The sequence below is a fragment of the Saccoglossus kowalevskii genome, chromosome 1 (assembly GCF_978046115.1).
Source record: "Saccoglossus kowalevskii chromosome 1, keSacKowa6.1, whole genome shotgun sequence".
Taxonomy (NCBI): domain Eukaryota; kingdom Metazoa; phylum Hemichordata; class Enteropneusta; family Harrimaniidae; genus Saccoglossus; species Saccoglossus kowalevskii.
Genome location: NC_140641.1, coordinates 20118817 through 20179764, shown reverse-complemented (window position 1 = coordinate 20179764; position 60948 = coordinate 20118817). Strand labels below are relative to the sequence as shown.

The following is a 60948-nucleotide window of genomic DNA, read 5'->3' as shown; positions in this document are numbered from 1 at the left end:
CTATTTGAAACAAAGACTCATGGAATCACAAAGGAAACTGTTAAGTACGTATTTCACACCTTTTCTACGACCCCTAATTATAAGCAGTCTGCGGCTCTCCCCGGTGTACTGCGTAGAGCCGCGGTGAACCTCCAGTTTGATTTCCTACTCTCCCCTTATATTTAATGTGTCTCCAATACTCTCAGCACATGGAAGTTCTTTCTAAGCTTTCTTTGATTTTTCTTATATTTTTCAACATTTCTAGTAATGAATCCTCATTTTGAGCCAACAGACAAAATTGAGTAAATTTTCAGTTTTTACTGAAAAATTGGCTATTTTGGCAATCTTCTGAAGAAAAGTGCAGACTATAAATGAGACTATTATGTGAATTTGCGATGAAAAGGGGGAACTGGTGGTGAAAAGGTTAATTGGCATAACAAGTATTTTATGTTTTTGAATACGGTGATAACCTAGCTTATTTCTTATTTTACACAATCAAACAATTTCAAGTGTCTACTGTGGTCTATGACGCTTTCATTAATACGTTTGATCAAGGAGAGACTTTCATCACATATATCACCATACTTAGATATTTATGTTGTAGATTTTACAACTTGGGGATGGATCCTCAATCATTGGAATGACATCAATTGTTTCTTTGTATTCTCAGGTACAGTGCATTCAACATTACCAATAAAGGATCAAGAAAATACAAGAAAACAGATGGCAGTCCCAGTGCAAAAAGAGATCCAGACTTTAAACTAAATGAATATCACAGAAAAAAGTTAGACAGTGTGAGATCCCTAAGGCCTAGACCACCACGTTCCAGTACTCCCAAAATCAACCTGGCTGATATTGATTGTGAAGAAATTGATCTAGAAAGCTCTCCACGGTGAGAATTTGTTAATGAAATTATCAGTACAGATTGAATACATTGTTAGTCTCTGTTCGGACGAAGTTCAAAAATGAGAACTCATGTTTTGACAAGTGTGCATGCATTCATGTGTCCCCAACCAATCTCAGACATGCTTACGTCGATCATGTTCAAACACACACAGTTTTATGATCTGATTCAAGTTAGTTGATCTTTTTTGTGCTAAAAATTCATCAAAATCAATCATTTCTGACATTCTGGAACTGGATCTCAGTCCTGTATGGAAGGATTTTGTTCAGTTCCTATTCCTATTCAGACGAAGTCCAAAAATTGACTTATGGATTGACCTCAATCATATACATTCATCCGTCTGTATTCAGCAATATCAAATACATGCTTGGGCTAACCAAAATTTAAGGCCAAAAATGTTTCAAAATCACACTTTGGTCACCATCAAATCCAAAATGGCTGACTGACGATCATCTTGTTTAAACAGATGCAGTTCCATTTATACATATTTGTATTGACCCTCAACCTTCATTCAAATTCATATGTAATTGGCTCAGGTGCTCAACATTGTCTACATCCATCCATACTACACTACACACACATATGCATATAAATATGCATATGCATGTAAAAGTGTCTTCAACTGCCAACTTATTTAAATTAATATTTTAGCTGATTTGATGACTTACTCATAAATATTAAACTCATAATATCACAACACCATTGCTAGATTGGTCCAACAGCCATTTTGAATTTATAAATTCTTATTATTGACATGTTTTTAGCATCCACAGGTTTCTGCTGTACACTGTACATAACCATATAATTACAAAATTTTACAAAGTAGTCACAGTTTTTGAATGTCAGAAAATTTAGTCAAGCAAATTTGTAAGCCAAAGGTTAACTTTCGTTTGTTTCTTCTTTTTTTCAGATCAGGAAACAGTGATTGGGATTTCAGGCGTCAACAAAATAAGCAAAGGGTCTCATCCAAAAAGAAATATATTGATGAATTCGAAATAAATGGGTAATGCATCATACCATATATTTCAATAAAGTGATTTTTTTTTTAAGAGCAGGCCATACCACTCCTTGATTTTAAAAATCTTAAGCACGAAAATAGCTGCCATTTGACCAAACAAATGCATGTGCTGATGTATGATATGATGTGTGTGTAATTTGAATGTAATCAGCTCAGGTATGTCCGAGTTACATGTCAGACGCACAGAGGTGAAAGTATAAATCCTCGTTTTTCGGATTACTCCAAACTGGGACTAAAAATAACAACAGTAATTAAAGGGAAATGGGTAATAAATTCTAGCAACTACCTACTACTTGTGTCCTATAGATAAAAGTTTGAGCAAAGTAGTTAAAGTTGCTTCATTCTCATTACTGCAGGTATTTGTTGTTTTGTAACCAAGTCCAGAAGCAGTTAGAAAAGATTCTTCCTGACAGCAATCTAGACGAAGAGCCCTTTCCTTCGACAATATCCAAAATGTGGAATGATTTGACACCAGACCAGCAACATCATCTCATCGTTACAGCTAGAACCCTCCAACTCGTTGGTAGAAATTTTGATGACAGTCTACCAACAGTTATTCAGTCCCAAGAAAGTGAACAAGCTTCATTCATTGAAAGTAAGTTTGAAGATTACCACGCTTTGTCATCAGCGAGTTTTGAGGATGGCTTTGAGGAGGCCTTTAGCTCATTGTCAGATGACACATCTAAAGTTGAAAGTGATGTACTGTGGTCAACAACATCTCTATCTGTGCTTCCAAGCCTGCCAGTTACTGAGATGAAGGTTCCTCAAGAATTGGAAGAATTACATCACTACATAACAAGCTATGATGAAGACACCACAGATGATAGTCTGGGAGATATTCAGTTACCAACACTGATGACAGAATCAGACCCTGACTTGCTATGTACGGAAACACCAGTCTCTGCACTAAATGATGAAGAAGAAGTTACTGTGGCACTAGGACAGAAAATCAAAACAGAGAAAATTGACAAGAAAAGCATTGCTGGTCAAAATGGTACTGATGCCGCTGATGACATAAAACTACTTATGGGTAACAGTATAATCTCCAGAAGTCCAGAACAAGAACTAAGCTGCCACGAAGAACTAGACTGGATTGATCAAACAGAAAGAGATGCTTGTAATTTTGTTGATCTACCAATCAGCACAAGCCAGAAACCGAAAGGAAAACCCGAAAGCAGAAAGCTGGAAGATCTTCTCATGAATTACGTTGATGATGCTATTGTTGATATGGTGTTGCAGGCTGAACAAGAAAGTAACAAGCAAGATAGATCTTCTGTTGTAAGTTTATTATAATAAAAAAATCGGCAAAAACTGCATAAATAAATATTGTATATATTGATTTGAGTTACATACCTCGGTTATATACACTTCTACAATTGTTATAATTATTTTCTTTCCACAGATGTCTTCTTCATCTGATTCCTCCAAGAACATTGTTCCACGAGGTGACTTCGGAGGTTCGCTAGACAGCTCATGGGACGACCTGCAAGTAGTACCTGAATGGGCATCAGATGAGGATATTGTCTTCCATAATATAGATATGGGAGGGAGGTGCACAGATGGCAAAAAATCCCCTGTGGAGGATATGCTATAGAATTATAAAGTGAGTAACAAAAAACAAAATTTATGTTGCTTATAACTCAAAGTTCAGTTAACTGTTATTTAAAGCTTGAGTTACAATTTAGCGTGGTTTTGCAAAAATGGGCATGGTTTCTGGGTATAGTCATGTTGGTAACTCAATTCGACATCTCATTTTCAATCATTTCTAGATTTCAGGATGTTTCATAGCAATTGAATGAATGTCCCTTCTTTGCCCCTAGTAGTTTGGATATAACAATTGTTAGCTCTAAAATGAAAATGTCTGCCATTAGGCGACGGTGTTAACAGTGTGTAGCCAAGACTTCCTATAAAACATCAAAAACTTAATAGTTCTGAGGGCCCAGAAACCTGAGTATACACATCATTTCATTCCTTAGATCAATAATCCATATATGCGTTTTGTCTGTTTCAACAGATTTCATTGCGGTTAAGGACAGAGTTGCGTGGACAGCGGGACAAGCTCATTCATGTTAACATTAATATCATGTTACTTCAGTTTGTGTGTACAAGATTTAGCTGATATAGTCCTGCAAGCAAATATCAAATATCGCATGTGCATGGAATGTAAAACAACTACTTGTGAGATGTTTCTCTGATCATGATACAGAATTCTTTCACTTCTGGTTTTAGCCGTGGGCGTGGGTGACTCACATTGCAAGTCTCAGATTTTTTAACTTTTATATCCAAACACTTTTAAACATAACATAATATATGACTTGTATAAAAGTTTATCATTTGATACTACGTTAACATTAATATTTATTGCTGCATATTATATCGTCTTTACTTATAGCTATCAACATTTTTCCAGACACTGTCCTCTTCACGCTTTCAAACACTATTAGTCATAGTTTGATTTAGACTAGTATTACAGCTGAATTTTACATCGGCTGTCAATCTTTGTAAATATACAAGCATGATTTCAGTTGAACGTGCCACAAATGTTTCCTCCTCAAGTTCATGTGAAGTTCTGCATGATTCATGATTGGCAGTAACAAGTACTACATGTATTTGTCATGGTCAGATTTATACTACTGTTTACAGCTGAGCTTTTTGTCAGCTGTCAATATACATGCATTTTTGTAAATATACAAACATGCTTTTGGTTTACAGCGAAAATCGGTGCAGTTCGATAATAGTGACAAATTAGTCATAGTTTGATTTAGACTAGTGTTACAGCTGAACTTTGTATCAGCTGTCAATCTTTTGTAAATATACAAGCATGATTTGGTTTACAGCGAAAATTGGTGCAGTTCGATAATAGTGACACAATTTGTATTTTTGAAAAAATGAGCCAAAATAGTGTCTAGACATAACACACTGACTCAAAGTCAGAGACAGTGTAGCCACAATTATTAAACAATAGGCCTGGTGTTGATAAACAAATGGCACCTGTTTGACAATAGATCTCTGTTGTAAATTATACTGACTGTACCTTTGATAACCTGCCAGTTACTGTTTCAGTAAATCACACTGCTCATGTTGAAACTGCTGAGCTGAATCAATTTCCGCTGTAAAGTGCCACAAACAACTTGAATTCATCCTGAAGTTTGTGTGAAGTTCTTTGTGACTTATGTATAACAAGTTTTTCAATAGCCATGTTATCCTTTTCAATGTGGATTATATGTGTAATCCTCACCGAAAATCTATGTCACTCCACTGAATTGAGTAGGCATGTAGTGAGTGGAATATCACAGATGCTTATGACATTCCTAGTGGGTGTTGTGCTTGCATAAATCAGAATGGGCAATGAGATATTAATGCTATTGTACCCAGGCATATATCTGGTAATGGGCTGGTGAGTGGAATGCTACATAGATCCCTACATCTAGTCTAATGCTACATAGATGACATTCCATAATGGGTGTTGTGCTTGCATAAATCAGAATAAGCAATGAGATATTAATGCTATTGTACCCAGGCATATATCTGGTAATGGGCTGGTGAGTGGAATGCTACATAGATCCCTACATCTAGTCTAATGCTACATAGATGACATTCCATAGTAGCTGTTGTGTTTGCATAAATCAGAATGGGCAATGTGATATTACTGCCATTGTACCTCGGCATATACCTGTTTAATGAGATAGTGAGTGGAATGCTACATAGATAACATTCCATAGCATGCATGATATTTGCATAAATCTTAATAGGTAATGTGATATTACTAGCATCATTCCTAGGCATATAGTTCGTGGCGTTGCATGAGGGACTCTGGGTTAGTGGAAAAGATTATTAAACTTTACTTCATAGTTAATAGGAAAAAAAAATTGTGATAATGTTAAATGTTAAATTTGTTTTTAAGTAGCTTTTTCAGACCAAGATGTGAAGAAAGGCACAAACAACATGCCTTGTTGAATACTCCAATTGTAGAGTATTCGGTTTCAAAATGCAAGTTATTCTGAAATTAATGTTCCGATTTTCATTTAAAAGTGAGAATGAGTTTACCTGTTATCGTTCTTAAATTTTGTAAAAACTTGTTTTTATCATGTGTATCTTTTTATTAAATAAATGCTAGTTTGTAACTGCACTGACATTTGGGTTATTGATGACAAAATACGTACAAAGCTAACATTAACAATGCAAAGACCCAGTGTTGTTATTACTGCCAGTAGATACATGTATATGCATCATCTGTATGTCAATTTTAATGCAGTATGAAGTACATAGGCGAGAAAACTTTCATGGGTACCATAAAAAACTTGAAGAATTGTGAACTAATTTGTGTGTGTGTATGATCCTGTTTAATCCCTGTTCATCTGCAAGAAAAGATTCCGGACACATTTACTGACTGTGATTTTAAGATTTTAGACAAAATCAGTTGTCAGTCTTACAAATTTGATGAAATTACAAAATAGCGCAACTTACAGTTTAACCTGCCAGTACAGTACGTGAATGCAAACTTTCAACTGAATCTAGCAATACATTAGTGATAAATCGGCATTACAAAACACAGTCCAAGACAGGGACTCGTGGATGTGGTTCTGTTCATTTCACATAACTCCAGAACGCATGATCAGATTTGTACACAAGTTGTGCAGCAGTTTAAATAATCATGTTTCTTTATGATTCATGCACATTTAGGAGTAAACAAGCCATGCATGGCACAGTCCCCGTTAGTTATCAAATTTAAGATATATAGTTTTGTTTATAGTAATATAGCTGGAATATAACCATGTCAGGAATATGATTTTCTAACATTAAAATGATTGACATTTGTATCTGATCGTCAAACAAGTACTTGTCCATATTGAGAGATATTGCTCTGGAACAGCATTCAAAATCAGCCATTTTGAATACATGTATATATATAACATGATGTATAACGAATATATAAAATTTGAATATAATCAGTCAGCATTTAAGAGATATGGCTCTAGAAGCCCAATCATTAAAACAAAATGGCAGCCAGTCAGCCATTTTGAATCCAATCTGAAAAATAAAATGACGTGCATCAGGAACCCGTAATGTCTAATGTATGTACCAAGTTTGAACGAAATCCATCCCGAAATGCTTGATATTTGATGATTTTTTAGCACAAAAATGACCACCATTCGGCCATTTTCAATAGGATTGTCAAACCAATATATCTGTTTATCTATGACACGATGTATAATGAATATTTAAAATTTGAATATAATCAGTCAAAACAAGTCGGAGATATGGGTCTAGAAGCCCATTCATCAAAACAAAATGGCCGCCAGACAGCCATTTTGAATCCGATCTGAAAAATATATGATGTGCATCAGGACCCTGTAATGTCTAATATATGTACCAAGTTTGAACAAAATCCATCCAGAAATGTTTGATATTTGATGATTTTTTAGCACAAAAATGGCCACCATTTGTCCATTTTGAATAGGATCGTCAAACCATTATATCTGTCTATCTATGACACAATGTATAATAAATATTTAAAATTTGAATATAATCAGTCAAAACAGGTCAGAGATATGGCACGAGAACCACATTCATTAATACAAAATGGCCGCCAGTAGGCCATTTTGAATCTTATCTGAAAAACAAAATTATTTGCATCAAGGTCCCATAATGTCAAATGTTTGAACAAAATCCATCTGTAAACAGCCGAAAAATGCTTGATTTGTAGGATTTTTTAGCACAAAAATGGCCGCCATTCAGCCATCTTGAATCAGATCGTGAAACAAAATGATGTGCATCAAGGTCCTATAATGTCTAATGTATATACCAAGTTTAAACAGCCGAGAAATGCTTGATTTTGATGATTTTTAGCACAAAAATGGCCGCCATTTGGCCATCTTGAATCAGATCGTGAAACAAATTGACGTGCATATATATAATATCATGTATGATGTATGTGTGAAGTTTGATTGTGATTGGTCCAGACATTTCTAAGATACAGGTCCAGACGCACGCACGAACACACGGAGGTCAAAACACAAGTCCCCGTTTTCGGACTGCGTTCGAACGGGACTAAAAAAGGTCACTTCCCAATCAAAGTCTACAAAAGGGGTCTTATTGGGTGAAAAATTTCATGTTTGGCCAAAAAATAGGGGGAAAATGATGTTTTTTCATCAAACTCAGAATATATTTAATTCAAACACATTTCAGGCCCGGATTTCAGGGGTGTTGCTTAAGCTAAATTGGAAACTGACACGTTCCAATTGATTCACACCCTACTAGTTTCAGACAAACCTCCCCAAAAATTGTCTAATGTAATCAAATTAAGTTAAAATATCGAGAGTATTTCACAATCAGAACTTTATTCTATTTTCGCTAGTATTGTATTGAGCTTGCTGTTGGTCTGTTCTAAATGCATACACACTTCAAAAAATATCTCCTTATCGAGGTAATTCCACCAGAAGTCTCCCAATCTGGTGAATTCTAACACCAATATATCTACATGCTGCAAAAAATGTCTATGTATAGGAACAGAATCTCTTATGGCTTTAATCCTGTTGGACCAGTAATTACAGGGTCATAACCTATTGGGCGTACTTTTCATGAACAAGAACTACCGACACTTCTACCAGCAGAGGAAGTGAATGACAATGTACAGGGGTAATATTAGAACTCATCGTGTAGTACACATCAATGGAATGTTCTGATATATTGTAAAGCATGCATGCTAAATGCATTAAACATACAATGGGTGTATTATATGTGTGTTTGTATTGTTGACACCTGAAAAAATAGTCTGTTCAATGTACTAGCGATAGCGTCTCCAATTTCAACAGTCAAAATTAAGTTTCTTTTGTCCTTGTTAGTCCCCGTTCGAACGCAGTCCGAAAATGGGGACTTATGTTTTGACCTCCGTGTGTTCGTGCGTGCGTCCGGGCCTGTATCTTAGAAATGCCTGGACCAATCACAATCAAACTTCACACATACATCATACATGATATCATACATATGCACGTCAATTTGTTTCACGATCTGATTCAAGATGGCTGAATGGCGGCCATTTTTGTGCTAAAAATCATCAAAATCAAGCATTTCCCGGCCGTTTACAGATGGATTTTGTTCAAACCTTCTATATACGTTGGACATTATAGGACCTTGATGAACATCATTTTGTTTTACCATCTGATTCAAGATGGCCGAATGGCGGCCATTTTTGTGCTAAAAAATCATAAAAATCAAGCATTTCTCGGCTGTTTACAGATGGATTTTGTTCAAACTTGATATATAGACATTAAGGGACCTCGAGGCAAATAATTTTGTTTTTCAGATAACATTCAAAATGGCCTACTGGCGGCCATTTTGTTTTAATGAATGGGCTTCTAGACCCATATTTCCAACTTGTTTTGACTGATTATGTTCAAATTTTAAATATTCATTATACATCATGTCATAGATAGACAGATATATTGGTTTGACGATCCTATTCAAAATGGTCGATTGGTTGTCATTTTTGTGCGAAAAAATCATCAAATATCAAGCATTTCTGGCATTTATGGATGGATTTCGTTCAAACTTGGTACATACATTAGACATTACGGGTTCCTGATGCACGTCATTTTATTTTTCAGATCAGACTCAAAATGGCTGTCCGGTGGCCATTTTGTTTTAATGAATGGGTTTCCAGACCCATATGTCTGACTTGTTTTGACTGATTATGTTCAAATTTTTAATATTCATTATACATCATGTCACAGTTATACGGATACATTGGTTTGACGATCCTTTTCAAAGTGGCCTAATGGTCGCTATTTTTGTGCTAAAAAACTTGTTTTATTTTTTTTGATCGGATTCTGAATGACTGACTAGTGGTCATTTTGTTTTAATGAATGGGCTTCTAGAGCCATATCTCTGACATGCTTTGACCGACTATGTTCAAATTTTATATATTCATTATACATATATTCATAATGGCTGATTTTGTTTTAATTAATGCTGTTCCAGAGCAATATCTCTCAATACTCGTTTGATGATCAGATACAAATGTCAATCATTTAAATGTTAAACAATCATCATAATCATATTCCTGACATGTTTATATTCCAGCTATATTACTATAAACAAAACTTTATATCTTAAATTTGATAAATAACGATTTTAAAATAAATATTGAACAATTTATACAGGATCTTTTTGTGAAAGAGGACAAAAGTTATAATTGGTGTTCAAAGGATTGGGCAAATTTTCACACATACAATGTACTGTTAAGTTAACACACTCCTATATGTTACAAGGAATACTGAAGATATACGGTATCGCATGAACTTGTCTCTAGAGGGCCAAGAAACTAACACATTCAACACTTTGTTTACTGTCTAGATTCATTGATTTTTAATAATCTTGTCATATCAAGTACAGTTACAGATGAATATTATATACATGACAAATTTTATATCCAAGAGATCACCCCACATTGAACCCTTTCATAGCCACAACAGTCCCTGCACAGGTGGAAAGGAACAGAACAGACCTTAGGAAAAAATGGCCGCCAAAATCACGTTGAGAGCAAGAGACTTGCTCTTGCTGGTTAGGTAGTGTTCCTTTCTGCATTGCTCTAGCATCTGCTGCTCTATACAAAACCACTGTATTTGGACAGTTGATGGGACAAGAATGGAATACTATTTGCTGGACATAAGTCGTGTGGCTCTCATGATTTTGGCGGCCATTTTTTATTAAAGTCTATTGAGGTACATTTGTTGTTAATTACTACAATTTTCAAGCATCAAAATGAAGTAGGCATTGCCATCAACAGAATTTTAAGTATTCTCTTGATTTTAAAATTATTGGCATTTACAGAGTAACATTAAAACCCAGCTATCATTTAAAGTACTTTGTAGCAAAACTTGACCATGGCAGTGAAAAGGGACAAACATAGATAATGATCATAGTTAGTGTTGACATTCCTCTTCTAGAATAACTTTCTTTTCAAGGGCAGACTGACATCTATTTCATTGTTAGTGCGATGATGACTTAAGGGGTTGGAGTGATAGAATCAAGACTTTCTCTGACTTGACATAAGTTAAACCTCCATGCCTCCAGACGATCTCTCAACTGTTGCCATTGTGCTCGACCAAATGTCCGATGTGTTGCAGAACTGCAATTAAACAAGGATATACATTTAACAGCTCTAATAACAGTCACCTTTTCTAACAGAAATGCAATTGAATTTACTGAATACTGGATCATTAAAATACGACTTAGTTTGACCTTATACATGCCTGTCATTTATGTAAAACATAGATAAAATTTGTCATCTGTAAGTTGTTGAAAGCCCTTGACATAAAGCAGGGTCCATAGCGTTGGGAAAATCCATTGAAAGTCTTTGGATTTTTTGAGGTTTGGAAAGTCTCTGAGTTGTCTTTAAATTACAGGAAAAATCTTTGAAAAATCTTAAAATTTCTTCATAGTTATTAATTCATTTTAGAAAGGTCCATTTTCTGCAGGGAACTACCATATCCTCAGAACTTTGATGATGATGTTGGCCTCAATTAAGGATCAAAATGTCTTGGGAAATATGCAAAAAAGTTTGGGAAAAGTCTTAGAAATCATTTGGCTTTTGGTGCTATGGACCCTGCAAAGTACATTCGTGACAAAACAAATTTTCGTGAGTCAGTAAAAATCATAAAACTTTGTAGTAGCAAAATGTCCTATGACATGTTGATGACTTTCATGAAATTTTATTTTCAGAAACGCCATAAAATCCTAAAAGTGTGAAAATTTATAGCAACGATTTACAGCACCAACAAACATATTAAATTTCCAGATTGTGTGATGGAATTGTAAAGTTAAACGGGCTTATGAATGTAGCACCAAACATTTCTACTAAAGGTAAAAATATATGGAGAACACATCCTCCCTTCAGACTGACCATCAGGTTGTAGAGTAACTACAATGTCGTCAGGGAAACAACTACAAAGTTACTTACCGTATTACAACTTTTTTCTGCATCTGGTCAATTTTGGTTTGTATCATTTTAGTTCTTACAGCTAAAATCACAAACAAAGAGAAATCCAATAAAAAAACTAGTACTGTAATGCATTATACACTGAAAGTCATTGAAAATAACAGCCCCTTTTGTTGATTTTTTTTCAGAGTGATCTTTTATGAGCTAAACACCAAACACACTAAAGAAGAGGGTTGATAATGAATAAAAACAATTTCATTGCAAAAAAATACAATGACTTAATGAAATAGTTAAAACAATTGAAATTGGTGTGTGGTTAGTATATTACATCAGTAGTAATAGTATATTACATCAGTAGAGTGGTGTTACAGTTCTTGTTGGTTTTTACACATATTATATTTTGCTGTGTGAACATTTCGCAGCATGTTTTCAAAATCACTATATCAATGTACGATTTTCTGTAGCATCAATGACGTGACAGTGAATTAGCCCAAGTAGCCCAAATCTTTGTGCATCCGTGGCACATCATATCGACTGAGAGGGCACACTGACACTGATGTCAGCTCAAAATACTAGACTTTTAATAAACTAGACTATGTTTCATCAACCTTTTCACCACAGAATACCGCTTTCCATCACAAATTCACAAAATACCGTATTTGTCTTCAATTAGGCGCCACTTTGTTACACTTTCATGTCATGATGGCGCTTATTTGTGGTTAAATTTGAGCAACTTTGTTTCAAATGGCGCTTATTTCAAGCACTTCAAGTTCTAGTACCGGTAACTGTGTTACAAGCCATTGTTTTTGCTCCATTCTGGTGATAGATTATTGACAATATTTTACATTACAGTCTGACGCTTAGTCACTGTAGCCTTTATTTTAAATACTGAGTAAATGACCCATTTTCAGACAGTTTAGAAAGTTATACAAAAATTATCATTCTTTAGAAAACATTCACAGTTTGCCGTACAATCAACAGAAAAATAAAACAAACACAAATTCAATGCTTAGTAGTCAATGATCACGGTAGCAAAATCCGGTCATGCTGCATTCCACGGTTACGATTATTACTAAGTAGTAGTTATAATAACGTACAAAAAATAAAATGCAAGTAAAATTCAACTTAATTTCATCGTAAGCGAATGATTCTGGTCGCATGTAAACGCTCGACGCGATTCGATGTCTGCCATGCTTCCTTGACCTGGAACGCGTTTTTTGACCTGATAGGTCAAGTCGTTAATTAACCAATCAAAATGCTGGATGATGCCAACGTGATCAAATTACCATAGCTCATTTAAATAATGTATGAACGCAATGCGGAAGTGATTTGCCGATGTTTGCGATATTTTGGCTTTGATTTTGGTGGGGAAAACGGCATGATTTTTTTTTCAAATCAAGAAATTAGTTATTTTTGGAAAGTAAACTGAGCATTTAAAGAATAATTTAACACTGTTTACTGTGACAACAGCGTATTTGAAACAGAACATTTTCGCATTGTTTTAATTTCGTTTTTATGGACTTACTGCGAAATTAAAAACCACGCTGATATTTTCTACAGTAGACTAAAAAGACATGTTTCAAGAGATTATAGACCGATTTCTTAAAAATTGTTAGAAGCAAAACCAATTTTTTTTTACATAAAAGCCATTCATACAGTAACAGCGAGGGACTTCCGCGATCGCGTCCATCGCTACGAACCGGTAACCGGTAGTCGATCCGCCGGCGCCCAATTCACGATCATTACGTGCCAAAATTTCAACTTTGTCTGGCGCTTAATTGAGGTGTAAAATACAAAGTTTTTGTGGCACTGGCACCTAATTGAAGGTGGCGCTTAACTGAAAACAAATACGGTAGTCCCATTTATAGTCTGGACTTTCCTTCAGAAGATTGAGACAAGAGTAGCCAAATTTTTAAAGTAAAAACTGAAAATTGACTAAAATTTTGTCTGTTGGCTACAAAATTTGTGTTTAGTTACAGGAAAATTGAAGAATATAAAGGAAAAGTGCAGAAAAATTTGGGTGAAAAAGTCTGGCGATGAAAAGCAAGAGAACTGAATAGAACTAAAAAGATTACCGTTAAAATCCTATTATAAACCGCATACCTAATAGTAACCGCACCCCCGATTTCGGCTTCAATGTTGAAGAGTTCTCAACAAAAATTGAAAACATGAAAAGTACCTATTACTAACCGCACCCCCAATTCAACAAGACCGTGACCGACTTTGTTTCAACCAGCTGGTACATTGTTCTTAATCCTATTAATTTGTTTCGACAACGTGCCTAAAAATATTCACACCTCCTTATTGTTCAGTACTGTTAGGATGTCAAACACACAGTCTTGTGACAACTTTTGTCAATACTCCTTATGAATACATCCGTGTGTAGCAAGTTTTCGACAATGAGCTGTTCTCTCCGAAAAACTGTTAAATTCTTTTTCAATGCTCAGTTTATCGTTCGAAAACAACTAATTTCTTGATTTAAAAAAAAAGTCATGTCGTTTTCCCAAGGAAAATCAAAGCCAAAAGATCGCACTACATTATCGGCAAATCGCTTCCAGGTTTCTTTCACCATGAAGTCGGTGACCTGTCATTAACATATTTAAATGATCTAAGGTAATTTGAACACGTGGGCACCATCCAGCATTTTGATTGGTTAATTAGCGACTTGACCTACCCAGTCAAGTAATGTCTCGTGTGCATTCAAACTACATAGCGGAAGTCATATCGCTTCGATCGTTTACATGTGACCAAAATAATTCGCTCACGGTGAAACTAAGTTGAATTTTACTTGCATTTGATAACAATTCAATGAATTTATTTTTCGTGCGTTGTTATAATCACTACGGAGTAATAATCAACAATTTCAACAGTTCGAAAACAATTAAGTGATTCACTTGTGAGCCGAAGCATGGCCGGATTACGTTACCGTACCCACGGTACCGTACTTTTTTAGTGCCGTACCATGATCATTTTCTACTAAGCAATGCATTAATGTTTGTTTTTATTTGAAATTCCTCAGAATATACTTTCCATTATGAAGAAAAAAAATGCATATTACCGTAAAAACCCTCAAATAAGAGCCACTTTGTAACACTTTCATTTCTGGGTGGTGCTTATTTGAGGTAACATGTTGACAACTTTGTAGCCAGTGGCTCTTAAACCAGGGTCATCAAACTTGTTCATTGTGAAATAGGGAAGGGGATAGGCAAACACACACACAACCAAAATAGACAAGTAATTATTAATGATGTATCATTGCAATTAATTTATTCTGTAAAAATACTGTTATGGGAATAACAAATGTCAAATAAATACGACGATTCGACGTTTCATCGATAATGTGTAGCAATGCCTGAAGTCGGATTTGGTAGCACTTTCAGTGTCTGACCCTACACTCGAATCACTTGTACCTCCGTTGTACAATTGTTTACCAAGTTTGGTACGGCAAACTTTTTTCTTGAAAACTGGGAATAACTTGGGTGGCTGTGGCTGGCGTTGTGGTTGATTTGGTGACGATATAAAATAGTTTCGGATAGAATTGATCTGACCAGCAGCGACAGGAGAAGACATACTTGCAAAGCAAGCATGGAACGAATGAAGAAAATGATGCCCAATCACTTGTATTTATGGCAAAAACAATAAATAAAAACAAGTTTTTCTATAGATTTTTACAGCTTGGGTACTTGGGCATTGTTTTAATTGCGCTAGACGTCTGACAGTACAGCTTTGGTTTATATTTCCTGTTTCATAATCAAGCCAGCTTATAATGATATGTTAATGATATTCACGTACTTCACAGTCCACGCAAACGGGGTCAAACTATAGCCCCACCCCTATATAACCAAATACGAAACGATACCGAGAAAGTAACAATTACATGTATTAAAAATAATTTCCTGTGACCAATCGGAGAGACGAAATCATTCACGAAAGCCCAGGCCTGTTAAAAGGCATTTTCTGATTGGTACAAGTTCAGATTATTTTCAATTCTCACAAATAGCTAATTTAAATATTTGGGTCAGCGGGTCACGTAGACTTCACTTTGCTGTAAGACAAGTTGATCGCGCAAGTTTGTGGAACTAATCCATTCGACTTCAATTTTGATTATTTTCGGCAAGAGAGTCCTCTCCAAACTAATGCCAGTTATTTTGTTACTTCCCTGAAGATTTTGTCTCGAATCACCCCAAAACGAACGTCTCAAATGAAAGGCAAAAAATAACCCAAAATCACGATCAGCGAGAGTGGGCTGCGTAATCATTACATTCTCACAGTCGGAGCATTACAGCTCCCTGGTCGGAGCTACGTCACGATCCCTCAAACGTTGCCAGGACCGGATTAACACCTCTGTTTTCCCCCACGCTAAGGAAAAAATCTTTTGTTTTCTGCTGACTTCCTGTTCCGGTCCGTCTGTGAGAATGTATTTTCGATACCTCCGATTTTCCGATAAAGGCGTTCTAAAATCGTGACGTTCTTTACTTGGTTATAAAGACAACATTGACAATGAATATCCATGGAGCTAGCTCCATGGAATATCTCAACGTGATCCTTCGGTGTTTCGGCAAAAAACATACTAGTAGTTACTATGAATAGTTTGTGAATTGGTCGATTGTGTGTCAGAAATATAAAATGGACAAGTTGACAGTCACATTCACGCTCTCAGTTCATTTCTTTCGTCTATCATTCTTCCGTTCTCAATTACACAGGACATCAGGCAAGTTATGGGGATACCGGGTAATCTTTATTTGTCTCACACCTTCTATGGGGCAATAAACAATGCAGGGTGGAAGTGAGGCACGACAAGCTCGGTGTCTGCCTGATTGTAAACAACCTGCCGGCTGGCGCTTATTTCAGGGTTCTTATTGACAAAACCACTCAACTCTTGGTGGCTCTTAATGGAGGGTCAAATGTAACAAATTTTCACTGAGTGGCTCTTAATTGAGGGTGGCGCTTATTTGCGGGTTTTTACGGTACATTAAATATACCGAGTATTTTTTTTCATGTGACGTGACGCTTATCACTCTTCCCTGACATCTAAATTGGAGTTAGCTTATATTCAAAAGATTGTACGGTGTATTGTTTGTTTTGTGCAAGTGATGTGGGGAAAAAATTACCACGCCCATTTAGTGATTGCAATATGTACCTAAAATAAACCGCACCCCGAACTTGAGCTGTTGATCCCAATTTTTTATTTGATACATTGTATTATAAACCGCGGTTTATAATAGGATTTTAACGGTATCAAAAACTCACCATCTATCACAAACCCTTCCACTTCCTCTGCTGGTAGACGCAGTTCTTGTTCAATTGTGTCAAACGTGACTTCTTTCTTTTCAGTCGCCATACCCATAAATGTTAAAATCCTCATTTTGTGCAGATTTGCTTCATGCGAAAGACCTGCGGATAGAAAAAAAGCGTTTTGACAATTAAGCTTGTACACTGAAATACACGTTATCATGACCTATTAGTATTGCAAATGTGTTTGTTTCTCAACATAGTTATGGTGAAATATGACATAAACCAGCATAGAGTAATTCAACACTAGCATTTGGTAATATATATGGCACATTAAGGTTTTCACCACCAGCGCCCTCTTTTCACCAGAAATTAGTCCTGTTTATAGTCTGCACTTTCCTTCAGAAGATTGGGACAAAAATAGGCAAATTTTTTGAGTCAAAACTGACTCAAATTTTGTCTATTGGCTCCAAATATTGAAGAATATATGGGAAAAAATGCACAACAATTTGGGCTGTCTGGTAATAGAGGAACAGCACACATGTTGGTTAGATTGGTTTGAGTTGAGCTCAAAGTAACAGACCAGTAATTAAAACAACTTACCCATGGATTCAATAAAATCTGTATTGTTGTCATAAAAATTAATATAAGTTGACAGTTTTCCAGATACAAATATAGACAGGAGCTGAAAAGATTCAAAATAAATCAGTAAGTTAGTGTGTGCAGGATTTGTGTTTTCATTTATCGTAAAATTGACAGCTACGTAAATCAACCGTAGTTTGTATTGTAACATACATTTACCCTTATCTGTTCAAGTCAATGTTAAAAGTACATCGGCTGGCAGGATAAGAGTTAATAAAACAAACGAGTACTAGAATCGTCAAACAAACAATGTCTGATCAGTTGTCATCTATAATCTCAAAAATAAGTTTAACAGATACTTTTAAATGCCCCAATTTAATTACAGGATTCTGGCGTAAATTCGCCCATCCAAAAAATCGTCATGGGCGATTTCACGGCTGGTGGGCTTATTTGGGGTTCAAAATTTCAAAAAAAGATCATCAAATATTTTCTGGGGAATCTATTTTTATTGAAAAATTCCTCTACGCCTTAAACAGCCTAGGGAGAATTAACGACAGAATCCGGTATTAGTCATGACGATTTGCTTACCTCGTGTATAAGTTCACCTTCAAGGAATTTAACAGGTTTCAGCATGAGTAAATTGTCCATTAGATAGCATTTAGGATCCCGTAAAGACGTAACAATGCATTTATGTGCATCAGCTTTGGCCTGTGATGCGTTATCCTCTGTATATGTACTGAGTAATTCTACCATTACTTTGGTGGCATCTTCACTGAAAAATACAAAATCATAAACATGGATTAATTTAAGAAATCATTCAGCTAACTAGCCGCAGCATTTAACCCTGGTTTGTCAAGAGAACACCACAGCACAGTAAAACAACAAACCAACGGTGTGTATTCACATTCTCTGTACAATCATCAGGTGGTGCTACGTCACAAGACGTGCACCACTGTACCACATATTTCTAACGGCCCTGTGCGTGCTGTGGAACGCCGAGCGAAGAGCCAGTGATACCGTAATAGCTAAATTTGAGAAAACAACATAAACTCAACCTTGAAGTAATCTTGAACATCCAAATATATACAAGTTACACATACAGGTGTAATCTTGTTACACTGTTCAGGGGAGTCTCAAAAACCCATCCTGTTTTCTGAGAGTTTTCGGCCTTTGTTTTCATCGTGATGGTTCTCATACGGTGAAAATGCCTGGATGTCCGCCCCCGAGAATAGAAGAGTTTCAAGTTACAGTGCCATCAGTCATATTCCGTGACAGATTAGGGGGTTAATTGCTAGCTGACACAATTTGTTCAGTTTTTTTCTGGTTCCCGGCATTCTGATGAACTACTGAACATTTACGCAGTAAAAACAAACAACCCTACGCAGACAAAATTAGAATGTTTTCACACCACAAACAGACAAGTTTCTAAAGTAACGACGGAACTTGAAACAACCCACACTTTTACATCGTACCTCTGAATATAATGCTTCAATTCAACCAGGACAAAATCACAAGTGTCAAAACCAGAATAATGTTTATGACAAAGTTGTGTACAATTATTTGTGCACACAAATTGTGTGTAGCATTGACAGTAATTGTGTGCAATGTAATAAACAGCACTATAGTATGAATGACAGGAAATAAATTTGCATAAGCAATAATAATTAACACAACAAATGCCATCCCCAACTCACCTTTGTCTTGTTTCTAGGAATGCATCGTGCAAGAGACGTAAAAGATTCTGGTGTTGCTCAACGCTCAGTTTCCATTTATCGATCCACTCACCAAGCTAATAACAACAATGCATGTAATTAGTATTAACCTTCAGACAAGGCAAAGTCGTGTGACTTTCTAATGAGAAGACTCTCACCAAAGTAAACTGACAAACAATATCGATTATAAATTAACTCGTAAAAGTGAGATTGGAACAACTTACTGTGTCCATATCTGTCACAACTATGTTCAAATTGTCTGTCTGTCCTCCTAATCTAAGCATACTACAATAGACGTTGTATCGCAGTGGATTCGCTTCATCCAACCCATAGAACAAGTTAGATAGTCTGTGGTTTGGGAAAAAAAATGTATTACGGTAAAGACCATTTTTATATCATTTTTAAAGCCACAGTCAAATACGCTTCCATTGCTGTATTTGGATGTCAATGGAAAACTAAAAATACTGGTATTGATTGTGATTTTTTCATATTGCTAATATTAAGATATCTTGAAAATGTATTTTGAACGGAAATTTAAAAATAAAACTGACAATGTGGTTTACACGTCTTCTTTTAAGGTAGAAATGTTTAAGAAAATTGGTCATTAATCCATGACAATGTTCATTGGTTTATTATGTAAAATCAAGGCACCATGAAATACAATGCAGCATTCTTTTGTGTGTTTTGAAGGAACTTGTCCTATAATTTTTCAAAAATCGCTATTTTTAGAACAATTCTATAGAGCATAATGTTAAACCAAAATTGCATTTTTTTGACACTTTTTAAAACCCAGATATTTGAAATAATTCAGGAAAAAAATAAGTTCACCATCATTCACAATATACAATATTTTCAGCCCATGTCACCAGCCTTCAATTTGAGATAAGACATAATATATCTGGCATAGGAGCCTATGATAAAATCATTATGATACTGCCAAAATGGCTACTAACCATTGAAATATACATGCACTAAAAAAACACACCAGTGACTATCCTGACATGTACGAGCATGTAAGGATATACATTATTATTTTATTGTTCAACAATTTTTGTCATACACCAATTTATACGACTGGATGAAACAAATTGAAATGGACCTTTGAAGTCTCCTGTTGAGGTTGACTTGAGATCTTGAGATGTGCACAACAAAATGGGTTACACGAAATTAAATGTGCATTGCACTGCGACTACAGCATTTTAAGGTGCGTACAATCTAACAGCTATTAAATATTTGTGACATAAAAGTTCACTTACATTTGAATCCTACATGCTCCTTGTTCATTGCCTTCATGGGCCTTGATAATCTTCTCACACATAGTGATGACTAAGTCATCTTGTTTTTCCGCAGGTACATAAAGTAGCAGAGACAGTATACTGTTGAAAATACTCTCAATATCTGGAAACAAAACAAGATTTTCAGTGAATACAGCATCGAATATATGACTTTCACGAGTTTTGTTTTTATTACATTAATACAAATTTATCAGAAGTTGAACATGTTGTTTGATTGAAAAGTGGAAACATCACTGATTGAAATAGTACATATAAACAGCTTGTAAAATGAATTACTGTAAAATGAAGCCAGCTGTTGTCTTTTTTTACTGATATCCTCAGACATTTTCCCTTACTTACCAGAGTCGTCACTGACATTTTCCCTGACTTACCAGAGTCGTCACTGACATTTTCCCTGACTTACCAGAGTCGTCACTGACATTTTCCCTGACTTACCAGAGTCGTCACTGACATTTTCCCTGACTTACCAGAGTCGTCACTGACATTTTCCCTTACTTACCAGAGTCGTCACTGACATTTTCCCTGACTTACCAGAGTCGTCACTGACATTTTCCCTGACTTACCAGAGTCGTCACTGACATTTTCCCTTACTTACCAGAGTAGTCCCTGACATTTTCCCTGACTTACCAGAGTCGTCACTGACATTTTCCCTGATTTACCAGAGTCGTCACTGACATTTTCCCTTACTTACCAGAGTCATCACTGACATTTTCCCTGACTTACCAGAGTCGTCACTGACATTTTCCCTTACTTACCAGAGTAGTCACTGACATTTTCCCTGACTTACCAGAGTCGTCACTGACATTTTCCCCGATTTACCAGAGTCGTCACTGACATTTTCCCTTACTTACCAGAGTCGTCATTGACATTTTCCCTGACTTACCAGAGTCGTCACTGACATTTTCCCTGACTTACCAGAGTCGTCACTGACATTTTCCCTTACTTACCAGATTCGTCACTGACATTTTTCCATATCACATCTGCTGCTTCCAAAACATGAGATATATCTTGCCATATCCCCACACCAGATGTCTCTTCTGATATCTCAGCCCCAAGTGATTTGAGATAGCCACGTAACTCAGAAGCCTGTGAAATATACACAATAGGTCATTGTAAATGTCATAGTCCTTTACATTTTGAAATAAAAACATAATTCAGAAGCAAATCAGAGGTGTTAATAAGCCATGACCAGACTAATATACAAGTTGTACAGAGTAAATATCATAAATGGTGAAAGTAAAAAATGAAAGAATTCTGTTCATCTTGGGGTTGTAGCAGCGTTCTCCCCAGGGCTTTTTAGCTCCGAGGTCCGCGGCGCTATACCTGTGAATCTCGGCGCTTCACTTGGGACCTCGGCGCTATGTGTTCCCACCTCGGCGCTTGATTTCATATTTGACATGCCAATATCAGATGTGAAAAAGCTTTGTTCGCCACGCCGGTCGGCCCCGACCGTCACTCAAAATTAGTGACCACCACGGAAATGCTTCCGACGAGGACTATTGTCTGATTGTTGGTATAATTAAGTACCGACCGACACGCATCCTGCCAGTCGTGGATTATAATTTATAAACAATAGACCTAGTCGCACGATACGTAGCGGCTAGTCAAATTTGTGGAATTAGCACCTCTTTGTTTGTAAGTAAATACTTTCTGCGATAGACACAGTCTTTAGATTTAAAGCTAAAATTATTTCAAAATCAATTCCACCTCGATATAACATGGTCAAATCGGAGTTTACGATCAGTTCACGCTACTCAAGAAAAAAACAACGTGTTTATTGCGTGATTTGGTAAAATACATTTGAACTGTTATCATTGCGAATCATGTAAAAACTATTCTTTCAAGACCTAATTTACCTTTTAAAAATTGCAAATCACCTCTTTCGAAAGCCGTCATGCAGTTTTCAATTGAAATCGATGCCAACACATCGTGCTACGACATCGCTTTACTTCCGCAATGTAATTTTTATGCTCACTACCATTCGGAAAACTTCGGGTTCTACCGGCATTACCATGCGGCATTTTGATTGGTTAATGGAATTCTTGACCCATCGGGTCAAAGGACACATGCTAATGTATTTGCGTTTGTTTTTAGTCTGCAGCATTTGTATTTCGAGAATGTTTCAAACTCTTCTAAATTGTGAAACATAATGTGCTGATTCCATTAAAAAAAATATTTGCCTTGTGACTGAGCTCACTAATATTCATAATTGTAAATAAGTTCTGTTAATCAATGAAGGAAATATATGTAAATGATATGCAAATTATTATGCAAATTAGCCCCGGCGCTATGCATTTTTTCTGGGGAGAACCCTGGGTTGTAGGTCCATGACAGTATGCCCTTTAGTCGTTTTGTCAAGTCACAAACGCACAGCGATTTTTCTTGATTATTTAATTTCTCTGGCATGTCATTAATGTATCAAAAAATTGTACATTGATATAGTGATCTTGAAAAACATCTTATTATAGTTACAAATTGGCCATAACATTTGAATTTTGTAACTTCAGAAGTTGCTTTCAGTCACATTCTATTGTTATTTATCCTTGAAGGCCTAGGCCAGGTTATGTGTTACGATGTAAGTGATTGGTAAACACCCAGTTAATGGTCTGTGAATGTTGTTGATTTCAGTGACGCAGCATCGCTGTCATTTTCTAACAAAGTACAGAGTGTTGTTGATTTCTAACATATAGTACAGACTACTCGAGTCGTACATTGTATCACGGTAAAAAATAAAATGCTGAACGATACACAGGCGGTCAGGGTTGTTGATTTCAATGACGCAGCAGCACTGTGTCATTTTCTAACAAAAAAAAGAATTGTAAAAATTTGTTGCTTCATATAAAATGGCTACAAATTGAAACATTAGTAGAAACATAATGGCAAATCTGTCTACACCAATGGAAAAAGTACAAATACATTTCTGCAAATACCTTTTAAAAGTAAATAGCAAAGCAAGTAATTTGGCAAGCCTACTAGAGTTGGGAAGATATCCTCTCCTAGCAACAAGCTTAAAATATATGATCAAATATTGGATCAAAATAAATAATTCTAACCCAAATTCGCTAGTGCATGAAGCTTACAATCTTGGAATACATCTTGATAAAAAAGGAAAAGACAACTGGGTAACAGACATAAAACAAATTTGAGAAAATTTAAATATGGGAAATATTTCGGAAAAATATAAATCTCTTGATGAAAAACAAATCACTGAAACAGTAACGCGCAAACTAGAACAATCCTTTGAAATACATAGCACAGAAACATTACACGATGACAACAAAGGTAAAAACCATAAAAACAAGTTACGAACTTACATGTATAGGAAAATTAAAACAGAATTTGCATATGAAAAATATCTCACTACAATCAAAAATTCAAATCATAGAGCTGCTATGACAAAACTCAGAATAAGTGCTCATACCCTTCAAATCGAAAGAGGCAGATATAATAACATTCTAGCGGAGGACCGAATTTGCCTAGTTTGTGACAATTTAAACAGGAAATTGAAAATGAAAAACATTTTCTTCTCAATTGTAATCTATACAAGAAGGAACGAGAAATCATGATCAAGAATATTAAATACATTAAAAACAACTTGGGGACGGATGACGAACAACTTACAGATATAGTAAAAAGTAAAAATGACAAAACAATCATTGAGCTAGGAGAATTCATCCACACTTGTTTCAAATTACGACAAGAAAAAATCCTAAAATGCCAGATGCCACAACCCAAATAATTTAATTTTTTTTTTTTCGCCTCTTTTCTTTATTCAATTGTCTGTGAATGTCTTGTATTTTTTTTGCTATATATTTGTATTACTTTATTGTATTTTCAACTAAGATCCCACTTCGGGATACGGTTTCAATAAAGATTATTATTATTATTAGTTTTGTTGTTTTCACGTAGCAGTCGCCAATGCAATGTCAGTGTTTCCGATGTAGTGTTCATGTTTTTTTGTAAACTTGCGTCACTGAAATGGACAAGAGTCATGTGAATTATTAAAAACAACAACATGTCGAAGAGCGCGTAGCGTTGCTGGGCGCGCTGCATGTCAGATAGTTTATTTTTTGTGAACTTGTGTCACTGGAATCGACAACAAAACAGCCACGGGAGTTAACCAACAACATATCAGTGAAGAAGTAGCATCACCATTGACCACTTCACACTACAGCGATTACATCTGGCTGAGTTTGACTGTATTCTTCCTCAGCACCAAACAATCTGACCCAACTTTATTCAGGGAGATTTCATTAAACCCTACAAAATCCGTCCTGTTAGAGACCATACTGGTACATGTATGACCATTACTATTATTATGTCCAAGTGCATAAGTGAGTGGGGTTTCGTACAAGAACATACTGGATTGTCTCGCATGACACACATTGTTAACCAGACTGCAAGTATCTTCCAGAATGAACGAGTACCAGGAATCAATATTTTTTGACAATCTGCATTTATCTGAATTTTCCCGCGAAAATTGAAGCAAATGACAATACACACCTAGCTAGTCATCTTAACGTTGAAGTATACTACAAATACGCATCCTATAAACATTCTTCACGTAAGGCCAAATATTCATTTAAACGAATTGAGGTCGGCAATATGTTACAAATATCTCGCCCCACATGCAACATGGAAGCCGCCATGTTGGATATCATCATTGTGCAATACCGTACGATCAACAAGACAAAACCACTTGTTTAAATAATTACAGAAACCAACTTTGTAACGATGGTGTTATATTAAGTACCACCCCTTACCTGGTCATTTTCATTCACGTCGATGAAAGCGAGAATACTCATATTTGCTCCGTCAAAAAAATTAACACGGACACCAAATCTCGGTAAATGTCAGCCGCAGGAGGGCGCACTTTTCGTTACTGCAAAAACACTTGAGGGCGCACTGACACTCATCAGTTTCAACATTCTTGTATGCGTGTAAAAGTAAAAAAGACAGATTATCATTCTAATTATCAATCTTTTATTAATCACAAATCATCTTTCTGAATACGACAAGATAATGTAATCAACGTGAATTACAATAGCACTACTGTAGCTAGTAGCACGTGCAAATTACAGAGCAGTTTCTAAGGTCAAAGTAAGTCGCATTTTAATGATTCAGTAAACGGTATACCTGCAATTTATTGTTGATATGCACTTATATTAGATATAAGCTTCTAATAGAGCAAATGCAATATATATTTATAACAAACTGTACATAATATATACTGGATAATTACTGTGACTGTACTTTACAACATTTGAGTCTTTTTTTTATGCAATAGCTACATGTTAGGGTGTATATAATCTAACTTGTTTAAGATAATAATACACGTTTCCAATAAATTGACACATCAGTGGGAATGAGAGAGCAGATAACCTTCACAGCACTAGTTTTGTTTTGCTGTCATTTATTAATTAAAACAGGAGGGTCGTCACCTGCGCACGCGTGGGAATTGAGTCCCAAACTATGATAACACACAGTAAAAATGCAAAGGCTCATGGGTAGATGCTTGTTTGTAAACAATGACACGCTATGGCCATTTGACGCATGCACAGGTGACGACTCCCCCACTTTAATTAAATATTTTCTATTGATTACAATACAGCACCACTGTGAATACCATTACTCTATTAAAAATATCTACATCAAAGAATTAGGCGATTTGTGCACAACTTTTTTTAAGTAAGTATATTATACTTTTGTGCATGAATTACTAGAATAAAACATATTAGCAGATGTCTAGTATACCTATTTACAACAAACCAACAACAAAGCAAGCATATAGACACCACAAAAAAAAAATAGTGAAGTAATCCTAGATTGTAATTTATGAACACTGTCATTGTTATATCATGGAGTACATCCATGGTTATATACACCCATCACTCTCAGAAACCCAAACTGATCAGTACGTTCTCATATTGAAATTTATATTCAAACAGTTTTCACAAAAATTAAATTAGAAAGAGATGTCCTGCATCACTTGACAATATTTGTAGTTCAGTTTTTGCAAGGTTACTTGTAAATTATCTGTTTATGGATGGATATAGTAGCTCATATAAGTAGAACATAGATACAGGGTAAATTATGCACTATTTCCAGCATGAATGAGTATACATTACTGCTTTTAAAATTATTTTGTACTGTAATAATCACAGGGATTGTGTTAACCCCATATTTTGCTTCCCGGACTCCAATTGTTGAAGATGGACCCAGTTTTTCAGGCATGCTGGGGTCCAATCTCTAATGAATTTATCCAGGGTCAAATTTCAATTTCTTAAAATTTTGTAAGTGGGACTCGTCTTGCCGAACCACAAGCGCAAACCCTGAATCACAGTAAAAAGAAAAACACTGAATATTTCTGATATATTTCTAATAACTAACTCTGTGTAATAAATAATTTGTCTAAATATGAATAAAAAAATATTAAAAATTCACAATATACAGGGAACAAAAATGTACTAAAGAATCATGTCTTGTATTACCTATCATATTATTTACTCTAACTCAAGATTACTGTAACCCTTTGAGCAATATATTTTTTCTCAGTAAAATTTTGTTGCTACATTTCACTTGTTTTTATATAATCTACTACATTGTTTTTTAATAATTATGTACCGACTGGACATCATTTTTTATTAACTACAAGTATTAATCACAGATTTGGGGAAAATTTAGAAAAAAACTAACATGGGTTTACAATTTTTAAATAGTGACAAAAGTAGATTTTGACACCCAAAGGGTATTCAGCTATCCACTATCTATCACTATTCTCGGGGGGCGGACATCCGGGCATTTTCACCGCCTGGCAACCTGCGGTGGTGAAAACAAAGGCCCAAAACTCGCAGAAAACAGTACTTTGGGATGATTGTTGAGACTCCCCTAAACAGTGTTACAAGATTAGCCCTACGTGTGTAACATGTATAAATTTGGTTGTTCGAGATTACTTCAAAGTTGAGTTTGTGTTGTTTTCTCGAATTTTCACCGGCTCGACCGGCGTACCACAGCAGCGCGCACAGAGCCCATAGAAATGCATGGTACAGTGGTGCGCGTCTTAGCAACGTGGAACGTCTGTGACGTAGCTCCGCCCCCGAGGATACAGATGATATGCTGCTTCAGACATTGGAACCAAACTTACAAAAATGTAATGTACTGTATTTCACAGTATTCTATAACATGAAAGAAACATGGTAGCATCCCAACAAAGTATATTTATGAGAATATCAGATACCGCTAGCTAATACATGTTGATAAAGCCATTCACAATATTTGAAATATTACGGCCCTTGGTGGTACACCATTCGTGCATTAAATTCAAACTGTCAGAGGTAAGACTGATAAACTTGAGACATCTTTTTTGTTTTATCAGAAAAATTAGGTTATTCTCCATCATTTTAGTGCAACTACAAAATCTAGCTTTCAGCAAAGTCACCAGTAAAGACATTTTCTTGCTTTCAGAGTCAAACAAGATATTATAGTTATGTAAAATGATGACTTATAACTAAAATAATATATGCACAATCTAAATATAAACACATAAAATAATTTTGGACGTGAACTCTGAATACAAATAAATAATAATTCCCTAATTGATAACAAAAACTAATGAAAATTCATAAATTGTATGATAGTGCTTCCATTGACTGTTCCTTATTTTGTTCCAACAGTGAATTGAAGTGACTGTGTACAACCAGTCAATTACTCAAGCAAGATGGTCAGTGGCGATGGTTTTTAAGACCGATAAAGTCCTTGTACTTTATCCAATACATTATTCACAAATGTGACAAAAGAATATTCAAGAATTGTAAATGTTGTATTTTGTTAAATACTGATAATACTGCCACTTTTTTTTATTCAACTTATATGAATGATCTCAGCGCATGTTTTACTTGCGAGAAGAAACACTAACATGCCACACAAAATTTTCCAAATAAATTCTAGTGTTGTTACTGTATTTTATACACTGATGTGTACTTTAATAGAAAGGTGAAAGAAACTATACATTATGTGTAAATGTGCAAATAATTTATAAATAAAATTGGATAAAAATCTTTAAGTAGCAATATCAGATAAAAACAAATTTACTATTAAATATTAAAATATATTTCTTTCTAAAATTAGAAAGGCAAGGATACAATGACACATCATTATAATAATTAAGTACAATGTGTAAAAAGGAGGAATTATGAGGAATGAGTTTTTAATACTAAAAACAGACTGAATGTGCTTTTCATTAAAAATATTTACAATTCTTACAAAATAGATTTGATAAAAATGAGTACCTGTGAATTTGCATATTTAAGTATCAAACACTGTTTTCTCCTTTGACGTGGCCAACAAGCTGTAAGAGTGGAGGGACTGGTTTAATTTAATATTCCAAGTAGCACAGCATGGAAATTCAGCCACAGATTTTTGCATAGCACCAATTCTGGCAGCCAAGCCTCTGTTAATCTTAAAATGACAGTTGTCACATGAAGTAATGTTTAAGACGAATCTCAAGCGACATATAAAAAAATACATTGTTTACACAAAATATAAACACATCCTGAGTGACAACTACAATGCTTTAAAACATTATATTAATAATTCGCTATGTAAGTAATGAAAGAAATTAAAAATACACTTAAACTTGTGTTAGTGACCGCCTACCTATAGTACCGGGTAACCACTTTTTAGGCAGTCCAAAACTTATTAATTTGTCTTCCACAGTATTTTCAAGATTCTTTTTTTGGTTAGAGACCAAAATAAATAATAATTAGCAATCTGTTTATATACTTTTTAATTTCCTCCAAACTTATTTGATTTTCAATCAACTCAAATAAATTTGTTTTTGTTGCAACAGTAGTATTTCATTACTTTTTCAACAAATATTACATCAAATGTACGAGTATGCAATGCATAAAAAAATAATCCAATATCCACATACTAGTAAAGACCATTTGTCTATAAATATAAAGACCATTTTAATTAAGTCCCTTTGGTGGGCGCTAAATACAGGTTTGACTGTATATCCAGATAACAAGGACCAGGTAAGAGAATAAATAAATTAAAAGCCTTGTTACAGTCTTCATGCATGTTTGTGCCAATTACATTCATGTCGTATGTTCAGAGCATTTGTTGTGAGAGAAGTCATGAGAAGTGTTACAAAAGTTTACCAGTCATGGTTTCCTTATCTACTTGGAAACAGTTCAATGTTGACTGCGATGAGGGTATCAGAAGGTCAATTTGAAAATCCGATATTCACTACACTTGCTGTATTTGTCTATAACGTTGATCGTTTACATCACTTGGTACCTTCCAATTGAGTTCAAAGAGTCTAAAGGCACGAAGAGGAATTGCAACAACTAGCATTATATCCCGGAGAATTTCAATAAATGGATAGAGAATACGCTTGAATCCCACACCAACATTGTACGAGAACACCACGATCGGTTGAACAACGTGATTGTACAGTGCAGAGAGCATAGGCCGCAGACAATGGTCTCCAATCACGATGAAGAACTCTTTTAAGAAAAACTGAACTAAGTTTTGAAAGACAAATCTTGAAGATTCAAGGACGAGAAGTAATAAAGCTTCCACTATGATGCGTAAAGCATGGAAGAATTCTTGTAAGCCTCTTTTTATTATAGCTGCAGATCTGTGCAAAAAAAAAGAGAAAAATTGAAATTATTGAAATTATTTTAAAAGTTATTTTGTGAGGTTTAAAAATAAACAGGGTATTATTCAGAGCAATAAACCACCATCCAGTCTGGCATGCATCAAGACATTGCACAGAATCAGTCATCAGCTTTTATGCTACCATATTTTTGAATATTTTTCAGTAATTTCTTCGTGAATTTTGGATCATATACACATACTTTCCCTTGGCTACAGGTCTTGATGAAAATATATGAAATTAGAAAATTATGCAAACAAATTATTTTTAGTGAAAGGTGACAAGTCTGATTTTTACAGCAAGTCTCACCGTTTAGTCAAAACCAAAGCAGTTAGCCAATTCGCAAGTGAGTTTGCAAATTGGCTGCCCCAATACTTCTGAGACTTGCTGTAATGCTCAAAAGTTTAATGCATTATTGCGTGGATTACTTTAGTCGAAAACAGCAATTTGAATCATTTATTTTTACTGATTTGTTATAATTTACATGAAAACCAGTGGGAAAATAGTATTTTCATTGCCTTTTATTTTCACTTCTGATATAGCCGGTCTATGCCAATTTTTTCTCATCACACACGAGAAGTCAAACCCAAAGAAAAGTCCACACCCAATATATTAAACCACTATAATATACATCATAATTTCAATGTTGAATAATAAAGAAATGATTTGAGTAGACAGCATGGTGTTTCCTACCAGATTAGATGAGGCAAGGAATTCAATAGATTGGTGGGTTCATAGTAGACATGCACAGGGTACACCATGTGACGCACACATTACTTACTTGTCAGCAATCCCTGCCATGTATGCATCACTCTGTGCTCCTCTACCATCATAGTATCTTCTACTACCATGCTCATAATAATAAATATACCTGGCAAAATACAAAGTAACGTTTAGGATTAATAATAAATATAATAGAAATTAATGACAATATTTTACGTATCATTTAATACACTGTCATTTATATACACAGCAAAGAAAAGAGAGAAAATACAGTATTTATAGTTTTCAAAGAAAAACTTTTACAATTTGTAATTTACACTACTAGATTCAGCATGACTTCAACCGTGCAGAACGACACTTACCCAACATTTTCAGAGTAAGCAAAACTAGCTCTATCTTTACCATCATCATCGCTAGGACCAAAATTGTCATTGTATGCTGGATTTTGTAAACCACTACTTTCAAGGTTTATCTGGGATGAGGAAACTAACTGTTGCTGTGACATGCTTCTCTGATGTTTGTCTCGTGTTCTTTTAGGATTTTGTGCGTACTGTGCAGACTGCTCACTGGATTGCACCTCTCTACGGACTGGCAGAGTCTTTGAATTATTGTTGTTCTCTGCAAAAAAATGTTTTTGTTTTTTCAACTGACTACATATATTAATAATACTTCAACAAACAGACATACATAAAGGCAAATTACATGTACCAGTACAAAGAAGTAAAATGGAAGCTGTCACTATATACATGTATATGTACGCTGACTTTGAAAAACACAGCAAATATGGACCTTCCTTCAAAAGATCACCAAGGTGGCCTAATTTGGTTAATACCTAATTGACATATATGCTGCAAAATGAAATATCTGTACACATTTTAAAACATCCTTATTTTCCAAATGCACCAAAACACACAGGGATTTTGGTGTGATGACTATCAGTGTGAACATTTTCTGTGTTCCACTTCCTCATAGCAAAATGAAATTGTTCACTACCTCTACTCGGTGGAGTGTTTACATCACTTCTGGTGGGACTGTTTTTAACTAAATCCGCTCTCAGCGAAGCTAATGTCCTTTCTTCAGCATCAGAATCAGCCCAGGAAAACTCATCTAGTAGGATTAAACATGAGAAAACACTAATTAATTATTTACAAATCTGACAATTATATAAAGAGGTGAATTAACCGGGATTGGAGATTTAATTTGGACATACTGCTAGCCTTTGTTATACGGTACATAAATTGCTTTAGCTTCACAAGTCAGTATAATTGAGAATTAATGAAAACTTAGCTGGGATCCTTTACATATACCGTCAAAGTAGAACAAACAAAAATACACACTGTTACATGTACTCCTTACGGTTTCTATTGATGACAATGTTCATTAAAAGTTTCGCTGTACATAATGGCTTCTTCAGGAACTAAAAGCATAAGACTTCTTCAGGAACTGAAAGTATACCGGTAATTATACTTTCAGTTCCTAAAAAGCCTTTTATGTATTAGGCAAAATGTTAACTTTAATATTTTCATTAATAGAAACTATAAGAAGTAGCACCGGTAGTGTTTACTTTTGTTTTAGGCGAGGGTTCTCCGAACCCGCCTATTCACATAGTTCATACCCACCATAGACTCCAGTCAGTAAAAATGACTGTTTTGAACTGTAGGCATTAATCAGCGATTCTGCCAGTGACGGAGAGATAGAATCTAGGTCAGGGGAAGCTCCATGACCTCAAAATTATTTTACCCCTTACGTCACGAACCCATGTGACCGAGGCCACATGGCAGAGCCATAGGTAGCCGTCAATCACTCTGGTTCCTTTCTCTCCGCCTCGAGGACTTAGACCAACGCGACGGAAAGAGTGGGGAGGTTGGAGGGGACCCGGAGTCTATGGTGGGTATGAACTATGTGAATAGGCGGGTTCGGAGAACCCTCGCCTAAATTCACTACGTTCAATTACCCACCATGGACTCCAGTCAGTCAAAATGACTATTTTGAACTGTAGGCAGAGTCAGACTCCGATACATGTAGGTGGCGGGTTTTTCCGAGCAAACAGAAAAAAAAGGAGAATGATGAAAGACTTTTCCCAGTCCGGGATGAAAACAAACTCAAAAACCTACATGTAAGTTGAGACCCAAGAAGGATGGTGTCTTACCTTGCCCGTGCTGTCCCCGAAGCAAGAAGCCAATGCTGCTGTGGTGACAGCTAGACCCAAGCCGAATTCGGGGGTGATAAGCTTGAAGTAGGACCGAAACAGTTCGCATGAGGGTGTAGGTCGACAGAAGTGAAACCTGGGAGCTTCCAGGAAGTGCTAGTGGTACAGACAATCTGCCCGCAAAAATGCCGAGACTGACTTATCGCCTATGCGCAGAGGCCTCTGCGGTCGTTCGGAATGGGTCAGCAAACAAGACCTGACCCGCTACGACGGGGCCTAACCTGAAGAGACCCTGCTCAATAGATTGGGTGTCTCTTAGGTAGTAGTTGATGACGATCAGTTGAGGATCGTGTCCTGGGATTTGGTTCTTGGCGAGAAACCCGATTCGTGTCTTTAGTACAACTTGATCGTCCATAAAGGCGGCACAACTGTCCGCGAAGGGCAGTGCGCCTAGCTCTGACCGACGCCTACATGAGGCGAGGGCCAGTAGGAAGACTGTTTTACACGTCAAAAATTTGAGTGGTGCTGATTGGTGAGGCTCAAAAGGTGGTCTGCTTAGAGCAGACAACACAGCCGACGAGTCCCAGTTGGGCGGCTCCCTTGTATGGGGTCTTGGTGTCCGGAAAGCAGTAAATAGTCTCCTAATAATAGGACAATCGGCTAGTCTTGTTCCTGTATGTTTGAGTGGAAGGGGACAAGACCGACCTGTAGCCAACGATCGCTGCGTAGGACAAACCCACTTCGTCAAACAGGTGGACGAAGGAGCCTGCTACCTGGCCAATAGAAGGATGGTATGGATCAATCTCCCTTCCGCTACACCAATCAGTGTATGCTTGCAGCCTAGAAATGTAGGCCGCGTAGGTAGAATCCCTGTTCGCCCTGGCCAGGACATTGGCAGCCCGCTCAGATAAGGCTTTTGTATGTGCGGGTCTACTGAGAGCCCCTATGCGTGTAAGTGATACCTGCTGGGCTCGTTGGTAGTGCGTCGTCTGGTTGGGACGGCAGGTCCGGTAAGTCCGGAAGCACTGCTGGTGCTTCGACTAGCATTTCCAACAGAAGTGGAAACTAGACCTTGCTTGGCCAATTGGGTGCGACCCATGATAATATGCAGGTGTGCACCTGTCGATGTTTTCTCTGGTGCCCGGTGAACTAGCGGGAAGGGAGGAAAGGCGTACACAACTAAGTGGGCTACGAGGCTAGCAAAGCGACCCAGGCCCAGGCTCCTGGAGTCAGCAGGAGTGTTATGTACGTCGAGAGCTTGGCGTTCCCGGATGTGGCAAACTGGTCTAACCTGGGACCGTCCCACAGCCGAAACAGCCTGGAGGCTACCCACTGGGGTATCAGCCACTCCGTGTTCTGGAGACGGAGCCGCCCTAAAAGGGCGTCGCCAGACTGTTCCTCACCTCTGGAAGGTGGTGTGCGGTTAGCTCCACATTGTATTCCAGGCACCAAAGGAGGATTTTGCTCCGCTAGGACTGACAACGACGGGGAATGCGTCCCCCCTCCTTCTTGAAGGAGACCACCGCTGCATTGCCTGTGCGGAGCAGGACTCCAACTACGGGTAGAAAGCGTGGTAGTGCTAAGTACACTGCTCTCAGTTCGAGCCGGTTGATATGGTAGTCCCGAAACTAATGCGGGGGCCATATCCTTGGGCTTGTTGGCCCAATAGATGCGCCCCAACCCTGGGAGGAGGCATCTGTTACCAGAGTCATACCTGCGGCGAGCGGGCCCAAGGGGCTCCCCTGTCTGAGGTTGGCCAGTGACGACCACCAGGGCAGGGCTTCCTTCACTTGGTCCGAGAACGAAACCCGCCTATCTAGTTCCCATAGGAGAGCTCGGCGTTATAACAAGCGTTATACCGGGCAGTGCGTAGTGCGGCCTGGGGAACGACCCTTTGAACTGAGGTCATCATTCTGATGATCCGCATTAGTTCTCGGAGGGACACTGAGGGAACGCTGACTAGGCATTCGGCTAGGCTGCTTAAAAGGGCGTCGCCAGACTGTTCCTCACCTCTGGAAGGTGGTGTGCGGTTAGCTCCACATTGTATTCCAGGCACCAAAGGAGGATTTTGCTCCGCTAGGACTGACAACGACGGGGAATGCGTCCCCCCTCCTTCTTGAAGGAGACCACCGCTGCATTGCCTGTGCGGAGCAGGACTCCAACTACGGGTAGAAAGCGTGGTAGTGCTAAGTACACTGCTCTCAGTTCGAGCCAGTTGATATGGTAGTCCCGAAACTAATGCGGGGGCCATATCCTTGGGCTTGTTGGCCCAATAGATGCGCCCCAACCCTGGGAGGAGGCATCTGTTACCAGAGTCATACCTGCGGCGAGCGGGCCCAAGGGGCTCCCCTGTCTGAGGTTGGCCAGTGACGACCACCAGGGCAGGGCTTCCTTCACTTGGTCCGAGAACGAAACCCGCCTATCTAGTTCCCATAGGAGAGCTCGGCGTTATAACAAGCGTTATACCGGGCAGTGCGTAGTGCGGCCTGGGGAACGACCCTTTGAACTGAGGTCATCATTCTGATGATCCGCATTAGTTCTCGGAGGGACACTGAGGGAACGCTGACTAGGCATTCGGCTAGGCTGCTTAAAAGGGCGTCGCCAGACTGTTCCTCACCTCTGGAAGGTGGTGTGCGGTTAGCTCCACATTGTATTCCAGGCACCAAAGGAGGATTTTGCTCCGCTAGGACTGACAACGACGGGGAATGCGTCCCCCCTCCTTCTTGAAGGAGACCACCGCTGCATTGCCTGTGCGGAGCAGGACTCCAACTACGGGTAGAAAGCGTGGTAGTGCTAAGTACACTGCTCTCAGTTCGAGCCGGTTGATATGGTAGTCCCGAAACTAATGCGGGGGCCATATCCTTGGGCTTGTTGGCCCAATAGATGCGCCCCAACCCTGGGAGGAGGCATCTGTTACCAGAGTCATACCTGCGGCGAGCGGGCCCAAGGGGCTCCCCTGTCTGAGGTTGGCCAGTGACGACCACCAGGGCAGGGCTTCCTTCACTTGGTCCGAGAACGAAACCCGCCTATCTAGTTCCCATAGGAGAGCTCGGCGTTATAACAAGCGTTATACCGGGCAGTGCGTAGTGCGGCCTGGGGAACGACCCTTTGAACTGAGGTCATCATTCTGATGATCCGCATTAGTTCTCGGAGGGACACTGAGGGAACGCTGACTAGGCATTCGGCTAGGCTGCTTAGCGCTAAGCAACACGCTTGATAAGCCAGGCTTACCTCTGTGTCAAAACTCCATGCCCAGGGACACCAACTGCGCGTTGGGTCGAGGTGGGACTTGTCGATTTACTAACGAGCCCAACTGGTGAAGTAAATCCTATGTTAGCCTGACGTGTTTGGCTATTAACCCCTTGCCCGGGTTGTTAGTAACCAGTAGTCTGGGTACGGATTGAGGTGTACCGACATCTGGTGAAGCAGCAGCACTACCTGTTTCATCACTCGGGTGAACACTTAGGGCACTGTGCCTAACCCGAACAGGGGGGGGCACCCAAAATTCGAATACTTGGTCCAGCTGGGCAATTCGAAGGAGATGGCAACTCGCTGGGTGCATCGGTATGTACCGGTAGTGCCAGCAGTGCCAGTCGAAACGGTGGATGGAGAGGAGAACCCTGAATGGTGTCTCCATGTGGAACCGATCGAGGAGCACGTACCGATTCAGTCTGCCTAGGTCCAGAACTGGACGCCCGCCACTTGTAGATTTGGTACTACGAAAACATTAGGGTAAGCCTGGGCTTAGTTCCGGCTACTGTACCCTGTGTATGGCGCCTTTTCCCAGCAAACTCCTACTTCCTGTCTGATTGAGTCCCCTGGTAGTGCCCAACAGGGGAGACACTGACGGGGGGAAATGGAAATTTTAGCGGTATCCCGTAACAGGATGTCACCACCTGGAAAGGTCCAGGGATCGGTCACCCACTGTCTCCAAACCCGACTGCACCGGCGCAATCTGTGTACGACAGGGATATGTGGCCATGTGTTCGGCAGTTGCGAGGGGGTGCTCCCTTCCCCCATGAGGTGAGATCCCCAAGGCCTGAAGTAGTCACTAAGTTGTGACCTGGCCACTCACCGAACACGTGAACCCCCCTCTCCCTTGCAGAGATGAGCATCAAACATGCTTCCCCTGCTTCCGGGTAGACATCCGCCTAGAGAGGGTGAGGAGCTACCACCTGGCTCTTTCCTCCCTGGGGGCGTGCCACTACCCTTCTCTCCCATGGAAGGGTATAAGCGCTTGCCTCCTGGTTGACTCTGGCTAGCGAACGATACCCTAGGGCGTTGTGTTTTCTGCGCTTGGGGTGCCCTCCGCTTGCCAATGGGAGGGCCAACTGGCTAGCGGATTCGATCTGAACCCTCTGGTTCATTGCACTCCGAAGCTCCAAGACTGTACCCACCATTCCCTGAACAAAGAGGGTGGAGGATGTCCAGTATGTGTCACTGAGGTGGGGACTTACCCCGGCTCAGCTTGTCGGCGAAAACATGTGCGTCTAAGGCCGCGTCTCGTAGCACAGTAGTGGCCCGGCCAAGAGAGCCAGGCGACACTAGGGGGTGTCGCATGTACATGTGCGGTGGCCCACCAGTAAAAATGTCGCCTGGTCTAGGAGGCTGGTGCGTTCTGCTTCCAAGGTCTCCAGAGTGCTGGTCACGCATAATAATGTGCTTAAGCAACTCTGCCCTCAGGGCTGGATGGGTCGTCTTCAATTGGCAAAGACACCCATGGAACGCGGCTATCCCCCTTTGCCCGGTTTGCCAAATTTGTGGTACCGGGGTCTGGGGAAGGAGCCTTGGAATCCGGTTGGGGGCGTTTTGGTCTCATCCCACGCTATGGGGTCTGATCCCGAAACCACACCGACTGGGTAACGTTTGGTACAGTGGGAAGTGTTGCCTAATGTTATCCCCACCCGGGGGCCTTAAGCATTACATCCTCCGTGGCTGACCAACGCCGCCCATCAACACCGTTTGCGTGCCCTGCGCCCCACTCCGCACTCGGATGGACAGGGAGAGATGTGCCGACAGGGTTGCTTTGGATCCCGACGCCCGTGATCCCATAAGCGTTGAAGCAACCTTAGGTGGTCGCTTTATGATCAAGGGTGGGGGTATCTACATCGTATCACTGGGATTGATGATACTCCGCCTCACCCCAAAAGCGTGGCTCACCGAGTCATACAGATGGAAGACTCTGAGGGACCGCCTGAAGTACCGGCTGTATCCGACATGAGCGAACTGCGTCCTCTTTCACTTTAAATATGTGAGAGGGAGCGTGTTTGACTGTGCGTCTCATGACAGGGTCGGTTCCCTCTGGGGACGCCCGTGGGTCGGTACGAATAGAGTCAAAACCCACAGCGGAGACTGGACACAAGGATAAATTCGTTACCGTTGTACCGTTACCGCGTGACGAACCCTAGCTGGCTGAAAGTAGGGGGGGTCAACGTGTGCCCTGCCCTGAAAGCCTGGCCCGAGGTCGGAGGCTTGGCTGCCAGCACCCAGTTGGCATTCAGTGCCTGAGGCTCCAGAGGAGGCCCGGTGCAATTAGCCTGAGCCTCGCCCCCCCCCAAATAGTGGGAGAGCCGCGACTGGGAACGGGGGTTCCCGGAAGAGACGTGTTTGAATGCAAACACGCTTTCATGTCTCTTCCTGCTTGCCCACCGAGGGGACACAGTGGAGACAGCTCGCTCCGACTGCGTCTGATCTACCCGGCCTGCCAGGGACGCAATTGCCCTGACAGTCCTTCGACCAAAGCCCTCAACTCGGAGGCAAACCCGGTGCCATGCGAGGAAGGGTCCACAAAAGGACTCGCAATGGGCCCCATAGGAGGAAAGCCTCCAGGGGCACAGCCTCACTGCAGCCGGTAAAATCTGGTAAACCACTGCCTGAAAAAACAGACTGTGCGGATGCCCTCCGATCAGCGGGGGAGACCAAGAAAAATATCGGTACCTCCACCATCGGGCCTCTTACTCGACGTCCCAGTACACGAAGTACCGGTAGCCGAGCGCGAGGACTTTTCACTCATGCAAAACACGCAACTCACTTTAACCGATTTGTTTACTGGACGCGCGACCTTGCTGTGACGCGGTCAGTCTCAGCGATTTTGATGGCTCTGAAAGAAAATCTCAGGCCTCAGATCTCCAGTGAAAAAACACACACCTTCACGCAAAAACCCCGAACCCCGCACGTAGCTACGAAAAAGTATCTCGGATGCGGGTTTAATGTTGATAAATTCTGAATATAACCACTGCACGGTCGACTCGAAACACGAGGAGACCGGAAAGAAAACGGCAGCGAGCCCTGGTGCTGTCATTACATCTATATATTGCTAAATACATTGTAAAAAAAAGACAACATGCATGAGGGAAACGAATTACAGTTGTAAAAGGTGCCGCCATGAAACCAACGTGTGGTTACGTAGTGGCGCCGGGTTTTAATTTCTTTGTTGTGGAAAAGCATAACACACAAAGGGGAAAGGGACACGAGGGTAAAAAGACAAGAAAAACTTATCCTACCTTCTAGAATGTCGAATGCAGCAGCTGCGGCGATGACCCACGCTAGAAACCCGGACAGGAAAAGCAACAGAGCCAGGCAGAGCCGCTCAGAATCATTCCCCGATGAGGCGGAGAAAAATGAAGAGTGATTAACGGCTACCTATGGCACTGCCATGTTGCCTCGGTCACGTGGGTTCGTGACGTAAGGGGTAAAAGAATCTTGAGGTCATGGGGCTTCCCCTGACCTAGATTCTATCTCTCTATCACCGGCAGTATCGCTGATTAATGCCTACAGTTCAAAATAGTCATTTTGACTGACCGGAGTCTATGGTGGGTAATTGAACGTAGTGAATTGTTCGTATTACCAGCCACAAAGCTAATGGTGGGCATCTGACTTCTTGTCATTGCTCAAATTATCAAATTTATTGTGGTGAAAATTAAATGGTAACATAGTATATCGACATAAGGATCATGTCAAGAGACTGTAGCACTGCAGACAACAGGGCTCTATTGATCAGATTAAACAGAAACTTACCATCACCTTCAGGACTTGCAACTCTTGGTGGCGGCCGATCATAGGTGTTGCCTTTTCTACTCTTACCAGGAGGCTGAGTTTCACGGACAACTCTTCCTTTATCACCTATCATAGTAGAGAATTCAAAAATATTGAGTATTAGTGATCATAGGCACAAAGTGACTGTAGAGTAGAGTGCTCTGGAGGGCATATCAAAATAAATAATAAATTTAAGCTGTTGACTTACTGTTTGCAACTCCTTTGAAATCGTACGGCGGTAAATCTGTTTTGGAGACTCTTCTTTTCGGTGTTGGAGCTGAGTAACTACTATCATCCTCATCACTATTGTGTTGGGAACGATCAACGAACATGTTAACTCCAGGCTTTAAAGAGCTATAATCAGAAAATAGAGGAGAGTATATAATGTTGAAGAGTCATTATTGCTTTAAAATAGTTGGTCATAAATTTCATGACAATAGTCAGTGGTTAAATACCGTATGTACAATCATTGATGGCAACAAAAATTGTAAGAGTGTAAACTTTTGTTATCAACTTGATTCAAAATGGCTGAAAAAGATAGGTAGCTAAGGCCCAGTGCAGCGAGTATAGTTGCCATTATTTTATTACAGAATACAGGGTATTCTAAACATACCATCATGATAGAACACTATACATCCACTATCATACTCACATAGAAACTTCAATGACATTTACAGTCCAAATAGGAATATTACATTTTCTCAAATATACTCTATTCTAATAATTATATTACAGGTGAATCATTCATCAATCCACAATATCTATATAGAATAGCAAGACAGACTTTACATGTTGTGTTATAATCCCACTCAAGTATTTTACAAGAGGTTGACCTTTTGTCGTCTGGTTTCTATGGTCACATGACATCAGGCTATATATTTGATTGGTTATTGTCAACCAACAACCTGTATCATGTTGCAAGAAATAAGGCATGTCTCTATTTCAATGAACTTGTTGATACTTGGTCATGGTGGCAACTATTATTGCCTTTACAGTGCTGTATTTTGAGAAAATTGTACTAATATTTTTTTCAAAACAAAACATATGAATATAAATATTACCGGTATACAAGAGGTATGTATATACCCTGCATAAGATTCATATACAAATATATACAAAATGCAGATTCCCAATTTTATATAATAGATAACTTTTTATCACACTGGAAATATGTTATTATAAAATTAAATGGAGCTTTCAAAAAATTGAAATATTAAGATTCATATCAGTGAGAACATCCCATGTCACTGAGCAAAATTTCAAGATAGGAAAAAATTATTTTGCAATAGAAACCAGCGCAAAAGCGGAAATTTCAATGATTTTCTACGACATTTCATGACAATGTGAAGAAGCCATATAATTTTCAATCAATTCATTTTTCATAATATTTTATCTCATTTTTTTTCAATTTAATGGTGGCAAATAATGAACTATGATATCACAAAATCAGTTTGGTATTGCTTACTCACTTTTTCAAACTTAGCGCCGGTGATGTTTTTGTTGGTGTTCTTCCTCCTTGAGGCGTAAGTCCACCTTGAGCCTTGATGAATTTTTCAGGTCTCAATTTATTATCACTATTAACTCCTACCAAAGAGAATAAAGAAGTCACAAACTATAGTAATGAATCAGGATGTTGACAGACATGATATAATACAAAATTCTAACAAAATCTAACTCTTATCTGAAGTGCATAGGGCTTACTTGCAGCCGGGGTTGGTTTCATATTGATGGGTGACCTCTTAACTGACTCCCTGTCATCTTCCTCAGATGATGATGTATCAATTCTTGGTCCTGCATCATCTTCTGGTTCAGAGCTATCCCAGTTACTGCTACTTTCAGGTGAGATTGGACGGTTACGAGAATTGTGAGCAGCAATCTAAATACATTGTAACATACAGACAAACAGCATTGTATTTTAAAAGAAATGCAACTGTGATAATTTTCGTTATACAATTATTTTTTAAGTTGACTACTTACGTAACTACTTACAAGACAAGATAGAATCGTTTCAGATTATAGAATTTATGCATGTGCTTTACTATTAATTTTTATAATTTTTTGAAAATCACCAATCCAGAGGCGAATATTCAAAAGCATTGACCGCCATTTCTAGTATTATTATGTATTATTATACATCTGTCACCATATCACCATAAGTTACAGCGTGCCGTAATTTTGTGGTATTTTATGGGGTGTTTTCATCCTACCATATTAGGAAATGTGAATTCCAAATATGGAATGATTATGCACATAAGCAACCTCTAATAATAAAAACAAACATGGCTGCCACCAGGATTTGACCGTACTCCACACAAAGAAGTTCGCTGATTCTGTTCTTAACAGTTTGAATTTCGGCATTACCATGATGTATCCTTGGAAGGAAGAGATGTATAATAATAAGGTTAATACGAGGATACCTCAAACTATGCACTCAGATAGTACACCATGCATCGACCTCTGCTGCGCATTGATCGATAATCCAGCTGTACTGTCTTCGTGCATACTTTGAGGTATTCTCGTAATAACCTCATACTATCTTACAGTATTTATCAATACCAGTGGATTTTATGACATTATTGCTGCAGATTATTCGTGATATAATATATCCTATTATTGAGATCAAGGCACCCTACCATGAATATGAATACAATGTTGTTTTCGGAAATGAATAAAGGGGAAGAGCAATTGTAACAAGTGGTTAATACATTATTGTCTTTTCTGTGTGCTAAAGCATGATCTTGTTTGGATTTGAATTTAAATTCATACATATTTATAAAAATAAAATTACCATAAAGCACATTTATTGGCAATTGTATATTTCTTTTTTACAAGCATAAAGAAACAAAAATTTCAGGTCACCCAGATGTGATCACTAGTGTGGACAAATGTAACTTTGAAATGAAGAGCTTAGTGGTGTCCAATCAGCAATTATACAGAGACAAAAGTATAAACGAGCATCCTCGTGGCATTAATCACAACTTTTGAACTTGAATCTTACATTTATGAATATTTACAAAATTTACAGTTAACAACATTCCTAAGTAATTCAAAATGAGTGTACACTGATGTCAACTAAGGCATTTATGATTTACATTATTTTTAAACCAAAATATTGATTGACTCAAATGCCAGTTACATAATTCACATTTCTGTCATTTGAGGGCGCTCCATGCATATGCACATATAAACAGAAGTAATAAACTGAAGGCTGGTAACAAAGTGATTGTAAATGGTTGTATGAAAATCGAGTAAAATATATGATTTATATATAATAGGCCAGTTGTAAGATATTTTGTATTTTGAGGTATGAAATTTGGTAGGGTAAAAAAAAATTATGTGCATGTTTTGTTTTGCCCCTTGTAATTAGACTGATCGGCCACAAACATGTATTTTTTTAGTTTATGGAGCCTAGATGATTAAATTTAATCATATATATATGCTTGCACTACAATTTATATAATTGTTTCAATTCTATAATTTCTATTATTTTGAGCAAGGATAAGGCCCTGTATCAGGACATAGTGAGTCCGACCAATATACATCCATGTATTGACTTCACCAACCAACCACACAAATAGTTCATCAGGCCCCTGTGAATCTGACACAGTTGCATTTATGTGTAAGAGCTTTATGGAAAGGAGGTGTGTACCGAACTAAGCCAATTCAATCTCCTTGTTTTAAATTGAATCAGATTGACTTCAAATGAAAACAGTTGGGTTTATATAAATATGCCTTTGTTGACTTCAGTGTGGAATGAAAGAAAAAACGCTGTACCATACTAGTAGGTCATAAACATATTCATAAAAATAAATACATCTATCATCAGCTTTCATCCAAATTTAATAGTGATTGGCTCAAAGGTTCAACATTGGCTACGCCCATAGTTTGCATGCATGCTTTCATGCGACATATCATCTGTGGCTGTAAACTTTAATATTCAAATTGAAGTGTCTGCTGATTGAATGATGTTGAACCATAGATGGTTGAAAACTCATTAATATTATGAAAACATGATGTCACAATAGCATTCCTGGATTGGTCAGTTAGAATTCTATCATTTTTTTAAATAAAAATTTATATTTACAAAACGTTTTTAACGTCCTCAGCTTTCCGCCTTCACTGTATCAAATGCAATACACAGAGATAAATATCTTATATCAAAAAGGCGTCATATGAACACTGAACCAAAAAGACCGGTAAAAGGAACACGTGCATGTTAAATTTACAACCATAAACGTTTTCTGTTGCACCATGGACGTCCATGTACGTAGTACGTTCATGATTGCACCATATGGCCGTGACATGCTATCAAACGGATAAACCGGTGACCGTGAAAAAAAATGTAATGTTACCGAAAATCCAATGACTATATCAGTCTGAATGATTCCACATAAATTGTACTCTGCGCAAGTAGTAAGTGAGAAAGTATTCAGTTTTAGCACAAAGTGTGGGGAATGGACGCCGACAATGTCAGTTACTAAAGCCCAACAATAACAAATCAGTCAAGAAAGCGTCATTGGATACGCGGTATGCGAGAAAAAAATACCTGTATTATCGGTTAAAGACTGAATAAAGATATCATTCAACTAAGTTGAAGCCAATTCAAAAGAACAACAGTCTCAAAATTTACATCGCGAGAACCTATATCACACGACAATTGTATTTTCTGGAAAATCTTACCATTTTTTTAGCGTCAAGTTTGAACTTCTGCGCCGCCATCTTGGCATTTACAGTGAACGAAAACGAGGTTTGTCGCAGGCGATTGTGTGTTTGTTTGTTAGTATGCGTATTTTACTCCACTTCATTCTTTTGGGTGCAAGTGGTAGATTTGATGTTAGTGGAGAATTTTTTTTGAAAAATAATTATACAGGGAAAATTACAGAAAAAAACAAAATACAGCGCATCTCATCCTGTAAAAAATCCAGAACAAAAATATAGTGATTGAAAAAATGTTCAATGTTTTTTCTTCTTTAGACTTTCTAAGATCAACCCCTAAGTGTTTCCCGACTCGTGTGTTCTACCAAAGACACCAGTGTCTTTGGTTCTACACTCCGTGTTTTTTATTTATTTGTTGCAACCCTTTTAAATCAGGGGCAGCAAAACACGCGTCTGAAATACAAATAATCGCATAAAGATGATTCAACAGGTATTTAAAAATTGCACATATAATTTTCTGCGTTCAACTGTATCCATGAGGAAATGTTTAAAATTGCTATTCAACATTGTAGCCTGGAGATCACATATAATGGTGCAAAGTTTCCCTATAATCCCCACTTTAGGTATTAGGTATTTCAATCGTACGCGTATCATACGTGAATCAGACCGTACTGTGTATTTTTTCCAAGTAAAATCATATTCATTAAAGTTATTGTTCATACAGTGTTGTTGAACAAACTACATGGTTTGTAATTTCATCCAGCTTCTTTCAGTAATGATTCAAGGCAAATAAAATGCAGAAATATAAAGAATATAACTGATTATCTTTTTGTCAATAATATTCTTGTGTAATTGTTTTATTCTCAGAGTCCCATCTCCGGGGAACTTGGGGGGTCGAGACCAGTCCTCTGGCCGTTTGAGCGAAACTATTCTGTTCACGCGTGTCTTTTTTTCAACAGTGGGATAAAAATTAAAGGGCGGCAGTCGTCGTGTCGCGTCCTTTTCGATATAAGACTCATAGCGACGTATACAACGCGTGTAAAATACATTGTTTATTTACATGAAATTCGAACACGCGCTGTGCGACGACCACCGCCCTTTAAACTCCGTTTAGGGCAAACCATGCGTTTTGCTGCACGTGTAAATACAGCAATGATCCTTGAATGAAAAAGCCACCAATACTCCACGTCAACATGAAAAAGTTTTATTTATGTTGCAAATAATATGTAACAATTTCAAGAAATCCAGAGTTACTGAAACAGCTGTAATGCACACACACATTGAGCTCAATTTACATAATAGGGACTATTCACTAAAGTCAAACAATTTCATCTGAAGAATGTCCACATAGAGACATTTTTATAATTTGTTCGTGACCTTTGATCAAATAAGTTGTGAAGAATAGGTAATATTTTGTTGTTATATATTTACAGTTCTATTTACGCCAATCAAAATAAAATATTCATTTTATCTATTTTTCAAATTAAAATAAAACATGTCCTAGCGACTTGGTGAGCATATGTGGTTAAGAAGTACCCGCAGAATTATCCGCCGTTTCACACGTGTTAGTTTAGTCATCTTTTCGCTGTACATGTACATTAAACGGTACTGTCACGTGACCCGCCATCACATGTACCCCAGTGATAGACAAACTGTTCAGCGTACCTATATTGATAATGTGTTTATTCTGTGGAACATTAAAGACACTCGTCTCCCATGTTGTGGTAAGTTTATATTTGTCTTATGATTGTTGTATTAAGCCCGTCCGGATTGCAAGTAGTTTAACAACTATGTTTTAATCAGGATAGGATCAAACTTTGAGGGACAAAGAATATGTTTCATTGGAGGACCAATGTTTACTTTCAGATTACACAAATATAAACTCTACTAGAAAAATCCAAAAATTAATGCCAATGCGAGTAGTAGTGTGTTCACACTAGAAAAACTCACGTCGGAGTAAGTTGAGCCGGTATTACAAAAATAACAACCTGGTAATTCTGAGTTCACACCATCGTTCTTACAAGAGGCACAAATATAGTGGTCATTGTATAATCAGCGTAATAACGCCGACTTGTAGATAGGCAATGTTTTGGTTCACCATAGATATTTTGCTTTTGTGTACTTCAATCGAGCAATACTAGTTATTCAATTGTTAACCGACTTACATCGACGTATTTTTCTAGTCAGAACACGATATATGTTGATCGATTTTTGTTATAATACATGCATGTCGTATTATTATATTTCCATAAATAATGTATTTAAGCTTTTAAAACTCCATGGTACATTTTAAAAAAATTGTCTGTATTTTTCAATAATTCCTTCATTCACTTTGAACCAGGTGGACAATATTTAATTATTGGCTATAAGGTCTCAATACAAATTTTGAAAAAAAAAATGAATACAACTTTACAAACACATACAAATTTAGTTGTAAATGAATATTTATGCTTTTTGTCGAATAATTGTTAAGAGATAATTGAAAGCAAACTAGGCTGTAACCGATTAATATAAAAATTTAGTTAGACATTCTTTTATACCCTGGGTACATTTATGCATAGTTTTGTATGAATGACCCGCAGAAAAAAAATGTCCAATGAATGTTATTGCATTCGATTATAACCGTGAATGTGAGTTACGACGACGTCTATCATGCAGCAATTCGGACCAATCCCTCGAGTACATGTTTCCATGGTAACGAGACAAGTCGGATGAACCGGAACATTCCTTACCATCCCGTTAGTCGTAAAACCAATGACATTTATTTTCTGTATGTATGTGTGTGTGTATTTATTTATTTATTTATTTATTTATTTATTGATACCCACGTGAAAACACACGTGGTCAGCATATATAATCAAGAGCTAACCAATGAACGCATACTTCGATCGCAAACATCCGGAACCTCGGATATAGATAGGCTTTGGTGGTAGTTACAGACTGACAGCTGATTAATTACTTATACATCGGTGAACGTTGTAGGTGGTACGGTTATAGCCATAACCGCTGCTAACGTAGTTTCCGTACGGATACCAGCATAATTCCCGTCGATGTCAACCGCGGCGCTGCTGTAATACACGTTTGTTGAAACATTCCCGGGCAAAGTAAGGTACGGTGGTTCCCGTGTTTAATATGCTCGTTTACCGTTTTGCGTGACAACTGTTTTGTTTTATATCCATCGTCTTGGTTCCCGTGGTGTTTCTGGTAACATATTAGAATCCTGAATATGATAGTTTTGGGTTTTGTGGTTTATATTAGTTCCATACAGGTACAGAAGCGTTTGGATTGTTGATATAGTTACTTAATTATCACATTGATTATATTGCCTTATTAGCCATGTTAGTAGATTTCCCATGTGTGTCATATACTAGTACCCAAATCCCCCTTAATCATTCAGTATACATGAATGTCACTTATCACTACAGGTAACACATACTAACGTCATCTTTCACCAATTTGGAATCGCGCCGACTGGTTGTATTCATTACTATCATGTCTGCGCCTTTTTGTGATAAAAATATCTTAACATCTCTTTATTAGTTATTCTCCCAAGATATTACTCAGTTTTTGGGCGGGGGGGGTGATAATTTTACGATGTTGGAATTTATCCTCTGGCAACGTATTGGAATGTTAGGTCCGTACAAATACACCATATGCTATATAATAAGTACACTTGCGTTAATAGTGGTTTATTTGAAGACGTCGCTCACAAATATGTGTCATCACACAATAAATATTGTAAATATTATCACGTTTTCTGAACATGTATAATTTATGTCTAATTCATCAGTACATCAATTATGCAAATTTAATCATCCACATTAATTGCCAATGGTTACAACCGGGATATAAGATAGTGGTTACCTATAGGCAGTGCGTAATTTGTTTCGGCTGTCATGCCCGCATCCAGATGAGACAATTCGCGCTTCAACGCACATGAGTATCGTTAACCATCGTTTAATTATGTAATTTGCTTGACAGACTGGGCATGGGTTTTTTTTCTAGTATTATAAAACACGAAAATGTAATCACAGTAGGTGGAATGCGTGCTTTGACGTATTCATAGCAACAAGAAAATTGAGAATACAAATTCTACTAAAAAATCTACTGAGTAGATCCATTTTAATGATTCTTCTCAGCACGTATTAATGTTCTCATAAATTATTGTTATTGTATCAGTAGTAGAAAAAACAGCACTGTATATACATATTTAGCATTCACAATACTGCACCAAAGGCTGTAGTTTTTTCATATTTTTTCCCGAAAATGACCAATACCTGTAGGCAATGAACTTGTACTTGATATTTGTAAGAGTTTCGATCGTACGCTTGTTTATGGGTTAACGTCCTCGTTGTCACGTGACAATCGTTATCACAAAGATGTCTCCCGGACCATGCAGGACATTATTTGAGAATTGACTTTATTTGCATTTATCATTTTGTATAATTGGCTAACAGTTTCGGGTGGATAGATGATAACATTGGTTTCTATACCGGAAATTGCAAACTGTTTTCAGATCACAGATTCGTTGGTATTGTATATTTACACTTTGTATACGATGCACGGGACCCCCTATGCGACACGACGCGACGATCACCGCCATCTACCTGATGAATTATGTGAAGATCAGATATTTATTTTAACCACGGTTACTATGGTGAAGAACGGTTAAAACTCTCTCGGTTCGTTTGTTAGAATGCGTGTCTCTGTAAACATTAACACAAAGGTGAATTAGTATATTGCCGACGTTTCGGCGATCGTAATTTGCATAAAAATTACATATTCGTTCGAAGACAATTCCATCGATTTGGGTTTTCGGTATGATGTTTTTTTTTTCAACAAATTTTCACGATTTATACAGCATTGCGGTCAGAAAAAAACAACCGTGCTTTAACCAAAATATTATCGATTGCCTATTTATAGAACCTACAAACTTTGGAACAACTTGCCTAACGTAATTACAATTAATTATATAAATTACTGTCACATGAATAGAGATACACATGCCATACCGACCGGTTACTTTTATTCTATTAATTAAAAATATTGTTATGGAAAAACAACTTGAAAGCGACTGGACGTGTTGTCAGTTATTTAAGATAATTATGTATATATTCAATGTGTATTACTATATCGTGCATTCATAAACCTTAGACAATTTTTTTAAAGGTCTATGGTGCGTTAGATACTGTAAAATACTTTATTTTTGCTTGCAATTAATTTTCGCTACATTCGCCGAAGGGATGATTCAGTAAAAATAAAAACTAGAGAATATACCATATTTTCTATATTTTACATTCAACTCGCCAAAAATCAGTGAAAATACTTTCAAAACTCGCGAAACGTCTTTTCAGCGAAAATTAATTCCAGCTATAATAAATTATTTTACAGTACTTGAAAATACATCTGTCACGTGTTATATCAGTTCTCATTGAATGTATTGGAAGACTGGTAAATTGAAATAGAATAGAGTAGAGTATGGAATGAAATGAAGTATCATTTATCAATATGAAATGTCATCAATATATAAATGAATGCAGCATCGCTCGTCATTGTGATTAGATGACCTTTAAACGTGCAATATCACAAGTTGTGGCGGTTGCCATAGAAATAAACATAACCACGCCTAAATGGATTATATGTATTTTATGTTTTGAATTGATCACGTGGATACATACATACAGACACATAATGAATGATATTGATTTCCGTATGTTAATTGCTGGTAGAAAGAAACGTTGCCAGGGAAACGCAATTTAATGTTGTCATGCAATGCAATGCTTCATGATCGTAGTTCAAAGTCATATACTAGTACATTGCCGCTTTTTAAATTTGTGAAACGCTAGTCATAGAATAAGCTAAAAACATAAATTTTATTAAAATGAAGTTATTTTTGCTAAAAATAAAATACATGTATGTGATATGTTAAAAGTGGATATCTGCTCTTACCTTTTAACAAATTTTATTGTGAGAGTACCGGAGGTTCTTACCCCCAACGACAATTATACCCACGTAACTGGCTTCAAGACAAAAACCATCTGTCACAGTGCAAGGCCTGCTTATCGCAATTGAGAACACACTGGACAGGGCGTTCTTTCACTGCGAGAATGGGGTAGACAAGACTATAGTACCGGAAATGAAATACACGTACACCAAAATATCGAGTTAACGCTCATGGCTTTAATACCTCTCAAAATAATTACAAGAAATAAAGCACAGAAAAATACAATGAATAAAGTCACTAAAATATGGGATTGCTTAGGGAAGTGTGCATTGATGATAACTCACAGTTCCAGGATGTATTAATGGACGACAGTCAATGGCTTCTGCAACACAACAACGAAGAAATACAGGAGTCTTGCTTGCAGGGGAACGCTGGTATTCTGGAGGGCACCGCTGAAAACAGGGGATCGCAGAGCAGTTCATACAAGTCTCACAGAATGATGGTTGTAGCCTGTATCACTTGTCAAACAATATCGTAGCAGTACACACAGGAAAGCAAGTTGAAGTGACGGACACCAAGTTGAAATTATCGAACTGAAACACATCTAGAATACAGGTAACATGAACTTTTAATTCAGTGTCTGTGGCAAATCACACTATATGTACCATTTTAAAAAGCGTATTTATAGTATAAGTGGCCATTTAAAGGGCGGTGGTCGTCGTGCCGCGTCCTGTTCGATATGGGACTCATAGCGACGTATACATCGCGTGTAAAATTTATTGTTTATTTACATGAAATTCGAACACGCGCTGCGCGACGACCACCGCGCTTTAAGAGAACCATATACTAAGCTATGCTTAAAATTCACATTCTGCAATTAATTTATCTCAACCCATCCACAATCTCGATGGCGGGTGAGAACGAAACATTAGTTGGAGTGTGGACACAAGTCCCATGGTTCTCTCGCTCTTCACAATTATTATCAATAGCCTCAACCAAGTTTACCTCGAGTGCCACTTGCGTCTAAGGTCAATAGTTCTCAACGTGTTTAAAGAGAGAGGGTCGTTACCTGCGCACGCGCTAAAAACGCAAAGGCTCATGGATAGACGCTTGTTTGTAAACAAAGACACGCTATGGCCATCTGACGATTCCCCCGCTTTAAATAATCGGGTATGGAGACCTGGGAACAATTCTGCTGACTATTACCACACCAACTTAGGCCAGGGTTACTTTGTATTTGGAACATTTTAAACAATTTGTGTTTTTGAAACGCCACTGTAAACATTTCAATAGTATTAGAGTTTTAAAAACATTGTATACTGTACTTCAATTGTGAGAACCACCGTCCCTCACGGTGTTGAGGGACGGTGTGAGAACTCACCTTGTGTATTGTTCCATCGCCTGGAACCCATGACAGAATAACTTAGTTGAAAGAATTGAACGGGTACAAAAACAAATTTATCCAATTTTTATGTTTTAAATTTAATAAGCAATTTTTATCTTCAAAATATAATGAGCATTGTAAATTTGTTAGCCTTCCCCTTCTATGGGTTAGGAGAAAGGTTGCTGACCTGTGTTTTTTTAACATAAATGTGTTCATTCGAATATTGATTGTGCTTATTTGACCAGTGCAGTACCTTTTTGAGGCATACAACTCCTTTTCGCATTCCCTATTCAAGAATTAATATAAGGAAATATTTTTTCCTCGCGAGTCTTATCGCTTTTTATTGACATTATTAATGACTTGCCATCAATTGATATTTTTAATAGGTTTATTGTTTTAAAGAGTAGTATATTTTTAAGTAATTTTATTGTTTGTTGGTTTTCTTTATTTGTGTGCAATGAAAGATTTTTTTTAACCCATTTTTGTGTATTGCTGTATTTTTGTATTGTAGGTCACCCGATTAAATAAATAAATAAATAAATAAATAAATGAGTGAGTGAGTGAGTGAGTGAGTGAGTGAGTGAGTGAGTGAGTGAGTGAGTGAGTGAGTGAGTGAATGAATGAATGAATGAATGAATGAATGAATGAATGAATGAATGAATGAATGAATGAATGAATAAACATACAATGAGCACAGTGTATTTGGTATACTCATGAAGGTACTAACTTAGTACCTTTCATGGTATACTGTATGCGAGGCGCATATTTAAAAATACCCTTTCAAACTATCAAAATAAAAACAATTCTTTGCTGTATACATCATATGTATCTGAAATTCATAAAACATTTTTAAACAAATGTTATTGCAGTATTGGGTCTATTTTCCTTATTTTGTTTGTTCAAGTATGGATGAATAAGAATAAGCCCAAGGTTCGACTTCAAATCTTGTGTGTAGGGGTGTTTGTTAGATGAAACCACATATGGTGCGTATTTTTCACATGGTGGCTTATTCAATGAAGACACTGATCAAATAAAATACAAACCAAACAATGAAATTACATGTAAAACATGCAAAGAACAAACTTATACTAATATCACGGGGGTAAATTCTCCTCTCTCTCGGGTTCTCCACACTTGTCAGGGGAGAACTCGTCTCGTCTCTATATCTCGTCCCCTTGAGGTACGGGATCGGGAAAATCACTTATACTTTACAGTCAAATAAGACACACACAACGAAATACGTTTCAGCTCTCGTCTTAGTCGATCAATCGAGCACTCTATAAGACACAGCGCCCTGGGGAAAAAATCCCCAAGACTCTCGCAAGGCTGACCCAAGACTCGCCCAAGACTGGACTGCCTCAAGGCTCGCCCCTGGACTCTCTCGGACTGACTCGACTGCCCAAGGCTGCGTCTGTCGTGGAGTATTCGCCAAGACCAACTCAAACTCTCTTTATTCATTTTCAAAACTCTGACCAATTACAAAGCAGTAAAAAGACTCTAGGGCGTAACCTTCAATCATAAAGCCAATCACACTAAGTACTGAATACGTCATATCTTTTGATTAATCGTTCACTACATTAATAACTATGAATGTCAGAATAGCGACGGTATCTGGTAATTAGTTCCAAACCACTGAGCCAAGTTCCGTCCAAAACTTCAAATAGACCTAAACGATGACAGACATAACACAGCAATTCAGCTAATAATCAGCTAATTAAGTCGACCAACAGATACGCAAAAACAAATTCATGACACATCCCTTCACCCAAACTGAGATATGGCTCTCGGCATAACACGTTCATAAATCAAAGATACCGTCCTCTACTCATCGTCAAACAGGTTAAATACAATACTAATAATAAAAGGAATAAATCAAAAAGAGAAAAACACACTAATTAAGTACAATGATTATAAAGTCTAAATACAATGGTTATAAAGTCTCAAATATCAACGGTTATAAATCAAAAACAAGGGAAAGGCTACCAAACGACTCACTTTTCTCAAAACGGTCCGCCGAGGGTAACCCTTCGCTGCACTGTCTCCATTACTAAGGTTACAAACTCTATATCAAAAGGTCAAAAAACTAAGGCGTGGCGGTGTAACCAAGCGATCAGCCAATCGCTGCAGTCAACATCATGATCACGTGATTACCAGGGATGCGTCTCTCGGTTAAAGCATTGCAAAGCGGTAACTAATAAACAATAAATAAAAAAAAGCTATTAATCAAACTCCTGTCATCTACGCTTATAAACTTCAACTGAACTCACAAGTCTTTAATCTAAACACAAGTCATACGGCGTGGTAACGGAATGCAAAGACAAAGTCGCTTTCATAACACATTACTCCTCTGGCAAAAAGACGGGAAAAAGACTAAAACGATAGAAACTACTAAGTTACATATAATCCTGTCAATCATGAACAAAAGCTTGCGATATCAAACAATACGTATATAAGCGCACCACCTCGATTCCAAAAAGACATTAAAAAACGTTACAAAGGTGCTATCAACTCAAAAAGCGTCAGAAGTATTCCGGAAACAACACATAAACAAAAACAACTCTTGAAACGTCGATATCTCTGTACTCGACAAATCTCAAAACTCTGAAAAACTCATTGGGGCATTACTTTCCCCCTCATAATCCGTACTCATAAACTCATTAAAACACCATGAAACTTAACAAAACTCAAAACACTGTGTTGCAAATACTTGTCCACTGAGGCGCGCTTAAATCGTTATAAAGGACCTCGAACGTCACTAAATATCATTTCAAAACAAAGATCTGGGCGCTTACATACATACAATTCAACATCACAAAAAAAAAACGGTAAAAACAATAGAAAAAACCAGCAATACATTACATTACTAAGCAATAGGGTTAGGGTTGTGGAAAAGAGTTCAACGTCCTGAGTTACACAGTGTCCGTTACAGTGTCTAGCGAGCAGTTCTCTAAGCAATACACAGATAGCTAAAGTTCGAATCAAAATCTATAAGCGTCTCTTCTCTTGTCGCGTTAGTCCGGGTCGTTCTTTATCTTCTTGTCTTTAATGTCGCTCAATTCTTAATTATACAGTCCTATCCGGTACTCGTCCTTCATAAGGGATTCAGAGGTCTTCATCTCTTCAGCGTTGTGCATCGGTGCCATACTGGTAAAGTCGTTAGTCGTCAAGCGCAGTTTCTGAGTCGTCTCTGCCATGGAGCTGTTAGTTCGGTTCACAAGAAAGACACACCTTCGCCATTTCACTTTTCTTCACAGGATGTCAATGTGTGTAAAACACCTGCCCGGATTCTCCACCACGTATCACGGGGGTAAATTCTCCTCTCTCTCGGGTTCTCCACACTTGTCAGGGGAGAACTCGTCTCGTCTCTATATCTCGTCCCCTTGAGGTACGGGATCGGGAAAATCACTTATACTTTACAGTCAAATAAGACACACACAACGAAATACGTTTCAGCTCTCGTCTTAGTCGATCAATCGAGCACTCTATAAGACACAGCGCCCTGGGGAAAAAATCCCCAAGACTCTCGCAAGGCTGACCCAAGACTCGCCCAAGACTGGACTGCCTCAAGGCTCGCCCCTGGACTCTCTCGGACTGACTCGACTGCCCAAGGCTGCGTCTGTCGTGGAGTATTCGCCAAGACCAACTCAAACTCTCTTTATTCATTTTCAAAACTCTGACCAATTACAAAGCAGTAAAAAGACTCTAGGGCGTAACCTTCAATCATAAAGCCAATCACACTAAGTACTGAATACGTCATATCTTTTGATTAATCGTTCACTACATTAATAACTATGAATGTCAGAATAGCGACGGTATCTGGTAATTAGTTCCAAACCACTGAGCCAAGTTCCGTCCAAAACTTCAAATAGACCTAAACGATGACAGACATAACACAGCAATTCAGCTAATAATCAGCTAATTAAGTCGACCAACAGATACGCAAAAACAAATTCATGACACTAAGACAATATACAAATATTAAGAACATCCCTCAACTACGTGTTAAAAATAAATAAATATTTTAAAATAATGTGATGTTGTTTAAAATTTTGAACGTCTGAATATTTTATAATTGCTGGATTTAATTCGTTAGAAGCACGCCAGTTTCAAAATGATACATTGTTACTGCTACATTATTAACCGTTCTAGTATGTAGTGACGCATTCGTGTACAGTGAGCGTGTTCGATGTACGTACCCCGCCCCCACCCCCTATATTTAGGGGGGGGGGCTATGCTTGTTCCCTCATTTTTTTGACCCCCCCCCCTATCTAGGGAAAAGAAGAAAATTTACCCCCCCTTTCACGGGCTTTTCCGATGAATTTCACCCTCTATCTAGGGAACTTTTCAGTCTAGAACTCCTTTTAAACCCCCCTTTTTTTGTATATCTCGGGAAGTGTTTTGAAATACACCCCCTATTTTGAGAATCTCGGGAAAACAAGCAAAAAATACCCCCTTTTCTACGATTTTCTCGGGAAAATGTTCCCGAGACAGATCGTCAAAAAGTACCCCCTTTCCCGAGAAAATGGGAACGCGCATGCGGCCCCTATGGATCCTGAGTGGGGGGGGGGGTACATACTAGTAAAGCACGTCATTTGATTACTCGCACGCTTCGTTTTTGGGATTAAATTAAAATCCTTGGACCGATAAATATTTTATATAACAAATATAGTAGGTAATATGCGTGGGTCCTTTTTGTGGGGATGGGTAATTGAACAACTCAGGAATCCCATGCTCATAAGTTTTTTCTCGTGCCCACATCCCCGGGCCAATCCCACCTTAAATGTAGTTGTTTTTCGACAAACTCAAATCGTAGAGTATTAATAGACAAATAGTTATAGCGCCGACTGCGACACGAGATAATAATATGTTCTGATACTTGATAATAATATGTTCTGATACTTGATAATAATATGTTCTGATACTTTATAATAAGATGTTCTGATACTTTATAATAAGATGTTCTGATACTTTAAAATAAGATGTTCTGATACTTTAAAATAAGATGTTCTGATACTTTATAATAAGATGTTCAGATACTTTATGATAAGATGTTCTGATACTTTATAATAATATGTTCTGACACTTTATAATAATATGTTCTGATACTTGATAATAATATGTTCTGATACTTGATAATAATATGTTCTGATACTTTATAATAAGATGTTCTGATACTTTATAATAAGATGTTCTGATACTTTAAAATAAGATGTTCTGATACTTTAAAATAAGATGTTCTGATACTTTATAATAAGATGTTCAGATACTTTATGATAAGATGTTCTGATACTTTATAATAATATGTTCTGACACTTTATAATAATATGTTCTGATACTTGATAATAATATGTTCTGATACTTGATAATAATATGTTCTGATACTTTATAATAAGATGTTCTGATACTTTATAATAAGATGTTCTGATACTTTAAAATAAGATGTTCTGATACTTTATAATAAGATGTTCAGATACTTTATAATAAGATGTTCTGATACTTTATAATAAGATGTTCAGATACTTTATGATAAGATGTTCTGATACTTTATAATAATATGTTCTGACACTTTATAATAATATGTTCTGATACTTGATAATAATATGTTCTGATACTTGATAATAATATGTTCTGATACTTTATAATAAGATGTTCTGATACTTTATAATAAGATGTTCTGATACTTTAAAATAAGATGTTCTGATACTTTAAAATAAGATGTTCTGATACTTTATAATAAGATGTTCAGATACTTTATAATAAGATGTTCTGATACTTTATAATAATATGTTCTGACACTTTATAATAATATGTTCTGATACTTTATAATAAGATGTTCAGATACTTTATAATAATATGTTCTGATACTTTATAATAATATGTTCTGATACTTTATAATAAGATGTTCAGATACTTTATAATAAGATGTTCTGATACTTTATAATAAGATGTTCTGATACTTTATAATAATATGTTCTGATACTTTATAATAATATGTTCTGATACTTTATAATAAGATGTTCAGATACTTTATAATAAGATGTTCTGATATTTTATAATAAGATGTTCAGATACTTTATAATAATATGTTCTGATGCTTTATAATAAGATGTTCTGATACATTATAATAATATGTTCTGATACTTTATAATAAGATGTTCTGATATTTTATAATATGATGTTCTGATACTCGATAATAATATGTTCTGATTGTAATGATTGGAGGCGATGACGTTTAGTTTAGTTATTTGCATAATGATATTGATACATTGTATGGAACATCTCGTGAGTATTTAGACTCAGTTCCAGGCCTAGCAGTTGAGCAATAAACACCTTGGCTACAAGTGCTCCTCTCCAGTGTGTTATTCTCCTCCCGGATCTGGTGACCAATACTCACTTGGTTCACTCTACCTTGAGAAGTCTGTTCTCAGTTTACACTGATACTTTATAATAAGATGGGGGCCCGACCAACTACAATTTAGGCAATACAACAGCTACGCAGCTACAAGCGACACCTCACAGACTTTATTAAAATATATTCTTTTTAGTTTTCAATATTATTGGTCAGATCTGATTAAGTCCGTATCACTGCTGGCACGGATGTGATGCAGGTCGTGACTGCGCCCTCTCATGGTTAGTTTGACAAATAATAAAACGAGAAAAGAAACCACGAACACGATTAATCACTCTTCTTCCGACAAGATGGCTGCGTCTGATTACCTGGTCAGTGCCTTCTCTGCAATTGATCTTGATTTTCCCACTCGTTAATTGCTTCTGTTTCATATTCACTGTGCTCTTTCCATTCTCTATTTTTTGGACTTCGTTTTCGGTGGCATAATTCTTATCATCTCTCTACGTTCATGCATGTTGCATTGACTATTTCAATTTACGATCAATGGAAGTGAAAACTTCTCCAATTTCAAAAATCTGCCTGTTATATTTGTTAACGGAATGCCTTGATTTTTCTCTTCATTCCCTTATCATCGGAACGTTTATTGTGCGGTTTTCTGTATGTCTGCTGTGGATTTTCCTGTTCGTCATTGATAGATTAAGGTATATTTCCCCATAATTTCTGTGTTATTTTATATCACTGTTATAAACTTGCATAAATTAAAGTTTCCACAACCAACATACGTGTATTCACTACATCTGTGGCCGCCGTCTTAAGGGGCTTCACCGACAATCGGTGGTCACGTAGACATACACGTGTCAATAATGAGCAGGGTTCGATGTCCATACAACCAGTGTTATTATAATTTTCTATGTTGTTTTCAATAAATCCTTCATTTTTTAGTGTGCAAACATGCAAATGGAAATTTTTTTTAATTGATGTTTGCTTTAGATTTGCATGTAAAATCATATGCTAACAACTTACAATATATACTATATATACTATATTGTGGATCTTGTCATAGTCTTTAATATAGCTGTGCAGTGCTCAATCACTGAATTAAATCAGTTATCGTACATCAGTTATAACAAATAATTTTAAATTATTTTTGAACTCATTAATATTTTTTCTAGCTTATTTCAGCTGGAATTAATTTTCACTGAAAGCATTATTTTATTTTCACTGTTTTTTGATGAGTTGAATGTGAAATATATGAAAAAGGGTATTTTGATTAGATTTTATTTTCAAAATGTACTTTATAGTAGCTGCATATGTGCCACGCCCCTTTTTTATTCAGTTGTTACCAAACGCTTCAGCGTGGTATTAAGAGTTTGTTTTCAGGGGTGGGTGATACCAAGGTGGGAAATGGATGCATATATGGGGTTAATTCCTTGAATTGCAATATAGAGGGTTCAAGCTGAAATACAATATATAGTGTTTTCATGTTTCGTCTGATATTTCTGTGGTATTCTGCTGCTGTAAGTAATGCACGATTTGTTCCGAAATTCAGTATATTGTGTGTATTCCAGGGTTATTCGTTTTTTGCTAAAAACACCCCTATTTTTTTAGTGGCAGAGTCGAATAGTCTCACTCCCACTGGGAAATCTGCATTGTTGCTTGAATGTGAGTTAATTAAACACCTTTTCCAGACCGGCGAAAGAGTATAGACAGCCAATTTTAACAGCCTGTCACGTGATTTTAGTCTGAATGTCAACATGAAGAGGCTAGTCCATTTTACGCAGGAGTAATTGGGAGTAGAAAATGTGAGGGATAGTATCAACAGAGATGTGTATAGTGAAAAGTAATATCTATCCTTCATTTGCATCTCTGAGCATTTCTGTTTTAGTATATTGGTTTGAAAATGTTGAACTTGCATGATTTGCAATGTGTTTTTTTAATTGGGACTCCCCTATTGATCGAATCCCGGGTTTGAACGAGAACGGCACACCACGTGATTCGTTTGAATACAATGCTGACGGGCAAACATGCCGTGTTACTGCAGTACTGCACTGACGGGATGACTTACTGGTACTGCATGCTACAACTTCGCTTGTGATGTTGCTTGTTAGCCATGGATTACATGAATCTTGATTACCAGTCAAATGTTGCTAATTTGACGTTGGTAATCTTTATTTGGAACTGAGTAACTTCCTGGTACTTCGTACTATGATAAAAATCAGTCAACATACATCAAGTTCTCTCAATCGTAGTATTCCATGTGATGTACACCTAATATGGCAAAAATGTTGCTGAACGATTTGAACTGAATAAAAATAGAAGACGAAAATTTGTTTACAAAATAAAAATACTTCGGTTGCCAATGAAAACCGGTAAAAAACAAGCAAT

The 60948-nt window shown here is 37.6% G+C and overlaps 3 protein-coding genes across 3 annotated transcripts in view; 1 reads left to right on the top strand and 2 right to left on the bottom strand.

The window, feature by feature from the left end:
• Positions 1-10883: 10883 nt before the first annotated feature.
• On the bottom strand, positions 10884-25543 carry LOC100373681 (eukaryotic translation initiation factor 3 subunit M-like). Its single transcript, XM_085504461.1, has 10 exons — positions 25426-25543; positions 21610-21748; positions 20624-20765; positions 19592-19715; positions 19350-19444; positions 18244-18427; positions 17677-17758; positions 17092-17235; positions 11863-11923; positions 10884-11031 (listed from the first exon to the last, which is right to left on the bottom strand). The coding sequence occupies exons 1-10, from the start codon at positions 25465-25467 to the stop codon at positions 10908-10910; spliced, it is 1137 nt and encodes a 378-aa protein (XP_085360587.1). The 5' UTR covers positions 25468-25543; the 3' UTR covers positions 10884-10907.
• A 79-nt stretch (positions 25544-25622) lies between these two features.
• LOC100377427 (uncharacterized) lies at positions 25623-44959 on the bottom strand. Its single transcript, XM_002736122.4, has 9 exons — positions 44911-44959; positions 41932-42106; positions 41700-41814; positions 40439-40584; positions 40213-40317; positions 32040-32153; positions 31409-31664; positions 31105-31194; positions 25623-30305 (listed from the first exon to the last, which is right to left on the bottom strand). Exons 1-9 carry the CDS (start codon positions 44947-44949, stop codon positions 29912-29914), a joined length of 1434 nt encoding a protein of 477 aa, XP_002736168.1. The 5' UTR covers positions 44950-44959; the 3' UTR covers positions 25623-29911.
• Positions 44960-58909: 13950 nt separating this feature from the next.
• LOC100368111 (NADH-cytochrome b5 reductase 3-like) overlaps positions 58910-60948 on the top strand; it is a 22766-nt gene continuing 20727 nt past the window's right edge. The window contains exon 1 of the mRNA XM_085499774.1: positions 58910-58934. Within this exon, the coding sequence (XP_085355900.1) occupies positions 58914-58934 (21 nt within the window). The 5' untranslated portion in view covers positions 58910-58913. The remainder of the gene's footprint in view (positions 58935-60948) is intronic.

Bases quoted from the DNA above. Each gene is read 5' to 3' on its own strand.
- LOC100373681 (XM_085504461.1), bottom strand. From the start codon at position 25,467: ATGAGTATTCTCGCTTTCATCGACGTGAATGAAAATGACCAG. The intron at 19,445-19,591 runs GTAAGTTGTTCC...TGTTGTTATTAG, and splicing joins TTGTGACAGATATGGACACA to CTTGGTGAGTGGATCGATAA. The intron at 17,759-18,243 runs GTAAGCAAATCG...GAATCTTTTCAG, and splicing joins AAGGTGAACTTATACACGAG to CTCCTGTCTATATTTGTATC.
- LOC100377427 (XM_002736122.4), bottom strand. From the start codon at position 44,949: ATGGCGGCGCAGAAGTTCAAACTTGACGCTAAAAAAATG. The intron at 31,665-32,039 runs GTAGTGAACAAT...ATTTTTTTGCAG, and splicing joins AAACACTCCACCGAGTAGAG to AGAACAACAATAATTCAAAG. The intron at 31,195-31,408 runs GTAAGTGTCGTT...GTATTTTGCCAG, and splicing joins GCTTACTCTGAAAATGTTGG to GTATATTTATTATTATGAGC.